The 72,089-nt window shown below is 48.4% G+C and overlaps 1 protein-coding gene across 1 annotated transcript; it reads left to right on the top strand.

Annotated features, from left to right (window-relative positions):
• The first annotated feature begins 50,636 nt into the window (after nucleotides 1-50,636).
• LOC142563500 (uncharacterized) lies at nucleotides 50,637-53,552 on the top strand. Its single transcript, XM_075674049.1, has 4 exons — nucleotides 50,637-50,891; nucleotides 51,039-51,122; nucleotides 52,224-52,401; nucleotides 52,491-53,552. Exons 1-4 carry the CDS (start codon nucleotides 50,746-50,748, stop codon nucleotides 53,550-53,552), a joined length of 1,470 nt encoding a protein of 489 aa, XP_075530164.1. The 5' UTR covers nucleotides 50,637-50,745.
• Nucleotides 53,553-72,089: the final 18,537 nt, after the last annotated feature.

Below are 72,089 nucleotides of genomic sequence, written 5' to 3'. Positions count from 1 at the left end.
CCAATCTGATGTTTATAATGGATTCATATGACTTGGCGAGACAGCTTGTGAGTGCTATAGGTCGGTAGCTGGTAGCTGTTGTAGGATGCTTTCCAGCTTTCAAGAAAGGGATTATAATGCCTTTTTTCCACGCATTCGGCATTTTCCCTGTTTCCCAGATTATGTTAAAAAAGCGGAGCAATGTCTTAACTGCTTTTGAAGATAGGTGTGCGAGCATTGTGTAATGTATACTGTCCGGACCTGGCGCTGTTTTTTTGCCAGTAGTGAGTACTCTGTTAATTTCGGAAAGTGTTAGGGGGGCATTATATGGTTTCTCGGAACTTCCTGCTGTCGGAAGCTTTTGTTTTTCTGCTGATTGTTTGTACTTTTGAAATTCAGTGGAGTAGTTAAGTGGGCTTGATATGTTATGGAAATGCTGCCCTAATATGTCTGCTTGTTCTTTTAAATTCGTCCGTGTACCTGGAGGAGAGAGAATGGGGATTGTATAAGCAGCGTACTCGCTTCTAAATTTACGAAGCTGATCCCACATTCGTTTGGATGTTATTGAGCTATTGATGGTGGATACATAAGCTTGCCATGACTGTCTTTCGGCTTGCCTACGCGTGTACCTGGCTTTCGCCTTTGCTTTTTTGAAGTACAGGAGGTTATCTTGTGTTGGGTATCGCCGAAAGATACCCCACGCTTTGTTTTGTGCTTTTTTAGTTTGTGTACATTCATTCGTCCACCAGGGTTTTAGTTTTTTCCTTAAGAAACCGGAGGATTGCAGGATCGTCTGTTCTGCTGCAGCAAGTATGGAGGCAATAATCTTTTCATTCATTTCGTCTATTGTTTGCTCATCTGATATGTCATCGAGACTGGCCTTTTCGCTGAAGAGAGGCCAGTCTGCTAGATGGAGTTTCTAATGGGGTGATCTTAATGGTACTGTAGGGAAAGGAGATGTTCTTTTAATAATGCCGGGCATATGATCGCTACCATAAGGATTGTTAATAACACTCCATTTAAAATCTATCAACAGAGATGGAGTGCACAGTGCCAGATCAAGACAGCTCATAGCTCCTGTGCTTGGGGAGCAGTACGTTGCCGAACCAGTGTTTAAAAGGCTTATTTCGTTAGTCAGGATAAAATCTTCAACTGTTTGTCCCCTGGTGTCAGTTGTTTTGCTACCCCATAATATGTTATGAGCGTTAAAATCACCTGCTATTAAAAAAGGTTTAGATAGCTGGTTTAAAATTAACTCCAGATCTCTTACAGTAAAATGTGAATGTGGTGGAATGTACATTGAACAAATGGTAATGGTTTTATGTGCTAAAACCGTGACTGCAACGGCTTCTAAGTGAGTATTAATGGCAACTTCTCTAGCTGCAATGCCACTCTGTAGGACTATAGCTACACCACCCGAAGGCCTGTTCGCCTGAGTACGATCGCGCCGCACAACAGTGAAGCCTTTTAAAATGTTTTTGTGCTTTTCGCCTAAGTTTGTTTCTTGGAAGCACAAGGCCACAGGCGAGAAGTTACTTAACAAGTCTTTGATGTCACCTAAGTTGTGTAAAAGCCCTCTACAATTCCAATGAATAATAAAAGCCATCTTGAAATTGAAAGGTAAAAAATGGCACTACGAAAAACTAAGAGGTAGGGTTATAGGTTACATGGATAAAAAGGCTAATACAAATGAGCGATAACCTTCAGGTTATCGCTTTCTTATTTTGGGTGGTTATTGGGATCTTGTCCCTCTTACCGCGCTCAAGAGAGCGCTTGTCCTTCGGTGTCAATGACACCGGGGTTTTTGCGTCGACCTCCATCGCTCTCTCTGAGGCGCTGGAGGATCGAGAGTTAGGCGCCGAGACACGCGTCTCGGGCCTTGGGGTTCGCTTGATCTTAGGGCCCTGCGGGACTGGTGTCTGCAGGGCCGTCGAAGAGGGTGGAGCAGTACTGACTGCTTCCACCACGGGGGCGGGAGGAGTCACTGCGGCACCACTGCGCGTGGGCTCGGAGGACTCCGGAGGCCTCTGTGACGCTGCCCCCGCCTGCTTCACTTCGGCATAACTTCTTCGCGGAAGATACGAAAGCCGCTTTCGGGCTTCAAAGAACGAAATTTTTTCTTTTACAGTTAGAGCAATGACTTCTTTTTCTTTTTTCCAGCAAGGGCAGGACCGTGAATAAGCTGCGTGATCTCCATTGCAGTTAACACAATGTGGGGAAGAAGTGCAATTTTCAGATTGGTGTTCGTTGGAGCTGCATTTAGCACAAGTTGTTTGTCCTCGACATGCATGTGAAGCGTGTCCAAACCTTTGGCACTTGAAACATCGTCTGGGGTTTGGAATATATGGTCTTACATTGACTTTAACATAACCTGCATCGAGCGAGGTAGGCATTACGCTTGTTCCGAAGGTGAGTATAACGTGTTTGGTGGGGATTTCTTGATCGTTTCTGCGGATTACTATTCTCTGTACCTTGGTAACATTTTGTTCCTGGAAACCTTCCAGCAGTTCTTCGTCGCTTAATCCAATAAAATCTTCTTCAGATATTACTCCCCTACTTGTATTGAGTGTTCTGTGGGCTGAAACAGTCACTGTCGCCTCGCCAATACTGGTAAGTTCAGACAGCTTATCTGCTTGATCTTTACTATTCAATTCTAGGAGGAGGTCCCCGCTAGACATTTTGGAGGCTTTGCATGTCTGTCCGATTTTATCTTTCAGGCATTTGGCGACCAGGAATGGAGAAAGCTTTCTAATAGGCGTGTTACTTTCACTGTGGACTACATAGTATTTGGGGAAGGATGGAGCGTTGGTTCGAAAGGAGAAATGAAACGGTACTTCGGTGCGGCATCTTTTGAGACGCCGATCATGGACAACAGAGATTTGAGCTGCCATAGGAAAGTGTGTGTGTTCGGCAACAGCGCCGACCGCCCACCACGGAGCCCAACGAGGGGACGCGGCAGGGCTTGTGTCCAAGCCTGCACGACGCCAGCCGTACGCCGTCACTATAACCAAATATGGTGTACCCAAGGTAGGATATCCACACAAGGTTAACCCTTGCCGCCGTAGAGAAAGGAAGTAAATGGAAAAGAGAAGAAGACAGGAAAGGTAAAAAAGTGAGAGATAAAGACGAAGGTTTGAGGAGAGAGAGATAGGAAGAGGCGACTACCGATTTCCCCCGGGTGGGTCAGTCCGGGGGTGCCGTCTACGTGAAGCAGAGGCCAAAGAGGTGTGTTGCTTCCGCCGGGGGGCCTTAAAGGTCCGATCACCCAGCATCGGCTCAACCTCCAGGATCCCCCTTTCCCCGGACACGGCTAAGCCGCGCACGACTACACGCGGGAGGGTGCAACCCTCGTGTGCTCGGGTCCGTGGTGTCGCAACACACCAAACGCCTGCTGACGCAGACGCCCCTGCGGGGCAAACTGGATGGAGGGAGGTAAAACCACAGGATCAGAATTAACCCTTTGGGCGGGAGTGTCCATACTCCATACTGCATTGTGCTTAAGAAACTAATCAATCTCCTCCAGAGTCCGACCTTCTCAATTCCTACAGAACTATAATACATACATTAACAATTAAACTAGTAGTTATTTTTGAACCGAGGAAAAAAAATATAAATAAAATGAAGAACGTAAGAAGATGAAAGATACACAAAATATATGTGTGAGTAGGAGTCCGTGCATACGAGTACGTATATAAGTACATAACCGTTATATTTAGGTAGATATATATATATATATATATACAGTACTTAAGTGTATCACTTAACGAAACAAATTAAACACTTACAAATACAAAAAAAAGACGAGCTTACATAAAATCAGATATTCACAGACTCGAATGAAAAAAAGAAAGACAGAGAAGGAATTAGTTCAGACAGTAGGCTTTACAATCGCTATGTTTTAATTCAGGCAGATAAAGCAATCTGGACTTCTGTAGGCCGTGGAAACCGGTAGAGAGGAAAAGAAAGGGGATAAAAAAAATTTGTATTTCACCTTGGAAAGAAGACACCAGAAGAAAGAGACATCGACAAGACAGACAGAAGACAACTGACAATGCAAGAGGACAAGCAATTGAAGACGAAAAAGAAAACATTGTAAGTCAAGAAAAGACAAGAAAGAAATAAACATTGTATAAGTATGCATGCAATATTACGAAACTAAGAAGACCCATGTACGTCAAGACAGACACTATTGGTAATATGTATTGTACTCATGAATAATAAATCCCGCAACCGTCCGTTCCCTTGGCCGTGGTTCCCCTGGTGGTAGACTCCCCCCCATTCTTTTTTTTACAAAATTATTTGACAATGTCATTTTCATTTATTTTTCTAATTTGGCAGCCTGCAATACTTCGGTGCAGCAGGCAGGGCTTAGTTTCCTATTTTAATTATGTTACTTTTATTAATTTTTATTGCCCAACACAACCCTTATGTCAGGCTATCGCCGCACCTACTACAATAGGAGGATACCCGCAAGTCAAGAGGTAGGAGTGTCCTATTCTTAATCGGCAAAGAAGTACTTCTTTGTACCGTGCTGTTTTGTCACTTATCCAATTCTGCAATCTTGGTTTTATAATATGTAACTTATTCAATGTTTGTGTATCCCACTCTGCTTGCCAATGATTCCTCAATTTAAGGCGCAGGAAGGGCTTTAGGTCTGTGGCAGGAATGGGGATATTTCAATCTGTGTCGCTAAAACTCACTGACGTAGCGTTTTCGTCAGCAGCTACATTGCCTTTTATACCTTTATGGCCAGGTACCCAGCATAGGATAATCGCTTGGTTGCACATATATGCGAAGCACAACAAGCTATACAGCTCATTCAAAATGGCAGAACTATGCTTTCGTAACCTAATTAGGGCTCTCACGACACTTAATGAGTCTGTAAATACAACAGCCTTAGCGACATTTCTGCGCCTTATGTTTTTAATAGCCGAAAGTATAGCGTACGCTTCTGCCGTGAAGATACTGGTGTGTGGGTTTAGTGGCCCAGATGTTGAAAATGAGGGTCCGAGAGCTGCGTACGCAACACCAGCAGGAGACTTCGAAGCATCTGTGTATTATTCGTCAAGGAATACTTTTCTTTAAGTTCTAGAAAATGCGATTGTATGTCAGCCTCAGTCGCTTGTTTCGATATTTCTAAGAAAGATGTCACATATTATAGTCTGCCACTCCCAAGGCGGTGGAAGCCGTGTAGGAGCCATTAGGACATTGTGTAAAAGAGGGACCCCTGTTTTTTCTGAGTGCTTCCAACCGGAGGGACAGAGAAGGCCTAGTGGCCGGGCGGTTACGAAACAGCCTAGCAGTGGACAAGTCGCATATAGTGGAATGACAAGGAGGTTTAACATCTGGGCTAACTTTCAGGGCGTAGGAGAAAGTTAAATAAGTCCTTTGGTAGTGCAATGACCAATCGTTTGATTCGACGTAGAGGCTTTCCACAGGGCTAGTCCTAAAGGCGCCTGTAGCAAGGCGGATACCTAAGTGGGGAATCGGATCTAGCATTTCCAAAGCGCTAGGTGCAGCAGAATTATAGACTATTGCTCCGTAGTCAAGCCGTGTTAATATTAGACTTTTGTAAAGTTTTAGAAGGCACCGTGTGTCGCTTCCCCAAGATGTACGTGATAAAAGCTTCATCAGATTCATAGTCTTGAGGCACTTTGATTTCAGATACTTCAGGTGTGGTACGAAATTCAGCTTACTGTCTAAAATGATTCCTAGAAATTTGTGTTCATGGCTCACAGATAGCCGCTCTCCATTTAGATCTATTGCGGTATCCTCAAGTATAGCTCTCTTGTTAGAAAACAGGACGCATGTACTTTTTTGTGGGTTCAGCTTGAAACCGTTTTTGTCCGTCCACATACATAATTTATTCATGCAAAGCTGTACTTGCCGCTCGCAGATACTTAGGTTACATGATTTGAAACCTATCTGGATGTCATCCACATATACAGAATAAAACATAGTATGTGGTGTGGCAGTCTGGATCGAGTTCATTTTGACAATAAAAAGAGTGCAGCTTAGCACACCACCTTGCGGAACACCAGCCTGTTGCGTAAACGGACGAGACAGAACGTTACCAACTCTAACACGGAACGTACGATTGGAGAGGCAACTCTGAATCACGTTCAGCAAGTTGCCTCGAACTCCCATTTCAGACAGGTCACGGAGGATTCCATAACGCCAGGTTGTGTCGTATGCCTTTTCCATATGTAAAAATACTGATAGAAAAAATTGTTTGTGGACAAAGGCATCTCGGATATTTGTCTCGATGCGGACAAGGTGATCTGTTGTGGATCTACCCTCCCTAAAACCGCATTGAAAGGGATCGAGTATCTTGTTTTAAAGAAAATGGATGAGGCGACGGTTAGTCATTTTCTCAAATAATTTGCATAGACTTGTCAGAGCTATAGGGCTATAACTGTTGGGTGAGGAAGGGTCCTTGCCCTCTTTGAGAATAGGGGGGACGTATTCTGAAATGTTCGCCGCCGCGAAAGTTTCGCCCTGGCCACGCCTCCGCCGTTACGGCGCGCGCTGAATGGCTGATTTGACAAAACCGGAAATTCACTTGCGCCACCTAGTAGTTCCTGTCTACATCATTTTAACGTCACGCTGTCATTGGGTGCTCCGGACATATATTGAATACGCGAACACGTCTTTTGGCGTTCGGTTGCTGGTGGAGTCTAGCAGGGTAGTTAGGTGGTAGCTTATAGCAGTTTTTGATGGTGTGGTGCACGTGTTGTTTCCAGGCGATTATTCATAGATATATAACAGGCTGTGTTCCCTTGTGCAAGTGACACGTGTTGGTGGCAGTGTTTTTGAGCAGCGCCATGAACAACGCACTGCTCGCGTGGTTCCTCGCGCGACGGCGGGAACAACATACCCGCTCCAGCCGTGACGCCTTCGCCATGAGGGGAGAAGCTTTTCGGCGCCATTTCCGGATGACGAAGAGCGCCGTCCGGCTGGTTTGCAGCGAGCTTGCCCACTTGCTGGAGCCGCCGACCGCGGGGGGCGTGACCGTTGAGGACCAAGTCCTCTGTACCCTCACGTTCTTTGCAACTGGCAGCTTCCAGTCGTCAGTCGGCAGTGAGGCGGCCATCGACATGTCCCAGCCGTCTGTAAGCCGCTGCATTGCAAAAGTCGCGCGGGCCATTGTTCAGGTTGGGAAGGAGCAAGGATGGGTGGCCTTCCCACGCACCGCCAGCGAGCGAGCTGCAATTAAGCAAGGGTTCTTGCAGCGCTGCAGGCTCGGCGGCGTGATTGGGTGCGTGGATGGCACGTTCATCGCCATCGTCGCCCCCAACCTGCCTCCTGCGCAGAAGGCAACGTATTGGTGCCGGAAGGGCTATTGCGCCCTGAATGCAATGGTGGTAAGTTGTAAACGAAATTGCATGTAATGGAACAACAATTAATGGACAGCCATTGGCATCACCGTAACACAATTGTCTGCAATGTGTTTCAGGTGTGTGACTCGGACTTGAGGGTCCTTCACGTTGACCCGCGATTCGCTGGGTCGTGCCACTACGCGCACGTGTGGCGGTACGCGTCGCTGCGCCGGCGCATTGCCAGCGGCCGCATTGCCGTCCAAGACGGAGAGTACCTTCTTGGTGAGTAGTAACGAAGTTGCTCTCAAAAGAAAACTGCACTCGATGCGTGTGTGTGATGTCCTATGTTGTGTAAGATGCCAGAAATACTGACTGCGATCTTTCTATGTGCAGGCGACAGTGCGTACCCCCTAGAGCCGTGGCTCCAGACACCTGCGCCCGGCCACCCTGCCCCGCACACACCGGAAGGGCGCTACAACGTCGCGCACACTTCCGCAAGGTCAACCGTGGAGCGCTGCATCGGCGTCATGAAGAGCTGATTCCGATGTCTGCAGCGGCACCGCGCCTTGCATTACGGCCCCAAAAAGGCAGCTACGATTGTGGCAGCGTGTGCGGCATTGCAAAATCTGTGCATTGACGAAGATGTGCCGCATACGGGCCGCGTGTACTCAGGAGACGACGACGACGGCGACCGTCCGCATGGCTCAAGCAGCGCAGGAACACAGGGTGAACCACCTCGGGCCAGGCGGGCACTGTATTTGCGCGGGAGGGCGGCACGTGCAAGGTAGATTGCAAGACTCTCGATTGCTCGTAATCGCCACTTGCAGCATGTACAGAGAGCGGTTTGCCACGCACGTCGCCTGCAACGCTAGGCCGTAGCAGTTTGCCCAGTTGTAGCAGTTTGCCCGTTACTGCCTCCCCTTGCCGCTCCCATGTGCAGGCACCTGTCGCCGCCCCCTTCTGCCCGAGCAGTGTGCGTCGCTTTGTGCCAGACGCTCTCACGTGCTGACACTTGCTCCTCCTGTGCTGGGTGTGCTTGTGGTTTCGTTGCTGCCTCCCCTTGCCGCTCCCATGTGCAGGCACCTGTCGCAGCCCCCTTCTGCCCGAGCAGTGTGCGTCGCTTTGTGCCAGACGCTCTCACGTGCTGACACTTGCTCCTCCTGTGCTGGGTGTGCTTGTGGTTTCGTTGCTGCCTCCCCTTGCCGCTCCCATGTGCAGGCACCTGTCGCAGCCCCCTTCTGCCCGAGCAGTGTGCGTCGCTTTGTGCCAGACGCTCTCACGTGCTGACACTTGCTCCTCCTGTGCTGGGTGTGCTTGTGGTTTCGTTGCTGCCTCCCCTTGCCGCTCCCATGTGCAGGCACCTGTCGCCGCCTCCTTCTGCATTACAAGTGTTCGCCGCATTTCGGCTGAAAGTGCCTCCCCTTTCCTGCTCCCTTGTGCTGACACGCGTGTTTGTGAGCTCGTAGTGTGTATGGTTTTCTGTCAAGTGGTGCCTCTTTGCTGCTCCAGTGTGCCGACACCTGCCACCATCTGCTGGGGCATTAGAAGTGTGTGTGGTTTTTGTGGCAGTTGGTTGCCCCACCTGACCTACACGCGCCAACATTCCTTATTGTGATAGAGGTGTTTGTGGTGATGTTTCTCGGCTTTCTTTTAAGGGGGAGCTTCTTTTGCAGCGTCTGGGCAACGGCTTGCGCTGCTCAGCGTTGCCTTATGCTAGCTGCTGCCTTGTTCAACAGGTCTTGTGGAATGCAAGGGTCGAAGCTACAATAATGTGTTCTGGCTGTCGTGCCACTGGTATCCCCGCTACTTCCTGGCTGCATCGTTGCGGCAGCACCAGGCGCAGGGCCAGGAAACGCTGCATTCAGTGGGAATAGGAGCAGATCAGTGAGGCAGGTGATGTGAATGTGATTAGACGTCATCTCTACAACCAGCACGCCATCGTTCGTGTGAATCCGTTTGCATCATGCAATTTCACCATTCTCACAGCATTGCAGCCTTGCTGTCATGGATGATGATGTGCCATCGCACCACTAACGCCACACCCTTGTGTGTAGGGTCAGGAAAAGAAAAGCGCAAGATTCGTGTGCATCAAATGTAGTGTAAACACTATATGTACCGTGGAAGGTGGCAGTTTGTGATGCCATGGTGCAGCGAGGCGTGGACCACATCTGAAAACAAAACGCTGTTTTCTCGATGCTGTCAATTCATGATAGTCCACTGCTGCAATATCACATCTTTAGATGTCATGCCATCGTTACCCTATCGTAGCAGTTATTCCACCTTCGTAACACCACTGCTATCATCCACTTGTAACATTGCAATAACTTCAGCATCACCTTTCTGTTGTCAGAATTTCCAATCCAGCGTAGTCTTGCTCGCACTGCCATTGTAATGGCACCGTTATGTTACCATTGGCATCTTTTCAATGCCAGCACGGCATTGTCACGTCTCTGCTTCTTCTCTTGAGTTGGCAGTATACATTCACTGCTGTCACTTCCATGATGCTTTACTGACATTGCGACTCGATAGCAGGTGTGCAGTCATAACAGTTGAGTTATACCAAGACTGTATCGAACACGGACTTGATCCATGTGACGCTGAAGCTCACCTTCTGCCGTTGCATCGGTGATCATTCGGGATCCTCTTGTTTCCGTCAATGTCGCTGGCAACCACCTTTCTTCCTCTCCGAAGTTGCGAGTCCGAACAGGAGTGCCCGGGATCAGCTTGTTTTCTTGATCTGCCTGTGGATTGATAAGGAAGGCTACAGGTGGTGGAAGGCATGCATCCAACCGAGAACGGATCTGGTATCCCAAAAGTTGTTGAGACAGTGATCATCCAGGGGCGTTATAAGCTAACTAAAGAGCGGCTTAGCCAATCGCTCAGACAAGTCACCTGACCCAACCTTCTTGAGGCCATCTTTCAGCGTCCGCACGGCGCGTTCAGCAAGCCCGTTCGATTGGGAGTGATATGGTGCCGTACTAAAGTGCTTTATGTTGTTTCCTGTCACAAACTTCGTGAATGTCTCTGGCGTGAACTGAGTTCCGTTGTCTACCACAATGATTCTTGGTATGGCCAGCCTGCTGGAGATTTCACGCAAGGATGTAACTGTCGAATGTGCTGTGGCATGACGCACTGGAATTGCTTCGATCCATTTTGAATGTGAATCTATGGCCACTAGGATCATGGTGTTGCTCACTGGACCAGCATAACCCAAATGGACACGTGACCAATTCTCATGCGTTAGTGGCGAGTTTGCTAGTATTTCTGCCGGTGGCATTGCGTTTGCTTGTATGCATGTAGTACATTTCCTACTGATTTGTTCGATAGCTCCGTCGATGGCGGGCCACCACACGAAAGTACGGGCCAACGACTTCATTGCTGACATTCCCTGGTGCGTCTCGTGCAGGAATTGCAGCATGTCACCACGAGCAGCCTCGGGAATCACGACTCTGTGACCCCAGTAAATGAGACCTTTGTAAACGGTTAGCTCACTTTTTCGTGCGAAGTATGGGTCCAACTACGGATCGGGTGCTACATACTTCTTTGGCCAACCATGAAGTATGTAGGAATTGACATTTCCAAGTACTTCACCTTTCTCGGTCAACTGTCTCAATGCTTGTGACGAAAGGGGCATGTCATCTAGCTGCTGCAGCGAGTGCACGAACTCGTGTAGCTCCTCTGATGTGTCGTCAGTGGTTTCTAGAGGAGGCCGACTTCGTGCGTCAGCATTCAGGTTGTCCGAGCCAGGTTTGTACTTATCTTGTACAGGTATGCTCCCAGCAGCAAGGACCAATGCTGAATTCCTGCGGCAGCCATAGTGGGCGTGGGATGATCTTCGCGAAATAGACCCACCAGCGGCTTGTGAGATGTGATGAAGGTGAATGCTCTTCCCAGACGGTAGCCCCGAAACTTTCCTACCCCGAACACTAGGGCCAACGTTTCACGCTCCAGTTGGGAATAATTCCATTCCCCTTTGGCAAGTCTTCGAGAACAAAAAACCTATAGGCTTGTCAACGTTGCCAGTGCGATGGGACAGTACCGCTCCGATCCTGTTGGGTGATGCATCGCACTCCAAGCGCAGCGGCAGTGAGGGATCGAAGTGAGTGAGCATTTTGGCATTGCATAAAGCAATTTTTGACTTCTGAAACGCTTCCCGTTGTTGACAGCCGCAATTCCAGCCACGTTCTTTGGTTAGCAAATCGTAGAGCGGTGATAGCGGACTGGTCATATTGAGAAGGAACTTGCTGAAATACGTGAGAAGACCCAAGTATGAACGCAGCTCGCTCACGTTCTTGGGTGTTGGCGCCCTTATGACAGCATCGATGTTCTTCTCCAGAGGTTGCAGCCCTCCAGTACTGATCTTGCAGCCGTGATACGAAACCTCGGGCATCCTGAAGGTGCACTTGTCCTTCCTTAGCTTGACGGCGTACTCTCGAAAGCGCTGGAGAACTGCCTTGAGGTTCTTTCTGCCGTTGTTCCCCTTCTCGGCCACCAGAACGTCGTCAAAGCACGCCTGGACTCCCGGCAAACCGTTCAGGACGCTGTCCATTATTCGCTGAAAGATAGCTGGGGCAGAAGAAACACCAAAGGGCAGGCGATTAAAGCAAAATAATCCCCGATGTGTGGTTATGACCGTCAGCTCCTTTGACTGCTCATCCAGGGGAACCTGGTTGTAGGCGCCTCGAAGGTTCAATGTGCTGTAAACGCCACCCTCGTGCAGCGCAGCAAAAAGGTAATTGATTACCGAGAGTGGGTACTGCTCCGTCACACAGCTGGCATGTACCGTTAGCTTGTTCTCGCCACACAATCGAACTGTTCCGTCTTCATTACCGGAACTATCGGCGTCGCCCACTCTAAGTGAGCCACCGGGGACAGGACTCTGAATTTATCAAGCCTGTCCAGCTCGTATGAAACGTTTTGTCGCTATGCATATGGAAGTGGCCTGGCTTTGAAGAGCTTGGGAACTGCATCCTCCTTTATGTATAGATGAGTGGGCGGAACCTTGAACAGACCCAGTTCAGGTGTAATCACGTCCTGGTACTCATACAGGATCGCTTGCAAGTTTAGCCCTTGCTCCTTAATGCTGGACACGCTCAAAACCGCGGCCCCTTCGTTGTTCAGCGCCTGGATGAGGTCACGGCCACACAGGCTCGGTCCCGAGATGCGAACAACGGTCAGTGACGCCGTGACAGTCGTACCGCGGAATGAAACTGGAAGCGTTACCTTCCCGGCTATAGGCAACGGACCCAAGTAGCATGACAACCTCAAGGTGGATTTTTCAATGCGGGGCTAGCTTTTCTTTTACGTCCCAGGGCACCACGTGCACGAGTGAGCCGGTGTCAATTTCTATCACGACGTCGGCTCCACCCCAGCAAAAAATTGCATCGTACCGGGCTGACGATTCCGCTGTCTGCGGTTGGTTGCGGCTTTAGTGTACACAACTGTGCGGAGAGCTCGGCTACGGCATTTTCCATTGAGGCGCTGCTCAGCGCAAAGCTCTGGTGCGGTCGCTTTTCCTTAGCTCGACGCACGGCAGCTAGGTGCCCATTTTTCCTACAGTTGAAACATTAGGCATGTTTAAATGCACAAGTCGCCTCGCCGTGCTAGCGGATTCAACACCGATGACAACTTTCACACGATCCACTCGCCTGACTACAGGTTTTTCCTGCCTGTCGCTGCGGTCGATCGCCCGCTAGTCTGTGAAGCTCGGGCTCTTCTTTCGGTTCCGTCTGCTTCATAAGCTGAACACCCTGTCGTGCAGCCTCTGCTGCAAGCACAATGTTTTGTGCCTCCTGCTATGTCAGTTTCTGGTGAGAAAGCAGTGCTTTCTGCACGTCACTGCTGCGAATTCCACACGCGATCCTGTCTCGCAGCAGGCGGTTCAACATGGCCCCGAATTTGCATTTATCAGCCAGGCCTCAAAGCTCTACGATAACCTGTTGAGCTGATTTCACTTCCCTTTGAATGCGGGTGAAGAACTTTAAGCTTGCGGCTATCTCATTTGGCGGGGGTGCGTAAAATTCTTCGAGCATGGTAACGGCTTCCGCGTAGTTAACTCGCTCACCTTTCGCGGGGCACAACGTCCACTCAGTACGTCGATAGGCTTCGAGCTCAGTGCCGAGATGAGAAGCGCTCTTCTTTTAGCGTCGTCGACGATGTCGTTACCCTCGAAGTACGACTCGACTCTGATGTAGTACGACGACCACTTGTCCTTGCCGTCGGCGAAATGTGGAACTTGGTACGCCATGGCAGGAGTGTTCGCCGTCATCAGGGTTCTGGTTCGTTGCTCGTCGCCACTGTTATAAATAAACTGTTATGACTGCTACCAGGTGAGAACAGCATCCGGCCGGACGGCCAGGAGCATAATAAAGGCCACACAAGAACGGGAACACTGCGCCCGTTTATTCAGTGACAGCACTTTGTTCAGATGTTCTCAAGCTGCTCCGGCACATGCAATGACGCCAGTCTCGCGCCACGGCAAACGCGGTTTTCTCTGTCTTCGTTGTCGTTTTCACTTTGCAGCAGTTGTGAACACTGCATTGTCGTCACAAAAGTGTGCCTGATGCAATAATTCAACTGTGATCATACCATTCTGGTTGCCCTAATGGTGATGTCGTTTCAATACCCTTGTAAATGCAGCATTGGTGCGCTTTCGACGTTTGCATTCGTGGCTGCAAGCCTGTCGCAAGTGTGTTAATGTTGTTCTTTCGCCTTTCTGATGTTACGGCAGTGGCAGCGTTCCATCATTAACATTACGTTGGTGTCATTCGGTGACATTCATAGTGTTGCTGTCATTGTGATGTCTTTCATGCTTCTCTTTTCATCACAGCGCCCAGCTACTGATCGCCGATGATAGTGTATGCTAGAGAAAATTAGCCCAACTAGGACATGTCATGTGCACTTGCCACTGCTTGATGGGCGGCAATAGTGTTCCTCGTGAAATGCCATTAAAAGTGTGATTACGCGTACTTTTTTAAGCACGTAAGCATCATATTTTTCACAGCAGTCTACCTCCCGATGCTCCTATGCCATGAAACCGGCTCTCTCATCCTTGTGGGTTGCAGATGCATGTGCTGTTGTGGGACTTGTTTAGTCATACGCATATTTTGTGTCATTGACCGATGTGGTCTTGACCAAGCAAGAACAGTCAAGCAGATCCTAAGGCGACGAGAAGCATTGCGCTCCTACGTGAAGACAGGGAATGGTAACATTGCTTTAGGTACTGCAGTTGTGCAACATTGTTGAAACTCCTCGCAACATGTGGATAGTCAGTGCTATAGCCTCATGCTGCGGAATACGAGTACGAAATTAATGCAGCTGTGCATCCGTATGAGAAATCTGCGCCTGAAGGAATTCAACTAAGTGGAATCGCATGTATTGCCAAGCATACAACACGTGCACTGTACAAGGCACAGTCTCCATTTGCCAATCGCTGTTGAGCCTCTCCTCATGTGGAAGCTGTTTGCGACAGTGCGACGGGTCGTGAAGGTCTGTTTTCAAAAGCAAACATGGATGCATAGCACCATGGTAGTGACAAATAGTTTTGAAGCGACCGTAGCAATCGAAGAATCATTACTGCCATTCAGCGCCATGCTGGTGAAGTGCCTTAGCCGCAAAGACAGAACTTCCGCATAGTCTGCATCGCCACCATGCCATGGAATGATTCTGGAAACGTAGACTCTTATTACACCAATTTCAGTACTTCACCCCCAGAGCGGTGCCAATGACAGGCAGAAATTGACTCGTGTTTGCTTTTTCCTACAATGGGCTGTTGCGGCAGTTGTCGAGCGTCTTCTGTGGCCCCACAGTTGATACAAGAATGCAATCGGGCTGTACAGCTTTTGCAATGGTGTTCAAGCTCAACGTGGCTCGTTTGGCGAATGACATAGCGTCAGATGATTTCACCATCGCCGCCTCATTACCAGGGGCCTGTGTAGACCACATACCTAGCATTGTCATCATACATGATGCATTACGTTGCCCTAGAGCTCTTACCGTTGGCAGCAGTGAAGGTGCACCAGTGCGCATTGCAATTTGCACGTGACGCAAGGTAGATCTTTTTCCCAGCAGCACTAAAGGGATTTTGCACAATGCGTGGGGACACACATTCTACGTTTGAGGATGTGAAGGCAAAAATACATTGTTTGCAATAGAATTTCATGCGTCGTTGGCGCTACAGACCTGCTCAGTGTGTGCTGCACACCTCCTTGGCACTTGATGAAAACGTTAAACTATGCCTTTCCCTCGTTCAGTAAAAGTAGGACAAGCCGTGGCCCCAAGGCGGTTAGGAATGCAACTGTCCATCCTATACAAGCAGCTGTCATTACACAACCGTATGCAAGTGGGATAGTGTAGTGGACATGAAGTTTCCCTTGACACATTATATTTGGGGTGGTGTAGGAGTGTGTGCGACACAATGCAATGTGAAGGAAACGTAACTAAACGTGTACGTTGCCTTGCTGAGGTGCTGACATGGGAAGGTAGAGCACGAATCAATTGCGGTTCTGCAGACGTTACTTCGACAAATGTGCCACTACACGATATGTGCCTGACATCATGAAGGCACAGCACGCATGCGACGTTTTGCAGTAGCTGAGGAAACAGAACCGAGGTGGGAACGAATGCAACAGCATCCAACAGCGTTACATGCATGTTTTGCAAAGCGCATAAGCATTACACGCTTGCTCATATCCTGTTCCATAATAAATTTTGAGAAACAAACAGTGCAAATGCATGTGTCTCCACCGATTGTTCTATTCAGCAGGTGCGTAGAAGATGCGAGGCACACAGTTTCTGGCTAGCGTGTGTGAACCTCCTCGTACATTTGCTAATTGGAGGAGACTGGAAGCTCATTTAAAGATAATTTCGGCACATATCTTACACACCACGCTACACCACGCTATGGGTACAGAAACGTGACTGCAAGAAAGGTGCACAAGTGCTTGCGGCCCATTGAGGTAATTTTTGTTGTGAGGAGATGCCGCAGCATTTCTGACCACATAATACGAAGAGGAGTATGGCACACTTTAAGAGCGAGCGCCATAGCCCTGTGAAGCGGCCAATGCTTAGTGATGCACTCTCAGAATGGGGCCTTTCGGCTTTCTGAAAATAGGCTAGGCCCCATTGAGGCGCGCTTTCTTGTCTGTGGCGCAAACGCAAAAGTGAACTGTGCTTCAGATTACCTGCCATATTCTGTGCCATGTCGCACGAAGCAGTGCTCTACGAAATAATCGGGAGGTATTGATGTGCAGACAAAGAAGTACGCATTGCCCACTCGAAGTACGTATGGCCACCGTCATACAGTGGCGGATGACCCTTGCCAGTTAAGTTGGACAATTGTGTGAAGCAACAGTGGTCGAACTATTTTGCCATAGCTGCGATAGGGCAACACGTGTGGCATTACAAGCGGACCGCAACTCATACTCCAGACAATTCGCTACACGTATCATACAGTGGTCATCTGAAGTGATTCACTTGGGAAGGTGGTGCAATGTAGAGCAAGGACGCTTGAAAAGAAATGTTTAACTCCGTCTGCGCCTCCATGAGAAATGTTGCAACAAGCTCGATTGCAAGATACAAAGATGAAGCTGTCCTTGTGCATGAAGCACAAGGACAGCTGCAAATGTGATCCCAGCAAGGAATTTACATGCAATTTACTTCACCATGCATGTGCATGGTGAAGCAATACAGTTCGCATAGAGCAAAACTTCCTGTTTTGTGTAACGATGATGCTACATGTATTGCGACATCGTGAGGACCATCGCATTTTCCATCTCACTTGGCAGCTAACTTAACGACTCTGAGTCGACGGTGTGATGCACGTGCATGTGGCACGAAACGACCCAATCAAGTTCACTTTGTGCACCAATTGTCTAACGAGTAAACTGAAGGGTACAGTGTTACAAAAATGGCTTCACGCCATGTATCACACACATGTTGTGTGAAAGACGCCGCACATGTAGATCACATGGTGTTTTGATGTGTAACAAACTATGTTCAATAGCTTTCCCACTGCAGCACTGCCACTTTGTCAGCATGCATCGAACAGTTCTCAGTTTGCATGTGTGACAGGACCTGCCCTGGGTTGTGATCACAATTTTCCAATACGCACTCCATGGTTCAGATGAAAGTGTCACGCGACCAGATGAATGGTACTTATCTTGCACGTTTGCAATTTAAGAAGATGCATGAAGTTGCGCGTTGCAGCCACACAAAGTGGCCACCACACCGAGCTGCACATTGATACCTTACAGTAGGAGTCCAACATAACGCTGGGGCCGAGCACACATGGCAGCTCATGATCACAGTTCATATCGCATCTGAAAACCTCGCAATGCAAACTTGGCAATACATTCATTGTGCTGCAACGTGTTCGGGCCGTGTTCAAGGTCGTGTTAACTGCTACGTCACACGTGGTGGAGGTTGCTCCTAGGTTCCGGAACGTCTTCTCGCCTGCTCTACGTCCTGGAGCTTCGCTCAGGTAGCCGTTTGTGCCAGCTAATCACCCTCAAGCTGCAAGACGCTCCATCACACACACCAACATCTACAATCTCGGCTACGTCTGCCACATGCTCTCCTTGGATCATCTCTGGGCCCTTGCACGATCCCCATCTGCTCGCTGGCCTTCACAGTGAAGATGTGCAGGATTGGCTTGACAACTGCGCCCGGGTAAGTTCACGCAACCGGTGGGGCAAGGTGATTACGCTACGCCGCACATACTTCTAACTCAAGGGCGTAGCGAAGACTTCTTCATTAAAGCACAAGATCGACTTCCCCGACTGTAATTCTTTGAAGAAGGTTTTCGTCCGCCGGCAGTTTGTTGCGCACTCGAAAGCAGCAACTAGGCAAGTCCCACACCTCGTATGTAGATGATGTCCTCTCATTTCGCCGGCATGTCAACGCTTCGATGATGGAAACCGACAGAGTACGCCTTGTACTCAAAGGCATTGTGACTGCAGTCTTGAATGTGTTGGCCACCAAGGATCCTACCTGCATTGCTGATATTATATGTATGTGCCAGCGCCTTGCCGACCACGAATTTCTGCGAATGGCGCCGGACACCTTTGAAAGCGAACCCACAGCCGACCGCTCTTCACGCGCACTGAAGCGCACCATCACACCGCCAGAGCTGTAGTCTCTTGACTTCTCGGCAGGTTCCATTCCTACCCAGCATCTACACCACGTGTGGAGGAGCACTTAACGGAACCTAAAATGCGCCCCGAACATGTGGCGGTGCAATCACAGTACAGGCACAAAGCAATGTCATGATGGGTCTCAACATGCAATGAAGCCTAAGAACCTGATGTGACCACAATGAGGTGCACACAATGAGCACGTGCATAAGAAATGGCCATAGCACTTTGTTACTCATTTTCAGTCTGTCAGATCGGACAACACCAATTACAAGCAATGTGCAAACACTCTGTTGTAGTGTTGCATGCTCTACACATTCACATTTACTGCACGCACGTAATGCACAACATTGCAGTCTTCACAATTTGCTAATTTTACAAGCAGTACCTGAAAACATATGTGATTGTTATCCTCTGAAAACATACTATTTTCCCCAATTGTCCCACCCTTCCGCGCATGCACGTCTTCAAGTATGCAACGTTTTCAACAGCATGTATATGTACCGGGTTCGCAAGGTATTTGAGAGCACACTTTTGCCTTCACGCACAGGAGAGCATCTATAGCAAAACACAGATTTTTGTAACGAAACTGTGGGCAATACTTCCATAATGCTTCATTCCCACAATTGGTCAACGGATTCACCGTCCTAAGCAACGACACATTCAACTGTGCACGAGGCAGCGTGAAGGGGTTAAGGGGCCATTACAAATGTTCCCATTCACGCAGCTATGGCAGCCCTCAGCGAGTGTTTCGTATTATTTGGCTGTTTCTTGGCACCTCTCGCAATGCCGCCTCAGATGAGGTAGTCGAGTAGATATAGATGTGGAGAGGTACGAGGCCTCCAGTTGGGAATGACAGGGTCATGGAAGCTGTCAGCAAACCACTCCTGTGTAATGCAGGCGGTGTGAGCGAGGGCTTGGTGTTGCTGACCGTCGTAACATTTTCCTCTAGAAACAGTCTCTGTCCAGGGCGTTGCAGTGATGAGCACCTCTGCGTACGCGGCAGCATTAACGCGGACACCTTCTGCAAATCCGCGTGCCGGCATGGTGTTACCGTTGTTGCTGATCATGGAAATTTCGAGTAGAACACTGCAGCTAACTCATTGGAATACCGCAGCATTTGCGGCTCCTCGGGCCTCTCCAACTTGATCAGCAATCGCTAGGAACACAGCCGAGTAGGTGACCCTCCCGAGTCTTAATGGTCGTAAGTTGCCCCCTCATCATCACATCACCGCATGCTGTCGTGCACATCGAGCCTGGCAGTCGACTGTGCCACCTGGAGTTCCTTTGCAGTGTCTTGCATCTTCTTCCCTGGGTGGTCACTCGCGATGACTTGCAGCCGCCAGAGGGAATCCGGGGTTCTGGCAGGGTCTGACCACTCTCTGTGCTTTTCCTTTGACACACATGACACACACTTCTGTCCGAATCTTCCAAGTGAAACTTCGCCCCATTCAGGAAGATAGCAATTTCCCAGTTGCTGCGGTATGCAGCCACGGTGAGGAGGACTGCATGGCGTTTCGTTTTCTGCGTCAAACTCTGTACACTTCCATTTTTGAGCTGTGTCCGCCTTTTCCTTGATAGGTGGTCGACCAACGAATTGCCACATGCATACATAGTTTTCATGAGCATGCAGCTGTCTGCGCCTATACGTGTAAGTGTTCTCAAATACCTAGCTTACCCGGCACATGGAAAGCCGAAAGGCATTCCTTTGATGTCACAGCTACACAGTGCAGTTACAGCACAGCCTGTAAACAGTCTCACATCATTCGGCACATTCGAGTGGCAATGATGCGGAATGTTAAACATTGACCCAGGTACATGCCTTCCGTTTACAAGTGTTCAGCAACGTAACACACTTCGCATTTTCGCCCCCCAGTGTGCAAGATTCCGCATTTCTCGTAACACCTTTGTCCTTAATGGGGTACGCACACTCCGAATGGCCACATTGCATTTCATATCGGCTGTGTTGCTTGCTGTCTTGCAGAATGTCACTTTCACCTTGATATAATTCAGTATTACGCGTGCAGTGCCTCTCTGTGTTCACATGTATTTTGCTTTGGGACTGTGGCATTTCTATTCATTATATTTCATTTAGTGCGCTTCCAACAGTGGCTCACAATTCTATCTGTCCTGTGGTAAAGCCACGCAGGTAAGCTGAGGATCGATGCACTGCTGAGTAGTGTCAATTTCAAGATAATGCCAAGACATTGTGTTTTTCTGATTTTGTTGTTTTCTGTGCTGTTTGCTGGAGTGCCGTATGTTCTGCCCTTATACTCGTGCGTGTGGCAAGTGTTGTCTTTTTGTGGTGCTACTTTTACGTTATTGCTTCTTTATTATGGCCTGTGCATGCGCGCATATGTAGAACTGTTACTCGTTCTGCTGATACCCACACGACCACAATAAATTAACCTTGCCTCCCGCACGTATTCATGTGCTGCAGTGTTCAAATGATGTAAGTTTAGTTGTGCTTGCAGCACCTCCTTCCGGCACACGTGCTTACTCGAGTACAAATGCTTAATCATCGAGTCATGAGTTGTCGTTCACCACATTGTCACAGTAAGCACGCTAGCTCAATATGCACTACTTCAGATGATCGAGGAATAAGGCAGATTTCGAACAAAACAGTTCACCACATCGACCGATGTGTATGCACACTGCATCGTACAGGCTGCGTTCGCAATGCACCCACAATAATCCCAAATCATGCCTCGCATTGTCTGCATGACTAACAATTCATATTGGACAATGGCATGGCACAAGTTACACGGACTTGTGCACATGTGGAACGCTCTGTTAATGATTGCAGTACTCACACTAACTCACAAACTCGGCTGTTGAGGAAACGCTTCACAAAACTAAAACACAATTGCACATACGCATTACACATTTAGCCACAATAGACCTGCCTTGCAGAAGTTGATAGAGATGTACACAGTTATCGACATCAGTTCATCTGATATGCAGTTACCGTTGCTTGGCAACGGAGACCACCACCTGTTCATTGCAAAACCGTACAGTGTCGATGCATATGGATCACACAAGGCTAACGTTTCATGATGTTATGCGTTATGTGAACGGGACACAGCAATGGTCAAGGTGCATGACATTGCCAATGAAACCTCATTAGTCTGTGTTAACGGAGAGCAATCATCAACATGTCCAGAGGTGGTGCAGCTTCATGTAAACACACATGGACATGGCGCTCCCTGAATACGTGCATGCAACAGGATACAGCTGTCCAAGCAGGACAGAGAAGGAAATTTTGATGTTTGTCGGTCATTGCAAAACAAGAGGCAAACACGTCCTTAATGCAACCCAAAACGTCCACCGGTCATGCGAAACGCACAAAGGAGATGATGTATGACTGCTCCCACCTTGCCGTGCTGTTTACGGGGAGGTGGGGCCAATCAAGGTGGCCTTATGCTGCTTTTATCCTGCCACCCCCACTGCTTGCATGCATCTGTGCACTTACGTGGTAAGCGAACGTGTCACTTCAAAATGCTGCCAAAGCAAAATTGCTAGCTCCTGCGACATGTCATTATTACGATTCGACATTGTGACAATTCATTACGATTCTGCATACCTCTATTCGGAAATCTTTTCTTTCTTTCTTTATTGTTTGTTTCACGGATTCTCTCCGTGTAGGGGGCAGAGGTAAAGGCAAAATGCCTGACAGAGCCTCTACGCCCCTACAGTTCAAGGCAGCATGACATATCATTCACATACATATTTGTCCAACCTATCTTTAACACACAGCACACAGCAACGAAAAATTCAATTATTCAGGACACATGTCTCCAAAGCATTACTTTTGCTTCAACGGGATAGATTTCGAAAAAGCAGAAGATACATATGCAATAAGTATTATATAACAATAAAATTGGTTTACACAAGAAGTTCAACAAAGAAAAAAAAACCATAGAATCACTTGCTCGAAAATAAATAGCACATGGAGTAAGTAGATCAGTACATTGAAACATTTCAGAAAAAAAAAACGAAGGTTTAGACTGATACACAATGTAAATGCCGAAACAATGGCAAACATGATTTACAAGCGCTGAGAAAAATCTAACATAACTGAGGTTACATGTAAGTTACTCAAAATGAAAATACAATGTCACTGATCTCGTAATGCTGTCACACTAACATGACAAAAAACAGGGTGAGTGCGAGACATGGACATTCATTTCAATGAGCATAATGAGAGCAAGGTGAGCACAGGAGGCAACATTTTGGCAAGTGGCCACGTCTTTTTCCAGTACACATATGTTGAAAGCGGAAGCCAACATTTCGACAAGTGCATTTGTCTTTGGTCAGGGCATCATCGGTTTTATATGTTGCACTGCTGTGTACACACACCGCTGTTGTGCAGCGAAAATGCTCATCCAAGCAGTTTATAGTAAAGAACCAACACTAACGTCTGTTTCCAACAATACAAACAGTACAGGCCTACTCGATGTGGTACATGAACGAACGAACACGCAAGCAATGAACAAGGAACTAGTAACACGAAACGAATACAAAAAATAAGCAATCAATAAATACATAACAAAGCGCTTCGATTCATTGGTAACAAGAACTGGCAAATAAATCACAAATAAACAAATAAAGCAAATAAATAACAAATAAATGGCCTCCTGCGTCAGGTCCTGCTGATGCAGGAGGAATCAACGGAAAACAAATTACTGGGTCTGCTGCGGCTGGTTCCCCTGCGGCAGGTTCTGTTGCCGCAGGAAAACTGTCAGTGCCGCAGCGAGCGTGGTCACTGGGGCGAGCTGCTCCTGCAGCAGTTGGAGTTGACTTTCCTGCCGCCCCAGGACGTTGCCCAGTCTGTCGAGAGAGTCTGCTATTCGCTCCGTCGCGGCGGTTTGCTGTGAGAGGAGGGGGGAAAGAAGGCACTTCACATACGGTGTGTCCTCACGCGGGCTCTCTGCTGCGTTCGTTTGGTTTGCAGAACCTATGTAATGTTACGTCATGCACTTTGAAGTCAACCTTGTCGATTTGTTGCATTCACACAGAACCAACTTGCACTGTTCCCTCTTGCAGCCTAACAGTTATGTTACACGCGTCGTAGTGGGTGTACTTCTGGAAATGCCAGTGTGAACGTTCAGTCACATGTTTTTGCTGTATGGATATCAGTGCGTTCTCCTAAGCGGTACGCAGGTTAAGGTAGCAGGTGTAATACAAAATTTATTCGTGCCACATTTACAGACCCGCATCGCAATATTTCATTGAGCTAATTGCGTCTAGGACCACACCTGCCAATGTAAGTTGCTCAACATGTCTGGCACACTTCGGCCAGTAGTTCTGGTTATATGGGGGACCTGCATATCAAAGGAGCGCTAGTACAGAATTATATTTCATGTTATTGTTTCGTTTGCAACAACAGCGTTCGTCCAAATGTGAATCGCACATACCAACCCCACTCTACCACAACAATACAAACTCATTCAGGCGCTGCCGTCAGATGTATCCTGCAGTCTACATAACGTGCTTACACGTGTACGGCTTGTGGGATGCATAAAACAGCAATACAAGCTCCTCGTGCAGTGCAACTAACCGCCTTATGCATTCATTCCATGCAGCAAAATAACAGTGTCGTCCTCACACTGCAGCACATCCCGCCATACAACCTCTCATCCACGCACATACTTCGGTGCCTCTAATTTCACTAACCTCATAGATCCGCTAAACACTGCACGATGAGAGCACATGTTACTGCTATCCCTGTGGCCTTTCACTTGCCGAATGTCACTACAACCTATTGGTCGCACCACCTACCAATCTTTACGGCACTACTACTGCTCATTACCAACCACTACACTGCCATCCTCCTTCCAGCACACATTCCCTTAAAGAATTGTGCCCACGGCAGGCACACAACGAAAGCACTGCTTATGATGGCTGACTATACTGAATTAACCATTACTCATGAGAAGTGCATACCTTTCTGGACTCTGCATGCAACTCGCGCTGGATGGTGGCTTGGCTCTGCGCAACATGCACAGTCCGTGCACCATCCAGCACTACCTGCTCGAGCAGCTCCCCCTCGGAGCGCGGTGGCCTGCTCCGTGCGCCAGCTGCTTTAAAGAAATGGTGAAACATGTGGTGAATGCTTGCAAATATAGGGAGAATGAGCATGCGTGGCACATCAGAGGCTGACACAGTGACAGGACATATAGTCCTTCCAACTGTCGATGTGCATTACTTCTACTGCAAGCGCGACACAAGCGAATTATTTGGTGCCTCGGCTCAGTAGTCCGTTGCTTTATGTAGGCAGTGTAGTTCCCTAGCACAAGAGTGTATACAATAACTGAACTTCTTTCTAGCCTGTCCAGGCGGTCGGAAAGCGATAATGTAATCAACAGCGGCAGTTCCTGCACATTGCTCCGTATCCAGAAAATTGTCTCATCTGCACTGCTACACAGGTTCTTTCATTAAGTGGTGGTTGTGCAAAGCTAACGAGGCTCAGGTTACTCCGACAGTTACTCCTCCCTAGACTGTCTGCGTTGTTGCAATTAACAGTGTTCAATATTGAAGCGTTTCTGAAGACACCAGTTCCACGCTACACAATGTACACTATACAAGACTTCATTTTTTGCACTTAACAGATTATCACGATGTGAGCGGCACCAGTATGAGCCTTTGGATGTCATGTCCATTCTTTTAAACGCTTCCAATTTATACTTTGTGTGCACTCTTCGGTTTGCGCCTACCTCAACTTGGACAGTGGACAACAACTAGACATATTGCTAAAGCAAAACTTTTTGCATCATTTTAACTTCCTCAACATCACTACCCTTTCAAGCTTTTCCTCCAAACAATGCAGCTGTTAGTCGTGCCTGCCGGCATCAAGCACTGCAGGAGCATGCACGACACTGTGCGTACATTTCGTGTAACGCATTGTGCGGACATCACCATAAGCTCTCCTCTCGCACAACCGCACCCTACGGCTTGGCCTGGCAAAAAAAAAATGCATACGACACCTACGCTTGTTATGCTGATTGCATGTGTCCACAAGTGATACGTATAGTGGCTTACCCTCGCTGGGCCTCGACCTTCGTGGCCGGGCGAGTATTGATGAGGCACGCCTCCCTGTAGCCCCACTGGGGCCCGGCTGCGGCTCTTCAGCTGTGCTCTCCGGCGCCACGGGTGGTGTTTGGCTGGCCTAGTAATATGCCAACATAAGGAAGGAGACATTATAACACCTGTACACTGCCTTTCAGATGCGATATGCTACTACTTTGCACTGTGTCGCACCAGCACCCTCTCTTGGAAAGTGTACAGCTACAGACAACACAATTTCAATTTCAACACAGGGTCGAGTTGCTTCACCCTGCACTACCACTTCATTGGTCGAGTAGTTAAGAGGATCTAGACAGCACTGCGCAGGGCATGTGTTGTCCACCACGATGGCATATTGTGCACACCTCAGGCTGCAGTGTATTCCCTGCTATGTGCAACCACGGTGCACTTCTCTGACCTTCTTAGGCACTGGCATCACCATCGAAAAGCAAAACGCAAGAGTACACTTGCAAAATAGTATCCTCACCTCCGAGCTGCTCGAGACGAAGGGCTCTCCGAGGCCGCTTGTGGCACCGCCCCCAACAAGCTGCAGGACGCGGCCTCGGATGCCGCCCAGTCGGCCGCCGCCGGTTGCCCTGCAAGGAAACAGTGCGCTCGTAAGAATACGAACCGCATTCATTAAAGCCTACTTTTCACTCACCTTTGCTCGGCCGAAAGATTCCCCGCGTCCCGCCTGCATTTATACACAAACTTGCACCACCACAGCCTCCATTCTCGCTCTGTCTTAACTGGCGGCCCTTCTGCGTTGAGAAGTGCCGCCAGTTGCTTCCATAAATCCTGCCTTTTTGCGGCCGAAAATTCCCCACCGAATTCCCCCGACCTACTAGCAAGCCGGGGGTTACTTTCCATAAAATTTACCACAATTTCTTCCTGCGGAATGGTGATTTGACGCGCAGGCATGGCTGTGATGATCTTCGCTCATGTACAAACACAGGCAAACTGGCCGTCTGCGCGAGCAAGACCGCCAAGTAAATGACCACATTTTTTGGCATGGTAGCCTTTATTTCCGACAAATAATTAGCCTCCTGCTATTTCTTCTTTTGAAACCTGCAATTTCGCAAGAAAAACAACGCTCTTGAACACTGCCGTCTGTTCACAACTCAACGCTTGCAACGCACACTTACCAAATTTTCGGACGGTAGCAGAAGGGCAGCAGACGACTATACGGCGGGGTCCCGCGGGTCTTCTTCGAGGGCTCCACTGAAGCTTTGCCATTCTTTGCATGACCTTGGTGGTGCGCGAAAACATTGCAATCACCCATTCTCAAAATGAAACAGCCACAATAAAACTCGCACACACGCTACGCCGGTTCTATTCGTGTTTGCTCAGCTCTACCCATTTTCAAAATAGGGCGCCATGTTGACACGACGCCCCTCTGGCGGTGCTTGATGACTGACATACACACGCAGAAACAAAAACCGTCGGTTTATGATATCACCCAAATGTTGCTTCGCAACTATGTCAGTTGTAGCACAATTTATTCATTGAAATATAACATTTCTCACTTTTTTCTCTCGTTTCCTTTACACAAAGCGACCGGAGCCAACCGTGGTCAGTGCCCAGAACCGAGCGACGGCCACTGCACTCGATTACGACACACCCGAGTCGTTCTACACTCGCCGGGCGCAATCTCTCGTGCGATGTGAACCGTTCGAGAGCGCGCGCTAGTAGTGCACGCTGACGTCACGACTGAGCAGGCGGTCGGCTTATCGAATGTGACGTTCGCGGCGGCGAAACTTTCGCGGCGGCGAACGTTTCAGAATACGTCCCGGGATTACGATTGCTTCTTTCCAGGCAGAAGGAATGTAGCCGGCAGAGAACATGGAATTGAAGAGTGACAGTAGTGTTTTTTGGGTTTCAGGGTGTAAGTGTCTGACCATCTCATACATTATTCTGTCACTTCCTGGAGCGGACTTGTTGCAACAGTTCAGTGAGGCCTGGAACTCAGCCATATTAAATGGACGATTGTATGCTTCATTTGATGTGCTTTTCCGACCCAAATGCAGCTATTCTGCTAGTCGCTGGTATTTTAGGAATGTTTCTGTGTAATGAGATGTACTGGAAATGTGCTCGAAATGTGTTCCTAGACAATCAGCTTGGTCCTCAAGAGTGTCTGCTTCTGTGTTTACTAATGGTAGAGGACGGAGTTTCGCGGCCTTTTAATCTGTTTACCCTGTTCCAGGCTTTTCTTTCGTTTGTATAAGAGTTAATTCCGGAAACGTATTTTTGCCAGCTATCCCTTTTGGCGCGGCGGCGCGTTCTTCTGCCTTCTGATTTGATTTTCTTAAAGCTGATAAGGTTTTCGATAGTCGGAGAGTCACGGAGCAGATTCCAAGCCTTATTCTGTTTCGTTCGTGCTTCCTTACATTCATCATTCCACCAGGGAACACGTCGTTTATTAAGCGATGCATTCGTTTGCGGGTTACACATCGACGATACTTCGACAATAAATGCGGTTAAATATGACACTGCATCGTCGATACTAAGCGCACGAATATCATCCCAGGTCATATATGTCAGCTCTCCATATCGCTGCCAGTTCGCTGAGTCAGCTTTCCATTGGGGTACGTGTGGATAACATTCGTCCCGTTTCCTTAATTTTAATACAATCGGGAAATGATCGCTCCCGTATGGATTCTTATGTAGTTTCCACTCCAAGTGGAAAGCTATCAAATTCAGTTTTGGAGAGTTGACAGTTGGGAGGAATGTATAAAGATGCAATTGTCAGCAGCTTACTAAAAAGCACTGCTCTGACTACAACTGCCTCTGGGGGCGTTCTAAGGGGTAACTGCCGGCAAGCAACACACTTATCTACTATTATTGCCACACCGCCTGACGAGGCAAGGGCCTCGTTGCGGTCTTTCCGGAAAATGGAATACTGTCGGAGAAAGTTTGTTTCTGAAGGTTTAAGATGTGTTTCTTGGACACACAGCACCTTTGGGGTGTACCTATGCAAAAGTTCCTTAATGTCGTCTAGGTTGTGGAGTAAACCCCTGACATTCCATTGTATTATCTGTATATCCATAATGTATGTGTTTTGTGCTGTGTGTCTAAGAAATATAGATTAGATTATCTCACGGGACCTTTCCAGGCCCCGTGAAACGAGATCTCTATCTTCCGGACGCGCTCGAGGGAGCTAAACCGTTCCTTGGGCGTCTGAGACGCCGGATTTGTGTTCGTATCCAGCACCTCGTCTGAGGCGGTGGATAGTGCCTGCGCAGCGGGCACGTTCGCGGGGGTGGTGGGCCTATCTGCACGCGCAGTGGCCCTGGGTTCAACAGGCCCGAGGGTCTGCTGTTCCTCCTTTGAGGGGGCCCGAACAGCGCTGGCTGTTCCGGCCGGGGGGGGGGGGGGGGGGGGGGGGGGGCTGGTGCCGTGACCGCCGTCACACTCCCTGTGACTTGGGCGGCCGCCGAATGATGTAGCGCTGCCCCCCGGCGCGCCACATCGGTGTAAGACGGACTAGATTGGTACATCGAGAAGCGTTTGCGCGCCTCTTGGAAGGAAAGGTTCAGTTTAAATTGATTTCGATGATTTGTTTTTCTTTTTCCAGGATGGGCAAGAACGGGAGTACGCTGGGTGATCCCCGTCACAGTTAGCATAATGGGTGGTGGAAGTGCAAGTGTCACATGAGTGCTCGTTTGATGCACATTTTGCACAAGTAGTGCGCCCTCGGCAGCTTTGTGAAGCTTACCCGAACCGCTGACACTTGAAGCATCGGCGTGGGTTAGGAATGTATGGCCTTACACGGAGTTTGCAGTATCCTGTTTCTATTGAGTCAGGTAAGTTGCTAGTTCCAAAAGTTAAGATTATGTGTTTTGTGGGGATTTCCTTGCCGTCCCGCCTAATCGGTATTCTCTGGACCTTTACTACATTTTGATCTTGCCATCCCTCAAGTAGCTCACTTTCACTATGATCGAGCAGGTCGTCTTTAGAGACGACACTGCGGACAGTGTTCAAAGATCTGTGTGGGCCTACTGAAACTGGAATGTCCCCAAAGGCAATTAGTTTTGACAACTTACTGTACTGTGTCTTGTCACGAAGTTCAAGAAGAAGATCGCCGCTTCCCATTTTAGTTACTTCGTAACCTGGGCCGATGCAGTTTGCCAATGATTTTGCCACAACAAAAGCAGATGTTGTTCGGACTGTCTTGCTTTCATGTTGACTGTGAATAACATGGTATTTTGGGAATGTTTCTTTCTGACTCATGAAGAAGTTGAAGGAATCGTCGGTGCGCCCCCTCCTGAAGGAGCGATCAGGGAGTGGAGGGAAATTTGATTCCATTAGTAATAATAATATATTCGGCAGGGATGGCCGCCACCCACCATTGAGCCCAACCAGGGGACAACACAGGACGGGAAGTATTCAGTTCTGCGCACGGCAGCGGTACATCTCCACTATAACAAAATACCTATACCCGAGGTTGGGCATAATGCACAAGGTTAACCCTTGCCGCCAGGAAATATGGAAGTAATAAGAAGTGAAGAGAAGACAGGAAAGATGGAAAAGTGTGAGAAAAAGACGAAGGATGGAGAGGAGGACAGGAAAAGGCGACTGCCGATTTCCTCCAGGTGGGTCAGTCTGGAGGTGCCGTCTATGTGAAGCAGAGGCCAAAGAGGTGTGTTGCCTCCGCCGGGGGGCCTTAAAGGTCCTAACACCCGGCATCAGCTCAACCCCCAGGATCCCCGTTCCCCAGACACGGCTAAGCCGCGCACGGCTACACGCGGGAGGGTCCAACCCTCATGTGCTCGGGTACGTGGTGTCGCAACACACCAAACGCCTGGGGGGTAAAGGGGGAGAATTTACGCCTGCTCTTGTTGCCTTCACTGTGGATTACTTGGTACTTAGGGAAGTGTTCTTGATTGTTGAAAAGAATTGAAACGTTGCATCGGTGCGCCCTCTTTTTAGAGGGCGATCAAGGGAAAGTGGTTTACAAGAAGCCATATAGGAGTCTTGAGTTCGGCAGCAGCGCCAACCGCCCACCACCGAGCCCAACATGGGGACGGAGCAAGTCTTACGAGTAAGACAAGCCGTCGCCAGTTGTACGGTGCTACTATAACCCAATCTCGAGTACCCAAGGTTGGCCACCCACAGAAGGTTAGCCCTCGCTGCCAGGAAAGTCGGAAGTAAATAGAAGAGAGGAGAAGACAGGAAAGATTGGAAGGAAGAGAGACGCAGAATGGAGAGGGGGACAGGAAGAGGCAACTACCGATTTCCCCCGGGTGGGTCAGTCCGGAGTTGCCGTCTATGTGAAGCAGAGGCCAAATGGGTGTGTTGCCTCCGCCGGAGGGCCTTAAAGGTCCAAACACACAGCATCAGCTCAACCCCCAGGATCCCCTTTCCCCAGACACGGCTAAGCCGCGCACGGCTACACGCGGGAGGGTCCAACCCTCGTGTGCACGGGTACGTGGAGTCGCAACACACCAAACGCCTGCTGACGCAGACGTCCCTGCGGGGCGATGGAACGAAGAATCCTAGGCATAACTTTAACAGACAGAAAGAGAGCAGTTTGGATCAGAGAGCAAACGGGCATAGACCATATTCTAATAGACATTAAGAGAAAAAAATGCCGCTGGGCAGGCCGTGTAATCCGTAGACTAGATAACCGTTCGACCATTGGGTAACAGAATGGGTACCAAGAGGAGGGAAGCGCAGTAGAGGACGGCAGAAGACTAGATGAAGTGACGAAATTAGGAAATTTGCGGGTGCTATGTGGAATCGGTTGGCGCAGGACAGGGGTAATGGGAGATCGCAGGGAGAGGCCTTCGTCCTGCAGTGGACATGAATAGGCTGATGATGATGATGACATGTAATGTTCTTTTACACATTAACCTTACCCTGAGTACGGGTATCTTTCCACAAGCTTTAAATATAGCAAGAGTGACACCTGTCTATAAAAACGGTACAAGGGATATGCTAACAAATTATCGACCAGTGTCAGTGCTACCCACTCTATTCAATGATGATGTATAGGGTTTTGTGGTGCAAGGGCCAGTCATGCCCAAAGAGCGCCAAGCAATGGTGTTATGTAGTCGGTGAGAAAGATGACAGCAAAGGGTATGGTGGCTGTCTATGACGAGATAGTGTGGCTCTATAGAGGCATAAGACAAGCAGGATATGAACATGTTAACATAATGACAATGGCCTGTGAGGTGTGCTGTTAACCTAAAAGTTAGACCGTGAAGGTGTGAGGTACTAAATACGTATATATGTCAGTACCACTACTGCCTCAACGAGGTCCTTAAGTGAAAGGGCCCGGAGGCAAGTGCTATACAAAGCGCTGCTTTCGCAGCAGGAGACTCTGATTAGAGGCCGTGCTACGAAACATGTGGGCCTAGTATTTGTAATGCGTCAACATCCTCTAAAAGTTAAAAAACGGGATAAAAAGCGGATCAGCACCAAAGAACATACATGGGTGTAAAGGGATCTGTTGTGGGTACGCTAGAAGGAAGTGCTTTTTTCTTTGAGATTCCGCTTCGCGACACTCCAGCAAGACGTGGAGGACGGTCAGTGTCTCGCCACATTTACAATAGGTTGGAGCTTCGCTACCGGTCAATAGATAAGTGTGTGTGCCACAGGTATGGCCTATCCTAAGGCGGCAGAAAGTGACTTCAGTTCGCCGTGTTTTTGTTATTGGTGCGTAATTTCCTAAGTGTGGCTTAATTAAATGGAATTTATTGGAAGTTTCAGCATCCCACATCTGTTGCCAATGTCTTCTATGATTTTTGCGCAAAAATAGATTTAGGTCTGAAGGTGCGATACCTGTGGAAGAGTTGCCAGCTTTTTTTGTAATGGAGTGGCAATTTCATCAGCGAGCGTTTTGCCTCGATGCCCCTGTGCCCAGGCACCCAACATACTATGACGTATTTATTAGACGAATATAATTTGCAGAGGAGTGAATATAGATTAGTGAGTATGGGATTCTTGAGGTTCTTGAGTGACATCAGAGATTTTACGACAGATAGTCTGTAAATACAATGACCTTCTGTAGCTTTGTTTTCTTGATTTGTTGAACAGCAGAGAGTATTGCGTAAGCTTCTGTGGTGAAGATGCTCGTTTCCGGGTGCATAAGGTTAGATTCGGAGAACGATGGGCCGACAGCTGCGTAGGAAACGCCAGCGTGCGACTTCGAAGCGTCATTGTAAAATTCCGTGTACGGGTACTTGTGCTTGAGTTCTAAGAAATGCATTCTTATGTGTGCCTCTGGAGCGTGTTTTGTAATCTCCACGAAGAATGTGTCGCGTTCTATGTGCTGCCACTGCCACGGCGGCAGTGGCTTTGCTGGGACCATAAGGCTTTGCTCAAGATTCGGAACTTCCATTTCCTCAGAAAGTTTTCTAACGCGCCGAGAAAATGGTTCTAACTGCAGGTCGATTATCAAACAGCTTTGCAGATGCGAGGTAGTTTATGGTTTCGTAACACGGATGGTCGCGGTTCGCGTTAACTTTCAGAAAGGAAAGGAAACTGCAGTACGACCTCTGAAAATAAAGCGCCCACTCGTTGGCTTCAACGTATAGACTTTCTACAGGACTCGTCCTGAAGGCACCGGTAGCCAGGCGGATACCTAAGTAATGAATAGGGTCAAGTATCTTTAAGGCGCTTGGAGTGGCAGACTGGTAAACCACGGCCCCGTAGTCTAGGCGTGTACGTATAAGGCTTTTGTAGACATTCCTCAAGCATTTCCTGTCGCTGCCCCATGTTGCATGCGACAAGATTTTCAGAATGTTCATTGCTTTTAGGCATTGGTGCTTAAGATATTTTTACGTGAAGCTGAAGCCAAATACTATTTACAATTTATTTACAGGAAAGCTCACGGAGGCCAAAATGGCGACGCTATATCAAACGGGCACACATGTCTTCTTCGTCCTCCTCAGTGCAGCCACACTGTGGCGGCTGTTCCCTAGCATCAACCCCGGCTATAGAAGCACCGTCCCGGTGCTTAATCTACAGATCCGCGGTGAAAGGTGTGTGGTATGGTTTTAGTCTTGCCACGTGAACGATGTCACTTGCAGCTTATGATGACGCTGAGAGATCGGCGGGGATGATTTCATACGTGACATCGGTCACTAGTCGTACCACAGGGTAAGGGCCAGTGTAGCGCGACAGCAGCTTTTCGGAAAGGCCCAAACGTCGGACACGTGACCAGAGAAGCACCAGAAAACCGGGAGAAAAGTGCACGTCACGATGGTGGCAATCATAGAGGCATCTCTGATGCTCCTGTGAGGCCTCGAGACGGGTGCGGGTGAGCTGGCACGCGTCGTCGGCGTGTGCGATCGCGTCGTGGGCGTATTCAGTGGCAGAACGTGTGGCCGAGGGCAGCAAAGTGTCCAAGGGCAACACGGGTTCTCGGCCATATATGAGATAGAATGGTGAATAGCCGGCGGTGTCGTGACGCGATGAATTATACGCGAACGTCACATACGGTAAGTGAAGATCCCAGTCGTGGTGGTCGGTCACAACGTACTTCGAAAGCATGTCGGTGATGGTCCGGTTGAGGCGCTCCGTGAGGCCGTTGTTCTGTGGGTGGTAGGACGTGCTGAACTTGTGCTTTGTCGAGCAGGAGCGGAGGATGTCCTCGACGACTGCCGACAGAAAGCTGCGGCCACGGTCAGTGAGTAATTGGCGCGGAGCACCGTGCACTAAAATGATGTCATAGAGCAGAAAGTCAGCAACGTCAGGAGCGCAACTTGTCGAGAGGGCTCTGGTGATTGCGTACCGCGTAGCATAATCGGTAGCGACGGTGACCCACTTATTTCCGGAGCCCGAGAGAGGAAATGGTCCAAGGTCTAAACCGCCACGGAAAAAGGGTTCGGGTGGGATGTCGATCGGCTGGAGACATCCAGCTGGAGGTGTGGAGGGCTTCTTCCGGCGCTGACAGGGCTCACAAGCGGCAACGTAGCGCCGCGCGGAGCGGGCGCTACGTTGCGCTACCTTACAGAGAAAACGCAAGCGATGGCGTCCGCATCACTGGGTTCGTCGACTGGGTAGCGGGAGAAAGAATGGACATCCTGGTGCAAGCGTCCCGTCTTATAAACCACGGAGAAGGCATATTCTTGCAGGCGTAACGCCCAGCGAGCGAGTCGTCCCGTGGGGTCCTTGAGCGAGGATAGCCAGCAGAGAGCGTGGTGATCAGTGATGACATAGAAGGGGCGCCCGTACAAGTATGGACGAAATTTCGCAACAGCCCACACAAGAGCGAGGCACTCGCGCTCTGTGATTGAATATTTGCGCTCGGCGGGTGATAGAAGTCGGCTGGCATAGGCTATAACGCGATCATATCCACGCTGGCGCTGTGCTAACACTGCTCCTATGCCGTGACCACTGGCATCAGTTCGAACTTCCGTTGAGGCAGACGGGTCAAAGTGGGCCAAAATTGGAGGCGTGGTAAGGAGAGTAGTCAGCTGCGAAAAAGATGCGGCATGCTTAGGACCCCAAGAAAAAGGGGCGTCTTTCTTCAAGAGGTCGGTAAGGGGACGTGCGATGATCGCAAAATCTTTCACAAAGCGTCGGAAATAAGAGCACAGCCCTACGAAACTACGAACGATCTTGGTAGACTTCGGAACAGGAAATTTCGTAACGGCGCGAATTTTGTCCGGATAGGGTCGCACGCCTCTGGCGTCTACGAGGTGTCCAAGGACGGCGATTTGGCGGCGAGCGAAATGACATTTTGACAAGTTCAACTGAAGACCGGCGCGGCGGAACAAATCAAGAATCGCTGAAAGACGGTCTAGATGCGTGTCGAATGTGGGCGAATAAACGATGACGTCGTCCAGATAGCACAAACAGGCGCACTACTTGAACCCCTGAAGCAAAGAGTCCATAATTTGTTCGAAGGTGGCGGGCACGTTACAGAGACCCAAAAGGCATCACCTTGAACTGATAAAGGCCGTCAGGGGTAACAAATGCAGTCTTCTATCGGTCGATGTCATCGACGGATATCTGCCAGTAGCCGGACCGTAAGTCGATAGAAGAAAAATAGGTGGCACCGTACAGGCAATCTAGGGCGTCATCAATACGTGGCAAAGGGTACACGTCCTTTTTTGTGATTTTGTTCAGGTGGCGATAATCTACACAAAAGCGCCACATTCCATCCTTCTTTTTGACAAGTACGACGGGAGATGCCCAGGGACTACAGGAAGGCTCGATAATGTCCTTTGCAAGCATCTTTTTGACTTCCTGTTGGATAACAGCTCGTTCCGACGCAGAAACACGATATGGACGTCTGTGAATAGGTCACGACGGACGTTCGACCAAAGGGTCTATTGTCAAAGTCAAAAATGTCGCGATAGCCTTCAAGAATGCGGCAAAGAGCTTCAGCTTGAGCAGGTGTAAGGTCAGAAGAAACCATCTTCTTAATGTCGACGTCAGTACCATGCGATGACGTCACGGTATGGGCTGAGCTGTAACGATCTTACACTGTGAATGGCTCAACCTCATCACCCTGAAAAGCGCTAATTATAGCAAAGGGGATCCCTTGAGGCAGAACTTGCGCGGTTAGCGCGAAATTGACAAGTGGAAGGCAGGTGCGGTTGCCAGTAATTTAATAATAATATTTGGGGTTTTACGTGCCAAAACCACTTTCTGATTATGAGGCACGCCGTAGTGGAGGACTCCGGAAATTTTGACCACCCGGGGTTCTTTAACGTGCACCTAAATCTAAGCACACGGGTGTTTTCGCATTTCGCCCCCATCGAAATGCGGCCGCCGTGGCCGGGATTCGATCCCGCGACCTCGTGCTCAGCAGCCCAACACCATAGCCACTGAGCAACCACGGCGGGTTGCCAGTAATTTTCAGCACAGTGTGCGGCACGGTAACACCATGTGTAAGCATAACGGCCGGAATTGGTGCGGCCACGTAATTGCCGTCAGGTACAGCTGGTGAGGACAACAAGTCCACGTGTGTCACAGAGTGAGGCGGCAGGCGAATAAAATCCATGCAGCTCAGATGGCTTGGAGGTGGGTCCACAGGGTCGGCAAGAAGAGGCAAGTCAAGGCGAAGTGAGCCGGCCGAACAGTCAATTAGGGCAGAATGATTGGCAAGAAAATCCAGACCGACAACGAGTTCGTGAGGGCAATGCTCGATGACGGCGAAGAGAACGACGGTGTCTCTCTCAGCAATGGTGAGTCGGGCAGAGCACATGCCAACAATAGCGACAGTCCCTCTGTCGCCGACTTGTACAAATCGGTTCGGGGCGGGCGTCAGAACTTTCTTGAGCCGACGGCGAAGAGCAGCACTCGTAATTGACACATACGCCCCGGTGTCAATCAACGCGAACACAGGAACATTGTCGACGAGAAAGTCCAAAAGATTCTTGTTCGTGGTAAGGTGAAGCGAGGATTTTGAGCCAATGTCGGCTTTGCAGCTTCACCTCCAGAAGCTGCACTGTGTATTTTTCCGGTCGCGGGTGCGGCGAGTAGGTCGGAGAAGGAGCACGGCGTGACGGGGGCGAGCCAAATTGGCGGCGGGAGGGAGAACGCGAGCGGGAATAGCGGGGTCGTGTCAAAGGTGTCGCAGGGTCAGATGATGGAGCAGGCATAGAAGAGGCGAAGGAAAAGGATGCGCTAGAGGGGCGAGGGGGTAATCAGGATAATAGCGCGTCGGTGAAGTCCAGCGGCTGCGGCAGTGGCGAGCGACATGTCCAATGCGTCGGCAGTTAAAAAGAGATCTGTTTGTCGTTTAACTATCAATAAGAGGAGTAAGAAGAGCGCGGTGGGGACGTGCGTGAAGACAAAGGTTCCGAGCGTACGGAACGAATGGATTGCAGGATGACGTTGGACAACTCTTGCAGGACGACGGCCTGGATCAAGGAGATTGATGATGTTTTATGTTTAATGGCGCAAGGGCCAGGTGTGGCCAAAGAGCGCCATGCTAATGCTTATAAGTTCGCAGTGGACAGATGGGTTCTGTGATCTTAATGTGCCGTGGCTGTAAAGGGGCCTAAAAGAGTTGATAAAAATTCCATAAAAAGGTACGAGTAACACAATTAATAGGAATGACTATTGACTTGTACTATGAACATTACAAGGCATTGAGAAAGAATGATGCAATATAAAAGATACGCGAGGTGCTAAAAATGTCTGCAGCACTTCTGCCTCATCAGAGCCCTTGAAAGCCAAAGACCTAGAGGCATGTGCTATACAAAGAACACTATCGTAGATGTATCCTCTGGAAAGAGGATGCACTACAGAATAATTGGGCTTGTTACGTGTAGCACAACATCTTTCAAATAAACGAGGACTGCTTTGGTCTTAAATATCGGTTCTACAACAAGAAACATGGTCGGATGCAAAGGGACGTGATGGCTGTATGCAAAAGGAAAATGTTTCCTCCTGTCTCTTTCGGCTTCGCGGCACTCCAGGAAGACGTGGAGGACGGAAAGCCTGTCACCGCATCTAGCACAGGTTGGAGGCTCGTTACCGGTGAGGAGAAAGTTATGAGTGCCGAACGTGTGTCCTATTCTTAGTCTAGTGAAAAGGACGTCTGTTCGTGTTTTCGTTGTTGGGTGCCAGAAACCTAACTTAGGCTTAATTACGTGAAGCTTATTACTCGTTTCTGCATCCCACAAGCGTTGCCAGTGGCGTCGCAGTTTGTTTCTGAGGAAAGACTTCATGTCTGTGGCAGGGACTGCAGCAGAACGAGTACCCTGCGATTCCATTGATTTGGCCATCTCGTCAGCAAGCACATTTCCCTCGATTCCTCTATGGCCAGGAACCCAGCATATTACTACATGTCTATGTGATGAGTAGATGTTACATAAGTGTGTGTAGAGTTCATTGAAGACAGGATTTGTATGCTTTTGTAAAGAAACGAGTGCCTTAACAAGACTTAACGAGTCTGTAAATATTATTGCTCTGTCAAGTTTCAGTGTCTTTATATGTTTTACTGCAGACAGTACTGCATAGGCTTCTGCAGTGAAGATACTTGTTAGGGTGTTCAACACGTCAGATTCAGACAGGGACCAACAGCAGCGTAGGATACGCCAGCATGGGATTTCGACGCGTCTGTGTAAAATTCGTAGCAGGAGTACTTGTATTGAAGCTCTCGGAAATGCATAGCAATTTCAAGCTCAGGAGCGTGCTTCGAGACCTCTACAAAGGACGTGTCACATTCTATCTCCAGCCACACCCAGGGCGGTAATAGATTAGGAGGGGCGATGTTCGAGTATCGGGACATCCATTTCTTCACTAAGTTCTCTTACACGCAGTGACAAAGGAAGCCTCATGGAGGGTCTGTTACGGAAAAGTGTTTCACACGTCAAGTCGTTTACTGTCCTGAAACACGAATGTTCCTCATTAGAGCGCACTTTAAGAAAGTAGGTGAAGCTGATGTATGTTCTCTGAAGATGGAGTGACCACTCATCTGACTCTACGTATAGGCTTTCGACAGGGCTTGTTCTAAATGCGCCAGCGGTCAGGCGGATACCCAGGTGGTAGACGGGGTCTAACATGTTTAGCGCGCTCGGTGCGGCAGAGTGGTAAACCACGGCACCACAGTCCAGTCGTGATCGAACTAGGTTCCTGTACAGATTCAATAAACAGTTTCTGTCGCTACCCCATGTTGTGTGGGATAGGATTTTAAGTAAGTTCATTGTTGTACGACATTTTGCTTTAAGATATTTTATGTGTGGGACGAATGTAAGCCTGGAGTCAAGTATAACACCTAAGAATTTGTGTTCCTTGTTTACGGGTATTCGTTGCCCATGTATTTCAACAGTGGGATCTGCAGCAAGCCCTTTTTTCCTGGTGAAAAGAACGCAAGAGCTTTTGTTGGGGTTCACTTGGAACCCGTTTTCGTCTGCCCACTTGGAGACTTTGTTCAAGCACTGTTGTACCTGCCTCTCACAGACTGTTAGGTTGCAGGATCTGAAACCTACTTGTATGTCGTCTACGTAGATGGAATAAAAAATAGATGGGGGTAATGTTTTACGAAGCGTGTTCATTTTAACTACAAAGAGCGTGCAGCTCAGTACGCCTCCCTGGGGTACCCCAGTTTCCTGTATGAATGCTCGCGACAGCACATAACCCATTTTTACCCGGAATGTACGGTTTTGCAGGTAGCTTTCTACAATGTTTAACATAGTGCCGCGGATGCCCAGCGTCGATAGGTCACGCAGGATACCGTAGCGCCAAGTTGTATCGTATGCCTTCGGCGACATTCGGTGACACAAAGAGTGACTGAGCACATGGGATGCGGAATGAGAAGCACGCATATATTTGCAAATGTGGGTCCGTGGGCCTTCAAACCACAAGTGCTTCCTGATGCCACTCACAAAGCTTTTCATTCGCGTGATGAGACAGAACCTACCCTATCATTGAAGGAAAAGCACGTAGCCAACAGGTACTCGTCTCATCTTGTATTCGAACAAACGTAGACCTAGCGGTAAATCAAATACATGGAGCTTGCTGAGATTCTTAAAAGTTATGTAAACACAGAAAACTAATCTCTCATGACTTCAGCACAACGCATCTGTTGTGCGATCAAGCAGATAATGTATGGAGGTCCCAGTTGAAAATGACAACAGAGGTTGCCTTCAGTACTACAGAAATTTCTGTTGTACAACAGGATTTTTCTGTAGTAACTACAGATTCCTGATGGAGCGACAGACTTTTCTGATGTACAACAGACATTTCTTGTTGTGACTACAGAAGTACACTCTGTCGTATGTCTGTTGTTACAACAGAAAGCTGAAGCTCTACAAAAGATTTTTGTAGCACTGCAGAAAAATTTTATCACAACAGGCACCCTGTTGTCCGAACAGAAATGTTCCTGAAGAAACCCGACAAACTTCTGTAAAACTACAGAGAGCTGTTGAAATACGACAGAAACTTATCATTGCAACAGGCCCCCAATTGTCACAACAGAAGTGTTCCTGGAGTAATGCGACAAACTTCTGTTGTACTACAGAGAACTGTTGTTGTACGACGGAAACCTATCATCGCAACATGTACCCAATGATGACAAAAGAAGTGCTCTGAAATTATGCGATGCGACAAGCTTCTGTAGTGCCCAGTTGAAAAAGACAAGAGGAATTCCTGTCGCAACTACAGAAGTTCCTGACGTTTATGTAATTGACAGACATTTCTGACATTACGACAGAAATTCTTATGTCGCAACAGAAGCACTCTGTCGCGAAGACCAAGAGTTCTGAAGTCGCAACAGAAGCGATTTCGCGAACCTTTAAAATTGTATGTTAGTTTCGAATCGGTGGTGTACACTGTACTTTTCACTGCACGGTATTGAATCGCGCTTCTCTGAAGCCGGCAATGCAGATAGCACTGACACCGGTATTAAAGTCGACGTGGCCAATTGTTATAATTGTGCCGTGATGACGCGGCACCAGCCCCCCCCCCCCCCAACGCCCTACCGGCCTCCTCAAAATCGTACCATCTGCTGGAATGGCTGCGTATCCGTTTTGTCTTATTTGGTAAGATGTGGCGCACAGGCCTGTGGACTTACATGTGCGGTTACAGTGACACATTAGTTCATTTCCCAGAAATATTTCACAAGCTTATGCGAAGCGAAAAAGTTTTGAGTTGTTCCACAAAGTTGCGTGAAAAGCTGTCTCTCTCGGGTCTCGTTAATCTGGTACAGCGCTGCCGTGAGAAGCCAGTATGCTGTCAGAATGAAGACTCATCCACGAGTTTTTATGTAGCTATTTTGCATTGAACACACGAACTATATGCGCGCTCAAAAGTGTAAAGAGCGAGAGACAACTGTCAAAACTAGCAGTAACAACCCTAAAAGTGTCCCTGGTCACCGTTGTATATTTCTGAATTTCTTATTCAATATGAATATCGTATAGCAAAATGATGCTCTCGCACTACACGATGTACCTGTCGAGGGTATCAACACTTTTGTTCTTCTAGAGATGCGGCCGTTGACGCGGTGGAGTGAAAGCGCATCTTGGCTTTTAAAATAGAAATGTAAACAGCAACGCACACAGCGATTTTTACTGTTGACATAGCGCCAAAATGTACTCTGACAGACATGTGCGGAGTGGTGCAGTGTTAAGATGCTGGGCTCGCGATCGTCATGTCCCGAGTTCGAATCCCGGGCGGGTAGGTTATACTTTTGTTTTCATTTTTTTACTAAATTTACATATCCTTAAAAAGGTCTCTCGTGAATTTTGAATTAAATATTGATCAGGAACTACAGAACTTTCTACTACAAGACGTCACACTACAGACAACGGAACTAGAGAAACAACGTTCCAAAATACGACAGACTGAAAATTTCCTGTTGTGTTTTTCAAGTGGGGTGAAGCGACAATTTTTAAGCGTACTAAGTGTGAGCAACATGTTATAAAAACTGGAAACCTTGCTGGGCCACGGTTCCCGCCTTTACTATATGAGCTGCTCAACGGAAGCTTCCCCGGTGAAGCACAGTGTATGGCAGTGAAGCGAAATGAGAATCTATGCTCATACTAAGTCTAAGCAACGTATTGTTATCATGGCAGGTGCCCACCTTTTATCAAACCTGGGCACCGCACTCGGCGGCGGCTTTCTTCTTTAATATTATCTCACGTACTGACCTGAGGCGCCCGTCTGCGGGTATTATTTTTACTCTTGATTGCTGTAAGGTTTTACCGGAATAAACATAGGTATTGTGGAGATGCTCTTTCAAGTACATTCTCCATCATGAAGTGTGTATGAACTGCCTCCCTCTAAAAATCAATAATACCTGCCACGCCACAAATGATGCATAAAGAGTCCGTGAAATGGAAGCACATACAAGAGCGCAGTTTCAGAAATCACCACTGATCTTGTAAGTATATGAACATGCCTTGGTTCTATTGGCATTGTTTAGACAATTTCTTAGACGCAATGCTTCTTCAAATAAAGTACATGATCTGAAAAAGCTTGTAGAGAATTCTATAATGCCTTGTGGTTATGAGTACAAGTTGAATTACTTGGCGCACATATGGTCTGCTAGCAAGGGACCTCACAGAAACCATCTAACAAATTAAAGCAAGTGGAGAGCTTATCCAATAGATAATGACATGTTTCAATAGTTAGCCTTATAATTTCGACATCATTCAACTAGCCAGAATAAACTATGTACCGCGAGGGAAGCAGTTCTTCAATTCTCATGACACGCTGAAATAAGCTTGTTCATTGTATGTGCAAGCAGAGGTGTGGCAAATATGAACGCTTTACCGGCCGTGGTTGTTCAGTGGCTATGGTGTTGGGCTGCTGAGCACGAGGGCGCGGGATCGAATCCCGGCCACGGCGGCCGCATTTCGATGGGGGCGAAATTGGAAAACACCCGTGTACTTAGATTTAGGTGCACGGTAATGAACCCCAGGTGGCCGGAGTTTTCTACTATGGCGTGCCTCATGATCAGAAAGTGGTTTTACACGTAAAACCCCATAATTTATTTTTTAAATGAATATTTCATACAAAACTATGTAGCAGAGCTTTACCTTCACGAGGAACAGCAGACTTACGTGTTGTTTTTGTGCCATGAAGTCTACTTCACTATTTAGAATGTAAAAAGACGTAGAGAAAGAAAAGCCAGGGGTGATACGAGCAAGCTCTTGCGCTCCAAAACATGAATCTCTTCCAACTGGCCCAGTAGCCCATTCTTGTCGACACTACCTGCAGTGCACAGCAATTTTGAGCAATGTATTTTAACAGAGAGAAACATGCACTGAAAAACAAAGCTTGTCATGCCAAAAACTGGTGCAAAACATTTAACTAATATAGCTTCAGGATCTTGAATAATTCGTTATGTATACGTGATCCAAAAAAATGTAAGCTGCCTCATCTTAGCACCGTTAAATTTCAAGTACGAAAGGATGAAATTTGTCACTGTCAAGTAACCAACAGGTGGGCTTTTTGTCACGCAAGGACTCGGCCAGACGCACCAGGTTAGCTCTTGCTGTATAAAAAAAAACGGCGGTGAGAAGAAAGTAAAAATTGTAAGTGAGAAAGAAAGGCGAAGGTTTGAGAGAGAGAGAACGAGAGAGAGGAAAACGGAACTAGTGATTTTTGCTGGAAGGATCAGTCCCGGGTGTCGTCTGGGTCAAGCGGTGGCCAAAGAGAGTTGCCTCCGAGGGGTCGTAAAGGTCCAAACGCATGGCAGGTTCCCTTTTCCCCCGGATACGGCTAAGCTGCGCACGGCTACACAGGAAGGGTCCAAACTCCGTGTGTCTGTGGTGCCGCAAGATACCAAACGCATGGTGACGCCGATGCCGCTGCCGTGCTGATGACGACGTCCTGACATTGGCATGACAATGGCATTACAATAATATGATGACAAAAAGTTTGTGACTACGATGACGTGACGACGATTGCATTACGAACACTGCATGGCGAAAGTACAATAACGAAGCTGAAGTGACGACGCTAAGACGATGACGACGGCCTCACGGTGACGACTATTTGACAACCATCGCGTAAAGCGAGTCGAGTGACAAAGATGGAATGCAAGAAATGCAATAAGACCACGACGCCGTCACAATCACGAGAACATCTCTTGGGTCAAAGCTACTAGACAACGAGTTATTAAGGCATGGCGAGTCAGAAGACGAATATTTAATGAGGACAATGAAACGACCGTGACGTTCTCACGAAAGTATGACAAAGAATGCATAATGAATGTGCGACGACGCTGGTGACAACGAAGGCATGACGAGTCGTACGACAAAGCTAGAAAGACAATAACACGACGCTGTCACGGCTACGAGCACATACCTGGTGGCCGAAGCTATTAGACAACGTGGGCCGCTGGGTCGCTGCAGCAGGCGTGACGACGACTGCAGGGACGAATCTTTAAGGACTACCATGGAACTGCCATGAAGGTATCGCGTAGCGCGCATATTTAGTGGTCGAAGCAGGTAGACAACTTGGGTCGCTGAGTTGGCGTGTGAGGCTACACAGACAGGGTCAAAACGGGCGAAGTAAGCAAGAAGGCTATTCGTATTAGCAACTTCCCTTCTTATAAGCACATCGGTGATAGCCGAGCAGCACGCACCTTTTGTATTAACTGATCTAACGACGTTTAGTAGTCATGTTTGTTCGCTGGCTTGAAGGCGCATACGCTGTGCAAGTGTATCTTAACTCGTTATTCCAATAAACTTTCGTGTTCAAACACGGGGCTTTTGTTGTCTGCGTCTCCCTTCATCACCTTTTATTAATTACTCGGTGACTATGCAGTCACCGTCTCAGCGATGGCGTGGTTAACGCCGGCAGCAGGGACAGAATTCTTCATGCTGCCTCTGGCTTCAAACGCATTTCAGAAACTTGACATTACGCAACACGCTACACTAGCTGTACTGGAGCACAGCACGCATGACACCACCTATCTTGGCTTGCCGCTACAGAGTATCACCAAAAGAGACCACGTGGGCAGCATTGCACTGTACTCAGCCACGGTCGGGCTAGAGAGGATCTGCGCTAGCCTAGGCTGCCACCTGAGCATTGTGCGCTGAAAACAGAAACCCAACGGTAAAATAAATTCAGCGCTGGAGCCCATTCTACTTAATGCTGACAACTAAGGCGCGACAGTTACTCGCTATCACGACTCAGAAAACCATCGGCCCTGCTGTGTATAGGCGCATGTAGCTTCATCGAACCTATCCTCTTTCTCCTGGGGCTTCTACTACGTCCGTTCGTTCAATAATTGTCGAAATCACGAGGAAACACTTGTAACCTTGGATGTAGGAGCACATGACTGCGATTCGTTCCTTCTGGATAGTGCGATCCCATCTAAGTGAACTGAAATATTTGTATGTCATTCTACATCATATGTCTATTCTGGGTGTCGTATGTATTCCAAGGTATTGAGTTTACAAAGCCAGAGAGAAAAGCACCGGGATGGAGTAGATCTTGGCCACACTTCCCACGTAAGGTTTCGCTTTCTGAACTCTTCGCTACTGGCTTTGAAACCATTGTGCTTTTGCACAATGGTTATGCACTGGTTTGCAATGATTTATGCAATAGTTTTGCACAATTGTTATGCAATTATGCACAATAATTATGTTGTGTGATTAGAACTTTATTTGTAGCTGGAATTGCCCTGCACAGTACTTTCATTACTGTATCGTGTTGGATGGTATGCAACACAAATGTTACGTCACAGTGCTTTTCAGTGACGTACCGTTTTTTACATGTCGTTACATTCCGCGGCTGCCTGCCGTCGGTACTCTTGTACTAGGGTACTGAACGTATTACACTGAAACAGCCAGAATGTCTTTAAGGTGAGATAGGACGTGTATTGGTTGAGACTGCGTTCGATTATCATTTATACTGCCCATCCTGTGTGCGTCTGCGGCACACAGTGTAACGATTCCTTCGAGATCTCTACGCTTCTTTTTAACATTCGTCGCGCTTAAGTACAAGGTTCCAGGTTGGGTTATGCGTGAACTGATGTGATTTGTGTTGTGCGTGCGGCACATTTCAGTACTGGACGCGTACAATGTCATGTAATGAAATAAATGTCTGGACATGGTGACGCGGACCGTCTTGTGTGGCAGAGAGCCCGGTTTTTACCTGAAATGTACGTACGCGGCTGATTCAGCAGGACATGTGTTGGTTTTGGCTTCTTTTTTCGTTTTAGTAAGACTAAAAGAAAAGCGTCCATAATCGCAACGACACGCCGTTCGGTATTGCATACATACTGTTCGCACCTCTGACAGTTGTTTACAACTGTTTGAGCCTGTTTCCGGCATGATGTCGAGAGTTAACGTGTTTGGAGAAATGATCTCGCCAAAAAAAAAAAAGCACGCAACGACAAATTCCAGCTGTAAGAGGTGGGTACACGCATACATTCAACCGAATCATTAATGCGTACAATGAAGGATGCATATGTAAGGCTCCCAGGGCTGCGAAGTCGAGAAAATTTCCCAGATGATTGTAATTTTCAGTTACATGTGGGAATAAGAAAAATCTTACTAGTTCGATAAATTTTTGGCGCCGTATCAACGTGGAAGTTTATAGATCCTTTACATTGACACAATGATGTGGGGCTCCCGCACCGCGGGACGGCGCGCGCGAAGGCCGGCGCTATAAAAGACGACGAAGCGCGTAAGCTGCACGCTCTTTTTCTGGGCCGCCATTAAAGAGAAGCGTCTAGTTTGTAAGACTCCGCCTTCAATCTACGTTACATATTTCTGGTGGAGGTGTGGGGTACATGCTACCACTCCCAGATCGAACGCCGTCTACAAGTCCAGTACGTAGTCCGGTCGAGCTGACTCCTGTTCACGTACGGACAAGCCGTCGACTTCAACGACTGCCACCCGAGCACGAGCCTCTACCCAATCGAGTCGGAAGGATGAGTACATCAGTTCCGTCTTCTTGCTCAACGACACCGACCGAGGTCGTCCTTAACCAGCCACGAATCCCCACGTCCTTCCATGGGGACACCTTCGAGGATGTTGAGGACTGGCTCGATCACTTTGAGCGTGTCGCAGAATTCAACGGCTGCACTCCAGAGCGCAAGCTACGCAACGCCTTCTTTGCCCTCGAGGACTATGCTCGGACATTGTTTGAGAACCGCGAGGCGGTTTTATCGACATGGGACAAATTCCGACAGCAGCTAATCAAATCAGCACATAGGCTAGCCTCGATCGCAAGGAGCGAGCTGAATCTGCAATCCAGGCGAGAGTACAGCGGCCGAACGAAAGCGTCGGAATGTTAGTCGAAGATATGTGCAGACTTTTCCGACGCGCGGATCCATCCATGCGGAAGAAAAGGTGGTCAGGAACTTGATGCACGGTGTCAAGCAAGAGTTATTCGGTGGCCTAATACGCAACCCACCAAAGATCGTTGCAGAGTTTCTAGCGGAAGCCATATCAATGGAAAAGGCACTGCAGCAACGAACAAGGCGGTACAACCGCGACGTGCCGACCCTACTGCGTCACCCTCTCGCAATACCCTTGGACAATACCGACGCCTTGAGGGATCTCATTAGGCTTGTCCGAGAATAGGTCCAAAAGCTTCAGGTGGCTCCGGTATCGGTACTGCGACTCGCTCCGGCTGAGGTCGTCCGGGAGTAAATCAGCCAGTCAGTACAAGTGGCGAAGCGAAGCGACACACCACAGCATGAGGTACGGCAGCCACAGCCTCGCATATCGTATACGGAAGCTGCGCGAAGTTCGTTGTCTCAGACTTTTCACGATGCGCGCGACATCCCGGACTTTCATGTTGTGCGCGCCGTTGAACAAGCAACTGGCGACGTCAGCACTCGCCGCACGCCATTCATGGCTGAAACACGACCACCCCACAAGAGCGACGTATGACGCACAGCAGACCGGAGACCCTTAATTGTGTTTTCATTGCGGTGAAGCCGATCACCTCAACAGGGCGTGTCCTTACCGCCGAGCTGGGCACCGTGGCTTTTCACTGAATGGGCCGTGCCCGCGCAATGGTGAACGCCCCTTGGAGATTGAAGCCTACCTCGCGGACGCCACGACCTTGTTTGGTCCACGATTCCGTGACCCCCGGTCACCGTCACCTGCCCGATACAGCTCTTCCAGCCCCGTCTTCACGCCGAGCGCAACAAGGCGTCGCTCACCCAGCCTGGCCTCCCGGGAAAACTGAGTCCAGCGACCGGCGGAGGTGAGCTTGCTGACGTTGCGAACGCTAAAGATCCTCCACTACGACGACCGCGAAATGCCGTAATTGAGACGCAGAGAAAGCAGTGTAGTTCGGTGTCAGTATCTCGCGATGTACCAGTTACCATAGATGACCACGAAACCACGGCGCTAATCGACACGGGTGTGGACACGTCTGTTATGAGCCAGAATCTCGCGCGCACACTGAACAAAGTTTCGACGCAATGGACCGGAACTCAAATTCGTACTGCAGGAGGTCACCTCATAACTCCAATGGGCGGTGCACGGCACGAGTCAACATTGGGGTTTCACGTAAATCGGCGACTTCGTCATTCTTCCTGAATGTTCAAAGGACCTTATACTCGGTATGAATTTCCTTCAGGCGAGCGGTGCCATAATCGACCTGCAAGAGTCCAGAGTCAGCTTTGCTACTATGCAAGCCATAGCGAACAGTAATGACAATGACAGTGAAATCGCGCTCCACGTAGCTGACGATCACGTCACGTTGCCACCCAAGAGCAGCGTGCATACCTTTGTCCGATGCGACATGGAGGACGACCCCGAAGGAATTGCTGAGGCCAATATCCCCCTGCTTCTTGAGCGTTACATTTGCATAGCCAGAGAGCTTTAGGTGCGAAACAAATGTTCAGTCGTTTTGCTAGCAAACTTTAGCAAAGAGTATCGGCATGTACTGTGAGGAACGACAATCGCATTTCTTCGCGAAATCATTCATGTTACTGACATTGCCACATAGGAAATCGCATCATCTCAGCAATCTGAGTTTCCCAGCCTAAAGGAACGGATTCACGTTAACGCTGCTCTGCCAGACCATCAGAAAGACCGTCTACTGAGCCTCGTGAATAAATTTGCGTACTCTTTTTCAATGTCGTCCATAGTACGGCGCACGTCGATCACAAAGCACCGCATTATTACGGATGACTCTGCACGTCCTGTTCGTCAGCAACCTTACAGAGTGTCTCCAGTGGAAAGGGAAGCGATCAAGCACCAGGTGAAAGATGCGCCAAGACGACGTGATCCAGCCGTGCACCAGCCCGTGCGCCTCCACTGTAGTGTTAGAGAGACAACACACTACGCTTCTGTTTAGATTACAGAAAGATGAACCGTGTCACCAAGCGCGATGTTTATCCATTGCCGTGCATCGACGACGTATTGGATCGTCTACAACATGCCAAGTGTGTGTTTTTTCTTCGTTGGATCTTAAATCAGGGTATTGGCAAATCGAAGTTGATTGTGAAGAAGTACTCACAAAGTACCGAGCGCCAGAGCAGACGACATGCAGCCGTCCTCAACAAGAGGAAAAGAAAGAGAAGGGAGGCTCGTGCAGCGCATGAGAAGGGGCTCGCGCAACGGAAATCGTTGGAATGCCGGCGCGACTAGGGCCGCCGGGCCCACATCTACCGGTGAGGTTCACCTGACCGGGCGTCTGTCTTCGGGACAAGGAACGCCTCGGGTCGTTGTACGGCACGAGACCTCGGAACGGCCTGCTGCAGCCTCGAACCCGCATCTACGCGCGAGGTTCGGGAGAGCGAGCGTCCGTGATCGAGACGAGGAGCGCGTCGGGTCGTCGCCTTGCTCGGGGCCCCAGGTCGGCCTACTGACATCTTGGAACCCGCTTCTACGCGCGAGGTTCGGGTGACCGGGCGTCCGTCATCGAAACGAGCGCCTGGGGCCGTCTTCCTGCTCAAGACTTCAGAGTGGCCTGTTCGCGTCTACGCAGCTGTGGGCCGTCCAGCTTTTCCTGCCCCGTGCTGCTGCGTCTGCTCTTCCACGCCAGTCATCACTCTACGAGCGAGTGTTCCACCTCAAGGACCCTACGTCTCACCACACTCCGGACTTTACCGCAAGCTCGTGGGACTACATTTTTTCCTATTTACGAACAACCTTGTTTGTGTGGGGCTAGTTTAAGATATTCGTGTTTAAGTGCCGTCCAATATAATTGTCGTGTGTTTGCTCATCATGCACCGTCTCCTCCATCTTCCTCGCGTCACACGCTTTGCAACGGGACGGTCCTAACAACATCACATATCTGGCGTCCGCGACAGGACTGCTCTTACGCTATCGAGAAGAGCAGCACATTGCATATGCGTGTATGACGGGTGAGGATGGAGACAGACAAGCTTACGGCAATTGGAAAAGAAGTGGGATTGACTGGCCCGGCACTGAAACAATGGGTAGACGAAGAGCGCGCACGCGAAAGAGAAGCGCGTGAAGCACGTCTGGCTGAACGCAATGCAGCAAAAGAAGCTGATGCCGAAGCGCTAGCTAAAGGCAGAAAGGGAAGTGCTCGAGCTCAAGTTAAAGTTGAGGGAGTTAGATGCGACAGCGGGTAGCATGACTACTGGGCAGCTTACAGAGAGTGTGCACGCAAGTGCTACCAAGAGCTACCAAAGTCCGCACAAACTAATACCAGCATTTAACGAAGAACGCGATGAGTTGGATGCATACATTCAACGATTTGAGCGCGTCGCAACGAGCCAGGGCTGGCCACAAGACAAATGGGCCCTATAGGCAGGTTGCGAACGTAGTTCCCGCGCCTACTAGAGCGCCCCTCGCGGCGGCGAGCGCGGATCTGGCAGGATACGGCCGGCCCGCTTCCGCTCGGAAAGCGTGTCTGTGCAAGTGTTTCGCGCGTAGCTGCAGCTTTTCTGAGCAATGCAGAAGGGCAACACGAATTGTTGCGTAGTGGGCTGCAACAGCACGTACAGCAACTCACCAGGAACAAAGTTTTACCGGTTTCCGAGCCGACCGTATGAAGCAGAACGGCGTCAACGCTGGATCACGCTCGTCCGACGGCAGAGGTAAGCTGTTTGATGTTCTGGCGTTATGTCAAGTTAGTTAACGCTGAATCGGTTGCTTTTACAGAGATGATGGCAGCATCTGGACACCTGCAGCACATAGCAGGATATGCAGCAAACATTTTGTCGGTGGCACGAAATCTAACGAAGAAGGCCACCCCGCTTACTTCCCCTCAATATTCCCGCTGCGTACAAGACATCGACTGGGCCTGTGTCAAGTGACCGTTACGCGAGGTATATATTAAATTTGCCCTCAGCTTCAGGTAGTGTGACTAGCCCTTTGAGGGTCGATGTCGTAAATATACGGCGCCGTGAACAGGTCCGAAAGTGATCTATTTACGGCGCCGTCTGTACGTTTAAAACGCGCGCTAACTTCCTAACTTTTTCTTGCCTGGCATGTGCTGCCACTATATCGGAATACATGGAATTTTTTTCTCGAGTCTCTCTCTTTCGGTTTTCGTTGTATAGTTGCTTTCATTTTTTTTTTTTTTTTTTTTTTTTTTTGCTCCGGAGCGTCTGCTACCGCTCGCGCATTGGCGCCCTCGCGGGCGCGCGGCGGCTGGTTTTGGTTTTGTTCCGCACGCGGTTTCCGCTTCTTTCGCTCGCAAAACTGATGGCTATCTCGTTCTTATCACTCAAAGGGGTGACCGCCTGTCACTCGCTCGTTTGTTGCTCACAGGGGTCCGCATACGAAGGATGCCGCCGTGCATGCGTTTCGTTTTTTGGCACTTTATTCATAAGTTGCCTCCCACGGCTGCTCAGGGAAGCAGTACCCAGAGGAGGTGCCATGTCTGCGCCAACACCACTCAGCAGCAAAAATATCGCGAGGACACAAGGTCCATGTGCGCTGAGTGCAACAAACCGTTCTGTGTTGAGCCATGCTTCAAGGACTACCAGACGTTGAAGAAATATTAGTGCAAGAGGAACATTTGAGACTTGCGAAAAATTTTCGTGTGCGCATTCTTCTTGTGTATTTTCTCGTGTGGACATTGTGTATAACAATGCGCCTTTTTTTTAATTCTTATAACTTTATTTGCTATTTTTTATTGTTTTTCATGAATAAACAGTACATATATGCCAACGCGAAACACATTGTTCTCACTTTACGGTCACCCTAGAAAAATTACGGCAAATTTTTTTCGAAATAGGTCCCTCTGAAGAATTTAAATGTGCAATAAAAAAAATCGACCCTCGGTGGTCGCATATGGCGAAAAAAATCTACCGTCAAAGGTCTAATGCCAATTAATTTTTTGCGTTGAGTAGATTTTGTTGCGTGGTCGCGGTGCTTCAGTGAACCAATATTGTTTGGATGTGTTATAACGCTTGTTTTGCCAGAAAAAGAAAGCGCCAGGAGCAAAAGATGGAGGAGGCACTACAGATACCCAGTTGTGACAGTCAAGAAACAGGGTGTGGCACAAGCCCCGAACCACATATTTCGGACAGCCCGCCTCACAGTGACAACTTAAGTGCGTCCGCCTGCAACCAGTCTGCAGAGGACGTACATCGTGTCGATGTAAGCTAATGTCTATAACGTATAATTTGTGCCTTTCGTTGCATTTAATGTGACTGATGTACTAAGCTGGTTTTAAATGCTTGTTTCAGGCCTCAACAATGACGGAAGGCGGCAGCGCTACTTTCAGCATGAACTTCACATTTATATCAGAGTTGTGCGATGGAAATGCGTCATCCTACATCAGTCACAAAGAAGTGTGCAGCACAGGCTTGGGCAGCTCATGCAGTCCGGGCTTTTCAGACAAAAGCACTGGGCTGGCGTGCAAAGAGCCTTTCTTCGCAGGGTTTAGATCTCTTCAGCATGATGGAAACGCCTTTCATGCGTTTACAGCAATTGATTTTTCTTTATTTGCTCTGCTGTTAAGCATACTGCCACCTGCTCCAAAAAAGTTGAATGAGCTGTCTATTGAAGACAAGATTCTGTTATTTTTGATCAAACTTAAGCATGGGCTGCCATTCTCTTTTCTCAGTGTTCTTTTTGGCATCCACAAAACAACAGCGTCTCGTATCTTCAAGGGTCTGCTTGTTAACATCCATGCTGCTACAAGGAAATGGCTATACTGGCCATCACAAGCAGCTGTTCTGGCCACTTTACCTCCATGCTTCAAACTGCACTATCCGAAATGCAGAGTTGTCATAGATTGCACCGAACTTGAAACTGAAGTGCCTCCAGGAATTGAAAAACAAAACATGTGGTATTCGGACTACAAAGGAAGGCACACAATCAAGTACCTTGTTGGAATAGCTCCGAATGGGCTTATCACTTTTCTTTCAAAGGGGTTTGGAGGTAGAACGAGTGATGGCACGCTAACTGTTGAATCAGGTTTTTTGTCCCTTCTTGAACCAGGAGATGTTGTCTTAGCCGATAAAGGATTTCCGGGCATAAAAACAGGTGTTGGCGCGCAGGATGCAACGTTGGTGATGCCACCTTTTGCTACCAGCCCACAATTCACGGAGTCAGAAGTGGATGCCACATATGAAACCGCCTCCGTGCGCATTCATGTAGAAAGAGTGATTCAGAGGCTCAAAATTTATGATATCATTACACGCAGGTTACCACACGAGCTGACTGGCTATGCTGATGAGATTCTTCACGTTCTAGCAGTGCTAACAAACCTGAAGAAACCTATTTTTGCCAAACTACAGAAATAATAAGGCAGGAGAAAGGGGAAAAAGTTTATTGCACAATTTTCATATAGACACAAAGGCTTAAAATGACTAGCTTTACTGCGACATATAAGACTACATGTCTGTATAAAATGTATCAAATGTGTAAAAATAAATAATGTTATTAAAAGGCACTGTTGTCTATGTTCTATATTGCGAATGCGATGGTGTGGTACTTGTAACTAATATATTACCTCTGTTCTTGGACAATGCTAAAAGATGTAAATACCTCAGATGTCGGCACATTCATGCAATGCTCTGAGAAAATGCTCAAAATAGAAGTTTCGCAGCTTGGGCACTGCCGACGACAGGAACGCATCGTCTCTTCTTACTTTGATAGTGAGCGAGTCCACTTCTGTGTGTATGTAAAAGTAACAATAGTCCAAACTGAGCACGTGCAAGCACACTTGTACTTGTGTGAAGTAAAAATGGCTGCGTCTCAAATCCAGAATGTCTTGACCGCACAGGTATTTCAGCAGTGGCCTCTTGGTCAAGCTCTGTTGCCGTCTTGAAAACGGACACTTGATTTCCAGTAGCACTGCGCTGCCGTCTTCATCCCTGAAAGTTTGAGTTTCTATTGGAAAGAATAACCCGATAAAAGTGATTACCTGAAGATGCCGTCGGGGGAGCACGCAAGCCACGGCTCTCCAGGACAAACTAGCAGGCCGAATTGGGCGACATTCACGTTGCGCTTCTTTTCAAACGCCTTACGAGCTGATGGCTCCTTCAACAGTCCGTACTGCACCTGGTAGCCTGTGTAGGGCACCTCGGTAACAATGGTCTTTGCACGCTCATAGAGGTTGTTACGGCAGGTAAGAATCCTGTGAGCCTGCAGAAGAGAAGGCAAGGAAAAACCACGTTCGTATCAGAGTAATGAGTCTGTTTAAGGGTAAGAAAATTGGACCAACTGCTAGGTACTTCTCCGTACTTTTGTCGCAGTAATTCTAGGAAACCTTTCATTAGCCCAAAGACGACGGTCAAGCGCCGTCCTAGCTGACAGGTCAGGTACATCTTCAGGCGGCACAGCGACGTGGCGCTGGTATACTCGTAGCTCTGGTCCTGACAACCTATGGGAGGCATTGCAAGTCAGACACTACAGAAGTTACCATAACTTTATTTGTGTTTAAATTAGGTTCCTTAAGAGTAGAAAAAGATATAAAACTTAATTACTGTACACCGGAATACAAACCTCTCGAGGAAGTTAATTCGTTTGAGAAGTAGCTTGTTTCCACACTGTACCACAGTAAAGCTGTGGAACTCTTTCCCAGTCCTGTCCCATTCAAACAGCGCATGGGCTTGCTGAGAGCTACGAGGAGGGGTTATAGCTGGCTCAGCTGGCATACACCCTTCTGCGGCCAGCATATCAACTAAGGGGCAGTTGAGATCGCCAAAATATTTGACGGCGTGGTCTAGCGGAACCTCCTCTGCACGCACTGAAAAAAACGCAACATAAAGTCTCGGACTTCCAGTAACTTAGGCGAAAACTTTTTCTCAGCGTTGTCTAACACGGCTGGTAAGTTACTCACCTTTTTCCTTTTTGGGGAGAGCAACGTTAGAAAACCTCGGGTAGCTCTTACGAGACGTTGGTACGCCCCACGTTCTTGGGTGAGATGTTTGCTGTCGCATTTGCCGTCCTGTACGTACAGAGCAACTGCCGCGGCGTGCTTGCACTTTCCTGCGACGCCAGCACGGCAATCGCAGCTACCCGCTACGATTTGTCTGCTGTCGCCGATCTGCAAAAATCAATGTCATCTATAATTTCACGCGTCCACATCGTATATAACGAAGTAACTTACGCTGAGCTTCACGCATCTCGCTGGTGCGTTGATTTTCGTTTGCGGAATACATCTACCAGTAACCTCCGATCCGTGTGAGTCCAGCAGTTCCCTCACGTCGTAGACGTGCCCCGCCTGAAATAGTAGTCTTCCTTTCTCCAAATTCTTTCCTCGAAAGAACCTGTCAAGGTCTTGCAACTCCCGAAACCCGGCTAAAATTAATATCGGCACGCTGTTCTGCGCCATCACTACCGTTTGACAGGGAGCCAAACACGCAGCGCAAGCTGCTAACGCCGTGAGTAATGCTACCACATTTGAGCAACTATCCGTCAGGTGGCGCTAGGCGTCCGAAAAACGGAGCGCCGCCTAGCACTTGCAACGTGCCCATAGCTAAGCCTCTGTTTGACAGGCGTAGCTCTAAGTGTTGTCGGCAGAATGGCACCGGATCATGTTATGGACTAGGCGACACTAAAACAGACGCTTTTGCAACGCTTCAGGTTCACGGAGGAAGGCTACCGAAGGAAGTTTCGGTCGGCGAAGCGCGATAATTCCGAAACTGGTAGACAGTTTGCCGGTCGTCTATTGGGATATTTTGATCACTGGCAAGAAATGGCCAATACGGACCGGACATATGATGCCCTGCGGGACAAGATTGTCTCAGAACAGTTCCTGTTGACTTGCCATGAGAAACTGGCAACTGAGAGAAAAGAATTGTCAGGGACTTGACAAACTAGCGGAAGCTACTGATCATTACCTGGAGGCGCAAGGGTCAGTCAACCTTGGCAAAGGTAAAAACGAGAGAGAACCTAGCAAGCCACCAGGTCAAGCTCGAACTCCTGAGCGACAAGAAGAGAAGGAAAAACCACGCTGCTTTGTGCTAAGCGCGGTCACAGAGCTGCTGATTGCTGGACCAATACGAAGGGTCCAAATACAAATATATCTTCCTGTGCAAAGTGCCGCCGCTCTGGGCATAAGACAGGTGACTGCCCCAAAAAACCCAGCAGTACCGAGAAGGCTTCGTGCTTTGCAACGTGACGGTCCTAACATCACATTGATGAACAGGATCGTGAAATAAGCGTTTGTGACACCTGACGGTCTTTATCAGTTCAAAGTGCTCCCCTTCGGTCTCTGTTCCGCACCTGCCGGCTTTGAGCGGATGATGGATACCGTGCTGCTGAACTCAAAAGGCAAACCTGCCTCGTATACTTCGACGACGTCGTCGTGTTCTCAAGCACGTTAGACGAACATCTCGCACGACTCGAGAGTGTCCTCGCAGCGATCCGTACTGCTGGCCTCACCATCAAGCCTCAGAAATGCTACTTCGGGTTCCAAGAGCTCAAATTTCTTGGCCGTGTCCTTGGTCCTAAAGGCGTCCGACCAGACACCGACAAGTTAGCTGCCGTCGCCGAGTTTTCGCCACCCACAGACAAGAAGGCTATCCAACGCTTCCTTGGATTGTGCGCATATTACAGACGCTTCGTCGAGGGATTCTCGAGAATTGCTGAGCCTCTGACACGGCTTACACGCGAGGATGTGCCTTTTATTTGGGCGGACGAGCAGCAGCAGTCGTTAAATGAATTGCGCAAGCGTTTGCAAGCGGCCCCGATACTTGCTCATTTCGACCAAAACGCTGACACTGAAATCCATACCGACGCTAGCAATACGGGTCTCGGTGCACTTCTTGTGCAGTGGCAAGCTGGTGCGGAATGCCCGATTGGTTATGCAAGCCAAAGTCTCACCAAGGCTGAGAAACAACTCAACCACTGAAAAAGAATGCTTAGCGGTTCTGTGGGCAATTCGCAAATTGCGACCCTACTTGTACAGTAGACCCTCTTTAAGGCTGTCAGCGATCACCACGCCCTGTGCTGGCTTGCCAACCTCAAGGAGCCTTCAGGTAGACTAGCCCGTTGGAGCCTGCACTTACAAGAGTACGACACAACAGTGGTCTACCGATCTGGGAGGAAGCACAGCGACGCTGACTGTTGTCACGTGCACCACTCCCTACGACGTCATGAGACCCAGACCATGACTTGCCATTTATCGGAGTTATCGACGCCATAAAGATGGCTGAGCACGAGTGCGCTGACCCTGAGCTGCTGCCGCTGATCGAGCACCTCCAAGGAGTTGAAGGTGTTTTACCCCGCTCGCTCGTGCGCGGCTTATCGTCGTACTATTTGCACAACGTCCTTTACAGGAAAAACTGCGGAAGCGGCCCCAATGCGTACCTCCTTGTCGTGCCGTCGGCGCTGCGCCAAGACATATTGCAAGCCTGCCATGCGCGGAACACCTGGGATTCGCTAAAACATTAGCAAGGATAGGACAGAAGTATTATAGGCCTTGGCTTTTTTTTCCTTCTGTGCAACGGTACGTGAAGACCTGCCGCGATTGTCAGCGCCGTGAGAAACCACCAGTTAAACCGGCTGGCTTTCTCCACGCTGTGGACACTCCTCAAGCACCGTTCCAACAAATAGGAATGGATCTACTTGGGCCATTGCCAGTGACCTCTTCGCGCAACAAATGGATAGTCGTCGCTACCGACTCTTAACCCGGTACGCCGAAACCAAAGCTATTCCAGAAGCAAACTCGTATGAAGTGGCCAAGTTCTTTGTACGATACATCGTCCTACGACATGATGCGCCGTCTGTTATCACCAACAGCGGTACAGCATTTACAGCTGAACTTATGCAGGACGTTCTCCAGCTGACGCATTGCTCTCACCGCAAGAGCACTGCGTGTCACCCTCAAACGAATGGATTAACGGAACGTCTGATGAGCAGTACTGAACTTCATTTTTTCGTGTCTAGCAGTGCGCTGCGCTGTGCGTCATTCCGGCCTTCAGTTGCTTCATGTTTGGTAATCACAACCATTCTAAATTTATTTCCCAGTACTTCCTCGGTAAACCAGGAGGCCGATTTCGCAACTAAAGCGTGACGTTAGCTAGCGGAAAAACGCTCTTTTCTAAGACTTCAATAGTTATCACCGTAAGACTTCACTCTTGCATAAAGGCGTATAGCTGTCCGCCAACTAGTCAGCAGATGTTGCATGCCGGCGTAAAGGGATGTGTAGCTTTGATACATTCTCAAGTTACGCTGGCGAAATTAAGGAGACGAAACGTCTGATAATATAACAACACCCATACGCAACCAGTGTAAAAAGTATTTTTACAAGTTGAAGGTAAAAAGTTGCCGGGCACTTTTCCGTAGAAGAAAAACAGGGTTTCCGCAGAACGGACTATAAGTAAAGGTGGTTTCTGTAAAATGAAAAGCAACGAGCCCCGCAGTTGTGATCGCGGTATTGCCCGTGTTTTGCATGAAGAAAAAACTGTGAGCTCCGTGGAACGGAAATTCTGTGAATTGAGCCCCGTATGTATGATTAAAGTACAAGCCCGTACTTAACTTATGAAACAACAAGGACTACGAAAAGCGGAGAGAGCGCGGTAAGAAAAGGTATGCACATAGAACGCACAAAACGAAGGAGAAGGAATACAGAAACACCTTTTTTTTTCGTTCTCGTGTACATGTCTTCTATGCTCGCATTTATGTACTATGAATCCGTACGAACTTCTTCAGCTTTATGTTACTTCGTATCAACAAGTCTAACGCTGCTTGCAAATTTATTATATTTTATAAATGATAATACTAGTGCATATCTCCAGCCAGTGACAAAATTGTTTGGTTCATTGAAATGAGTTAACTATGCTGTAATGAACAACTTGGCATAACTGGCAATATTCCAGATATAAATGGAAACGGGGCAGAAATAATGTACATAGGAAAGCATGCACCACACTGAGTGTGCTGTGTTTGAACGTTTCCTCGTTATCTTCTATACGACTTCATCTTCGCGTCAATGTTGCCATGTTGCACTTGGGTTGTGTACATGACACGTAGAAAGCATACATACAAATTCTTGCCTAAGAAACAACAACCCACCTGAATCTCAACAAAACTGCGTGCTTATTGTGCTTTACTGAAAAGAACTTGTATGAATACACTAGAGATGGACTTACTAAACGGATTGCTTGCGAATCGGAATGACTGGTTGCTTGCAGATGCTTTCTGCTTTGCATGAAAAGGAAAAAAAAAACACTAATCAAGACTCTACAATATTACCGCAATCGGCAACGCTTTTACTCAGAGGGGAACAACAAATGATTTCTACTTCACAAATGTCATTACAAGTGCTCTTGTCATAACAAATGGTTCATACTCAGCCTTGTTGGTATATGTTCATAGCCATACAGCGAAGAAGCGTCCGATGAAAAGGACCCAAGTGAATTAATTGTTTGCTCGGAACAGACAAAGATGGCACGCACACACTATGACATTCAGAGATTAAAGTTTCTGCATTTAGGTAGAGCTGCACAACCACATGCTTCGGATCACCACTTTCCAACTTTCACTACTCTAATAAACAACCCTAGAGATTTCACTTGTTTCGAAAATAAATGAAAATTCTTGAAACAAGCTAAAACCGCTGTTCTATAATTCCGACGCAAAACAAGCAAGCCAGAGCTACTATCCAGATGACAAGCTGATATAACAACAATACAAAGAAAGCAATCCTTGCACGACAAATGTGTGCTTGTAGCCACCTTCAGATGAATGCGCAATTTATTACTAATGCAACGAAAATTGAAAGTTATGGTCGTGCGTGCATCAACATACCAGCGCCACCTTCATAAAAAGTTATAATTTTGTGCCGTGGTCAGCCAGAAATTTGCCGTTTTTTCAGTTCTTGCTTTTCAAAGAAACGTGTACCATTTTCGCTACGTAAATGAAAGGAACCTGCAACAAGTACGGATCGACCGCACATGTGGCACCTGCAGGCAGTACCGTTTATTCTGTTCATTTCTTGACTTGCAATTCCACAACCAAACAAGTAATGCCAAAATTGTGGTACTGCATGTGAACGTGCTTAATTCGGGAACTTCTTTTAGAGAATTTAGCCTGGCGTAAAAAACTTAAAATACAGATAATTTATTAAGATGCCAAACAATCAGAATCAGAAATGTTTTATTTGCAAACTTCTTGGGGGTCCTGCAGGGGAAAAGCTGCGACAAACAGCTTGAATGTGCCTGAAGGCCCTCACAAGGCAGCAGTAAGTCTCCTATCCGCAAACGTACAACATGTCAAACACCCACCCGATTTGCCTTCAGATTTATTCAGGATCCTCTTGTTTCTTTCACTGTGGTTGGCAGCCACCTTTCCCCTCCCCGAAGTTGCGAGTCGAAACAGGTGTGCCCGGGCTCAGCTTTTCTTGATCTCCCTGTGGACAGATATGGAAGGCTACGGGTGGTGGAAGGCATGCGTCGAACCGAGAACGGATCTGGTATCCCAAAAGTCGTTGAGACGGTGATCGTCCATCATCCAGGGGCGCTGTACGGTAGCTAAAGAGCAGTTTAGCCAATCGCTCAGACAAGTCACCGGACCTAACCTTCTTGAGGCCATCTCTCAGCGTCCGCACGGCGCGTTCAGCAAGCCCATTCGATTGGGGGTGATATGGTGCCGTAAGAAAGTGCTTTGTTATTTCCAGTTAGAAAGTTCGTGAGTCACTGGCGTGAACTGAGTTCCCTTGTCTGTCACAACGGTTCTTGGTATGCCCAGCCTGCCGAAGATTTCGCGGAAGGATGTAACTGTCGATTGTGCAGTGGCATGACACACTGGAATTGCTTCGATCCACTTTGAATGTGAATCTATGGCCACTAGGATCATGGTGTTATTCACTGGACCAGCGTAATCGAAATGGACATGTGACCAATTCTCATGCGTTAGCGGCCAGCTTACTGGTATTTTTGCCGGTGGCATTGTGCTTGCTTGTATGCATGTAGTACAATTCCTACTGATTTGTGCGATAGCTCCGTCGATGCCGAGCCACCACACGACAGTACGGGCGAACTTCAATGCAGACATTCCCTGGTGCGTTTCCTGCAGGAATTGCAGCATGTCACCACGCGCAGCCTCGGGAATCACGACTCTGTGACCGCAGTAAATGAGACCTTTGTAAACGGTTAGCTCAATTTCTCGTGCGAAGTATGGGTCCAACCGCGGATAGGGTGCTTTCTGTTCCTTTGGCCAACCATGAAGCACGTAGGACTTGACATATTCAAGTACTTGATCTTTCTAGGCCAACTGTCTCAATGCTTGCGACGAAAGGGGCGTGTCATCCAGCTGCTGCAGCGAGCGCACGTACTCGTGTAGCTCCTCTGATGTGTACTCGGTGGTTTCTAGAGGAAGCCGACTGAGTGCGTCTGCATTCAGGTTGTCCGAGCCTGGTTTGTACTCTATCGTGTACTGGTGTGCTCCTAGCATCAAGGACCAACGCTGAATTCTTGCCACAGCCATGATGGGCGTGGGACGATCTTCGCGAAATAGACCCACCAGCGGCTTGTGATCTGTGATCAAGGTGAATGTTCTTCCCAGTAGGTAGTCCAGAAACTTTGATACCCCGAAAACTGTTTTGTGCTCACTAGGGCCTATGCGTCACGCTCCAGTTGGGAATAATTCCTTTCCGCTTTGCTAAGTCTTCGAGAACAAAAACCTATAGGCTTGTCAACGTTGCCAATGCGATGGGACAGTACCGCTCCGATTCCGTTGGGTGACGCATCGCACTCCAAGCGCAGCAGCAGTGAGGGATCGAAGTGAGCGAGCATTTTGGCATTGCATAAAGCGTTTTTTTTCCTTCTGAAACGGTTCCCGTTGTTGACAGCCCCAATTAAAGCGTCGTTCTTTGGTTAGCAAATCGTGGAGCGGTGATAGCAGACGGGCCATATTGGGAAGGAATTTGCTGCAATACGTGGGAAGACCCAAGCATGAACGCAGTTCGCTCACGTTCTTGGGTGTTCGCGCCCTCATTATAGCATCCATGCTCTTCTCTAGAGGTTGCAGCCCTCCATTACTGATGTGGCCAAGATACGAAACCTCAGGCGTCCTGAAGGTGCAGTTGTGCTTCCTTAGCTTGACGCCGTACTCTCGAAAGCGCTGGAGAACTGCCTTGAGGTTCTTTCTGTCGTCATTCCCCTTCTCGGCAACCAGAACGTCGTCCAAGTACGGCTGGACTCCCGGCAAACCGTTCAGCATGCTGTCCATTATTCGCTGAAAGATAGCTGGAGCAGAAGACACACCAAATGGCAGGCGATTAAAGCAGAATAATCCCCGATGTGTGTTAATGACCGACAGCTTCTTTGACGGCTCATCCAGGGGAACCTGGTTGTAGGCGTCTCGAAGGTTCAATGTGCTGTAAACGTCACCCTCGTGCAGTGCAGCAAAAAGGTCATTTGATTATCGGGAGTGGGTACAGCTCCGTCACACAGCTGGTACTTACAGTTAGCTTGTAATCGCAACACAATCGAACTCTTCCGTCTTTATTACCGGAACTATTGGCGTCGCCCACTCCGAGTGAGCCAACAGGGACAGGACTCTGGATTTAACAAGCCTGTCCAGCTCGTTAGAAACCTTTTCTCGCATTGCATATGGAAGTGGCCTGGCTTTGAAGAACTTTGGAACCGCATCCTCCTTCGTGTATACATGAGCGGGCGAAACATTGAACAGACCCAGTTTAGGTGCAAATATGTCCTCGTACCCACACACGCTGAAAACCGCAGCCCCTTCGTTGTTCAGCGCCTGGATGAGATCACGGCCACAGGCTTGGTCCGGAGACGCGAACAACGGTGAGTGACGCCGTAACCGTCGTGCCGCAGTATGAAACTGGGAGCGTTAGCTTCCCTTCCCGGCTATAGGCAACGGACCCAAGTAGCATGACAACTTCAAACCGGATTTTTCAAGGCAGGGCCAGCTTGTGCGATGTTGGCAGTAGACGTCCCAGGACACCACGCACACGGGTGAGCCGGTGTCAATTTCCATCACGATGTCGGCTCCATCCCAGCAAAAATTGCATCTTACCGGGCTGACGATTCTGTTGTCTGCGGTTGGCTGCGGCTTTAGTGTATACAACTGTGCGGAGAGCTCGGCTTCGGCGTTTTCCATTGAGCCGCTGCTCAGCGCCAAGCTCTGGTGCGGTCGCTTTTCCTTAGATCGACACACGGCAGCTTGGTGCCCCTTTTTCCTACAGTTGACGCATTTGACATGTTTAAAGGCACAAGTCGCCTCACCGTGCCCGCGGCTTTCACACCGATTACAACCTTCAGACTATCCACTCGCCTGACTGCAGGTTTTTCCTGCCTGTCGCTGCCGTCGATCGCCCGCTAGTCTGTGAAGCTCGGGCTCTTCTTTTGGTTCCGTCTGCTTCATAAGCTGAACACCCTGTCGTGCAGCCTCTGCTGCAAGCACAATGTTTTGTGCCTCCTGCTATGTCAGTTTCTGGTGAGAAAGCAGTGCCTTCTGCGCGTCACGGCTGCGAATTCCGCACACGATCCTGTCTCGCAGCAGGCGGTTCAACATGGTCCCGGACTTCCATTCATCAGCCAGGCGTCGAAGCTTCACGATGAACTGTTGAGCTGATTCCTCTTCCCTTTGAATGCGGGTAAGAACTTGAAGCTTGCGGTTATTGGGAGGGGTGCGCAAAATTCTTCGACAATGGTAACTGCTTCCGCATAGGTTAACTCGCTCACCTTCCGCCGGGCACTACGCCCACTCAGTACGTCGATAGGCTTCGAGCCCAGTGCCGAGATGAGCAGCACCCCTTTTTTAGCGTCGTCGACGGTGTCGTTACCCTCGAAGTACGGCTAGACTCTGATGTAGTACGACCACCACTTCTCCTTGGCGTCGTCGAACTGTGGAACTTGGTACGCCATGGCAGGAGTGTTCCCCGTCATCAAGGAGCTGGTTCATTGCTAGTCGCCACTGTCATAAATCAACTGTTATGACTGCTACAAGGCGGGAGCGGCATCCGGCCGGACGGCCAGGAGCATAATAAAGCCCACACAAGAACGGGAACACTGCGCCCGTTTATTCAGTGACAGCCCTTTGTTCAGACGTTCTCAAGCCGCTCCGGCACGTGCGATGACGTCGGTCTCGCGCCACGGCAAACGTGGATTTCCCTGTCATCGTTGTTGTTTTCACTTTGCAGCAGTTGTGAGCACTGCATTGTCGTCACACAAGTGTGCTTGTTGCAATAATGCAACTGTGATCTGAGCATTCTGGTTGCACTAATGGTGATGTCGTTTCAATATCCTTGTAAATGCAGCATCGGTGCGCCTTCGACATGTTTGCATTCGTGGCTACTAGCCTGCCGCATGTGCGTTAATATTGCTCTTTAACCTTTCTGATGTTACGGCAGCGGCAGCGTTCCATCATTAACATTACGTTGGTGCCATGCGGTGACATTCATAGTGTTGCTGTCATTGTGATGTCTTTCGTGCTTCTCCTTTCGTCACGGCACCCGGCAATCGAAGGACGATGAAAGTGGATGCTAGAGAAAATTAGCCCAATTAGGACATGTCATGTGCACTTGTCAATGCTCGATGGGCGGCAATAGTGTTCCTCGTGAAATGCCATTAAAAGTGTGATTAAACATACTTTTTTAAGCAGGTGAGCATCACGTATTTTTCACGGCACTCTACCTCCCGATGCTCCAATGCCATGCCACCGGCTCTCCCATCTTCGTGCGTTGCAGATGCATGTGCTGTTGTGGGACTTGTTTAGTCATACGCGTAATGTGTGTCAACGACCGAGGTCGTCTTGATCAAGCAACAAGTCAAGCAGAGCCTAAGGGGACGAGATGCATTGTGCTCCTACGTGAAGACAAATCAATGGTAACATTGCTTTAGGTGTTGCAGTTGTGCAACAATGTTTAGACTGCTCGCAACATGTGGACAGTCAGTGTTATAGCCTCGTCCTGCAGAATACGAGTATGAAATTAACGCAGCTGTGCATCCACATGAGAAATCTGCGCATGAAGGAATTTAACTAAGTGGAATCGCATGTCTTGTCAAGCATACAAACACATGCACTGTAAATAAAGCAGCCTCCATTTGCCAATCACTATTGAGCCTTTCCTCGTGTGGAAGCTGTTTGCCACAATGTGACTGGTCGCGCAGGTCTGTTTGCAAAAGCAAACGTGGCTGCATAGCATCATGTTAGTGACAAATATTTTTGAGGCGACCGTAGCAATCGTAGAAGAGTCATTACTGCCATCCAGCGCCATGCTGGTGAAGTGCCTTAGCCGCAAAACAGAACTTCCTCATAGTCTGCAGTGCCACCATGCCATGGAATGATTCTGGAAATGTAGACACTTACTATACTAATTTCAGTACTTCACCCCCAGGACGGTGCCAATGACACGCAGAAGTTGACTCATGCTTGCTTTTACCTGCAATGGGGTGTTGCAACAGCTCTTGGGCATATTCTGTGGCCCCACAGTTGATACACGGATGCAATCGGGTTCTACAGGCTTTGCAATGGTGTTCAAGCTCAACGTGGCTCATTTGGCGAATGACTAGCGTCATATGATTTCTTTTCATCATCGCCGCCTCATTACCAAGGGCCTGTGCAGACTGTATTTCTAGCATCGTCATCATACATGATGCATTACGTTGCCCTACAGTTGTTACCGTTGGCAGCAGTGAAGGTGCACCAGTGCGAATTGCAAGTTGCACGTGACGCAAGAGAGCACTTTTTCCCAGCAGCACTAAATGGATTTTGCACAATGCAGTCGTTTCATTCGCACAATGCGTGGGGACACACATTCTGCGTTTATGAGGATGTGAAGGTGAAAATACATTGTTCGCAATAGAATTTCATGCATCGTTGGCACTACAGACCTGCTCCGTATGCACTGCACAGCGCCTTGGCGCTTGAAAACATGAAACTGCCTTCCCCTCGTACAGTAAAAGCAGGACAAGCGTTGGCTCCAAGGCGGTTAGGAATGCAATTGTCCACCTATAGAAGCACCTATCATTACACAAGCGTACGCAAGTGGGATAGTGTAGTGGACATGACGTTTCCCTTGACACATTATGTTTGGGGTGGCGTAGGAGTGTGTGCGGCACAATGCAATGTGAAGGACACGTAACTAAACGTGCATGTTGCATTGCTGAGATTCTGACATGGGAACCTAGAGCATGAATCTTTTGCGGTTCTGCAGACGTTACTTGGACAAACGTGCCACTACACGATATGTGCCTGACATCATGAAGGCACAGCACGCATGCGTCGTTTTGTAGCAGCTGCGGAAACAGAACACAGATGGGATCGAATGCAACAGCTTACAACGTTACATGCATATTTTGCAAAGCGCATAAACATTACACGCTTGCTCATATCCTATTCCAAAAGTTTTGAAACACAAACAGTGCTAATGCATATTTCCACCGACTGTTCTATTCAGCAGGTGCGTAGAACATGCGAGGCAGACATTTCCTGGCAAGCGTGTGAACCTCCTCATACATTTGCTAATTAGAGGAAACCGGAAGCGCATTTAAAGATCATTTCGGCACATATCTCGCACGCGACGTTCTTGTATGAACTCCTACAGCACGCTATGGGTGCACAAACGTGACTGAAAGAATGTTGCACAAGCGCTTGCGGCCCATTGAGGAAATGTTTGTGGTGAGGAGATGCCGCAGCATGTCTGACCACATAATACGAAGACAGGGGCGTAGCCAGCGGGGGGGGGGCTTATGGGGCTTCAGCCCCCCCTCGAACTATTTTCGTGCTGTTCATGCGCCGCCGACCAAAACCTCCGGCGCCGGAAATCATGCTCGATTTTGTCTAGACTGTCCTTTTCACGCTCAAAAAACATTTTAGCGCGAACATTGCGAAATCGGGCTGGATTTCGCGTCAACACCCATGCACCGGGAATCACATAAATCAAGGAGGCCTACCCAGCAAAGTTTCAAAGGCGTTTTAATGGCGAGCGGGCTCGTCATGGCACCTCGCTGAAGCCGCGTAATCGGGAGCGCTTGGATTTTAATTCTGAAACTCCATGGCTATAAAGTTCTAAGAAACTTGTGATGCGAAAGTTGCATTGATATTTACAAAGTCGTGCTTTAGATTTTCAATTCCGGAACTCTGTGGGCTTAATGTCGTTATAAACATTTGACGCCAAAGGTGCATTGACTTTTCTGAAGTCTTAGATCGGAACATACGAGACAAGCCAAATCAACACACTATCAGACAAGTTGACAAAACACGCAGCGAGATATGACGAGACGAAGCGTTGTGGTGGTTCATTTGTGCCGTCATGTCGCATAAAAAAATATCAACATTTTTTTTTTCACCTACGCCAAAGCACCCATGTCAAGGCACTAAAGCCACCCAGGGTAACGCGTTCTTATTTATTTTTTCTACTTTGGCTTTTATTCGAGAGGACACATTGAGCCTCTTAATTTTTTTTAATTCTCGCTACCCTACCCGCGGGCTGCCAGGGCCAGCCAGAGTGCATGAGTTTTTCTTGTGTTGCCCCGAAACCACCGCGCGGCGTACTTCGGTGCGCGTGTGGTTTTCTCTGGCCGAGTGAATTTTCGCCTTGCAGTCTTGGATGCCTTCTGGCTAGCAGACGAGAAAAAGTAACAATGGTCGCTCACCGCCATCACTGTGAATTCTTGACGGATTACACCGCGTTCGCTTGAAGGCAACCTCTCCGGAAAGCCTTGTCTCGCCGATGTAAAATACCGAGCACTATGCGTATGGTTCTCGGTGGACCAAGCGTCTCACGTTTTCTTCGATATTCATTCGGTAGCCACACTAAGGTATACAAAGTAGGCATTCAATTGTGGCCAACATATTTTCCTTAGGGTTTCTTAATTTCGGTGCCCCCGCCCCACAAAAAAAAATATCATTGTTGCGGCGCAGCGAATTGTATCATGGTGACAGTTTGTTACTTCATTTGCGGAAAGTAATCGGCCACGGCACGCTTCGGTTGCCGGATGCTGTTATTATATATTTGTGATAGCAACTATATGAAGACTCCAGGCGCATTCCTGCTGTCGCCGTCACCCTCATGTTTCGTATAATCTCAGGGCAATAACGTCGCGACCGCGCGCCGCATGCTGTATGTGCGAGTGAAAGAGTAGGGGAGGGGGTGTGTGGAATGGGTGTGCCGACGATGGTGGCTCAGTCTTGCGTGCGTAAAGCACAAAAGCGGGGATCGGATGGAGTGGATTAATAATAATATTTGGGGTTTTACGTGCCAAAACCACTTTCTGATTATGAGGCACGCCGTAGTGGAGGACTCCGGAAATTTTGACCACCTGGGGTTCTTTAACGTGCACCTAAATCTAAGCACACGGGTGTTTTCGCATTTCGCCCCCATCGAAATGCGGCCGCCGTGGCCGGGATTCGATCCCGCGACCTCGTGCTCAGCAGCACAACACCATAGCCACGATGGAGTGGATTGAATGGGGGCGATATCTATGATTCTGTGAATCTGTGATTGCGCTACATGTTTATTTGCCTTGTTTGACGCATTATATACAGTGACTGTCATAGATACGTAGATTTATTGGAGACTTATACGTATATTTAAATATCTTCACTTCACTTCACTTCACTTTATTTCCTTAAAGACCCCACAAGGGGGTGTTACATAAGGGGTGGGTTGTACAGAGATGTTACAAATGCCACAGGTATTTAACAAGACAGGTATATGGATACACTTTGAATAAAACGTGATGGACAGGTGATTGAAACAATGTCGTGGGGAAGGCCATTCCATTCTGAAGCTGCGCGGCAAAAAAATGATGCAGAAAAAGTAGTGGTGCCAGAACGGGGTCGGGTGACTTGAAGTGGATGGCCCGTGCGGGGGGATGTGCGAGCGGCGGGAGCGATGTAAGGTGGATGGCTGAAAGAACTGTGATAAAACTTGTGGTAAAGTGATAGTGTGGCGATCCTGCGGCGAGACGAAAGAGTGGGCAGACCAGAGTCATTCTTAAGGGATGACACACTGATATCATATGAATAAGAAGAATGAATGAAGCGAGCAGCACGATTTTGCACTGCTTCGATAGCGTTAATCAAATAAACTTGGTGAGGGCTCCAGATTGGTGATGCGTATTCAAGTTTGGGTCGAATTAACGATTGGTAAGCCAAAAGTCTTACGTGGTAGGGTGAGTGACGCAGATGACGTTTTAGAAATCCTAATGATCGGTTAGCCGATGAAATGATATTCGTGACATGGGTGCGCCAGGAAAGATCAGGGGTTAATGTTACACCAAGGTATTTATAGGATTCACTTGTTCCAACTGGTATGTTAGCGATTTTATAAGGAAATTGGAGTGGGTTTTTGCGGCGGTGGAAGGAAACTAATTTACATTTGTTAGGATTAAGGGTCATTAGCCAGCGGTTACACCAGTCTAACACTTTATTAAGATCATTTTGTAGGGCTGTTTGGTCAGATATGTTAGTTATTTTGCGGTAGATAACACAGTCGTCAGCGAACATGCGGATGTTACATGATAAATTATTAGGCAAGTCGTTGATATATATTAGAAATAAAAGTGGGCCGAGGACAGATCCCTGCGGCACGCCGGACGTTACAGGGAGCGAGTCAGACTTGACATTGTTAAGGGAAACAAACTGAGAGCGGTTAGTCAGAAATTGGGCGATCCAGTTTAGAACGTCGTGTGGCAGATTTAGTTGAGAGAGCTTCATTAGCAGACGCTTGTGTGGTACTTTATCAAAAGCCTTGGTGAAGTCAAGAAAAATGGCATCTGTTTGTAGGTTAGTGTCGAGGTTAGCATTCAGGTCGTGAAGAAAAAGGGCTAGTTGGGATTCGCATGAGAGGCCTTTTCGAAATCCGTGTTGAGAGGGATTAAAAAAGCTGTTAGAATCAAGGAAATGCATGACCTGAGATATATGATATGTTCCATGAGTTTGCAGCACACACTGGTTAGAGATATGGGGCGGTAATTTAACGGACAGTCTCTGTTGCCTGCTTTGTGAACTGGAATGACCTTCCCACACTTCCAGTCGTAAGGGAGAATTCCTGAGGAAAGTGACTGGGAAAACAGTAACAGTAAAAATTCGGCAGATATGTGCTTAGTGTTTTTCAAGAGCTTGGAATTTATTTCGTCCGTACCAGTAGAAGATGACAATTTTTTCAATTAAGGACAGGATACCAGCGAAACTAATGCTTATGGGTGGCATTTCTGGTAAACTAGCGGAAAACGGTTCTGTTTCAGTAGGGTTAGGTTCATTTGTAAAGACAGACGAAAAGGCTGTATTAAATATATTGGCACTTTGGCACGTATTGGCACTTTGGCACGTATATTGGCACGTATCGAGGTTTTGTGTATACGTGCAGTGAACTTCGCTTCCAGTGGCACTTTTTTGCCCTTTATCAAACATTTGTATATTCCATTGTATCTTCGCATTTCTAATGAACGAGGGCGAGTTAAAAGAAAGTGAGCCTACCCACCCCGTGCAATAATGGTTCGGTTCATTATCTGCGAGGCATGCGCGTAGCACACAGGCTTCTTTCATTTACAAAAGTGACACGCAGATGTGAGAGTAAATGTTCTTTAATGCTCTCATACACTGGATTGAACATGAACAATGGACACTTCAGAACTTGAGCAACGGGGTTCCGTGAATGTTGTGACAGCTGAAGGTGTTTCCCAAAAGGAAATTATTCGCCGTATTGCTGCCGTGCACCTTGAACATTGGATTTCATTGGTCAATGTGAAGCATTGGAGCAAACGGTTGAAAAAGGACGTGAAAATTGCAAAGACGATCCAAGACCGGGCGAAAGCCATCGTGCAATCACCCCAACACAAGTGCAAAAGTCGATGAGCTGATGAGACAAGAACGGAGGATAAACATCGATGAACTGGCAGAACGTGTGACCATCAGTCGCGGTTCGGTTCACCCCATAATTCATGAACATCTCGGCAGTGGCGTAGCTAGGTCGTCTGGCACCCCGGGCCCATAAGCCTCTTGACTTCTCGGCAGGTTCCATTCCTATCCAACATTACACATGTGGCGCAGTTAGCGGAATCTAAAATGCGCCCCGAACACGTGGCGGTGCAATGACACTACAGGCACAGAGCAATCTCATGATGAGTCTCCACAGGCAATGAGGACTAAGAACCTGATGTGACGATAATGAGGTGCACATGTTGAACGCGTGCATAATGGCCACAGCACTTTGTTATCCATTTTCAGTATGTCAGATCGGACAACACCAATTACAAGCAATGTGCAAATACTCTGTTGTAGTGTTGCATGCTCTACACATTCACATTTCCTGCACGCACGTCATGCACAACATTGCAGTCTTCACGATTTGCGAATTTTATGAGCAGTACCTAACAAAGTATGTGATTGTTATACTCTGAAAACCTATTTTTCCGAATCGTCCCACCCTTCTGCGCATGCACGTTTTCAACAGCATGTATATGTACCGGGTTCGCGAGGTATTTAAAAGCGCAGTGTTGCCTTCATGCACAGAAGAGCATCTATAGCAAAACACAGATTTTGTAACCAAACTGTGGGCAATACTTCCGTAATGCTTTATTCCCACATTTGCTCAATGGATTCACCGTCCTCAGCAACGACATATTCAACTGCGCAAAAGGCAGCGTGAAGGGGTTAAGGGGCCATTACAAATGTTCGCCTTTACGCAACTATGGCATTCTTCAGCGAGTGTTTCGTATTATCTGGCTGCTTCTTGGCGCCTCTCGCAATGCCGCCCCAGATGAGCTAGTCGAGTGGATTTAAATGTGGAGGTAGGTCTCAAGTTGGGAATGACAGGGTAGTGGAAGCTACCAGCGAACCACACCTGTGTAATGCAGGCGGTGTGAGCAAGGGCTTAGTGTTGCTGACCGTCGTAACATTTTCCTCTAGAAACA

Source organism: Dermacentor variabilis, chromosome 11, assembly GCF_050947875.1.
Source record: "Dermacentor variabilis isolate Ectoservices chromosome 11, ASM5094787v1, whole genome shotgun sequence".
Taxonomy (NCBI): domain Eukaryota; kingdom Metazoa; phylum Arthropoda; class Arachnida; order Ixodida; family Ixodidae; genus Dermacentor; species Dermacentor variabilis.
This window is presented reverse-complemented; position numbering and strand designations above follow the sequence as displayed.

Coding starts and splice junctions, on each gene's coding strand:
- LOC142563500 (XM_075674049.1), top strand. CDS start 50,746: ATGCAGAAGGGCAACACGAATTGTTGCGTAGTGGGCTGCAACAGCACG. Junction 51,123..52,223: donor TCAAGTGACCGTTACGCGAG/GTATATATTAAA, acceptor TTGTTTTGCCAG/AAAAAGAAAGCGCCAGGAGC. Junction 52,402..52,490: donor AGGACGTACATCGTGTCGAT/GTAAGCTAATGT, acceptor TGCTTGTTTCAG/GCCTCAACAATGACGGAAGG.